Raw genomic sequence first — 54,756 nt, 5'->3', positions numbered from 1 at the left:
TTTTTGAACTGTGGTGTTGGAGAAGACTCTTGAGAGTCCCTTGGACTGCAAGGAGATCCAACCAGTTCATCCTAAAGGAAATCAGTCCTGAATATTCATTGGAAGGACTGATGCTGAAGCTGAAACTCCAATACTTTGGCCACCTGATGCGAAGAACTGACTCATTTGAAAAGACCCTGATGATGGGAAAGATTGAAGGTGAGAGGAGAAGGGGACGACAGAGGACGAGATGGTTGGATGGCATCACCGACTCAATGGACATGAGTTTGAGTAAACTCTGGGAGTTGGTGATGAACAGGGAGGCCTGCCGTGCTGCGGTTCATTCAGTTGCAAAGAGTCGGACACAACTGAGCGACTGAACTGAACTGAACTGAAAAGGCAAAGGGGCCTGGACTTTGTATCCCTGAATCAGCCTATTGTTGACTTCAGGAAACCTTCTGGGATAGAGTGAGACAGCTCAATGTGTCTGAGCTAATTTCCAGTTGGGAGGCAGCTGAGAGCCGTCAGCAATGGATCTTCCCAGCTGCTGGGACATAGGCTCACGATCTTAAAGCAAGGATCTGGGTGAAGCACTGTGGTGTCTACTACCATTTACCACTACCACTGCTTGGACCCATACTTATGGTTAGTTTACCCAGTTAAGGGGAAAGTTTCTATAGGACTCTGATTGGTTTTATTTCTTGGAGGAAATTTAAGAGAATGTTTAGTGGAAAAGTCTACAGCCTTAACTACTGAAATTGGTTTTGAGGCTCTAATGGATTCTTATTATGCCCTCTTCTGCACCACTAACTCTAGATTTTCCTTATCTTTGGTGAGCGCCTCTGCTGGTCTAGGCAGCTGGATAGTGGGATGACCCCAGCCTTCACCTGAGAGTGCCCTTGGTTACCATGCCCTTCCCAGGCTGTGGCTGCTATGTTTTTCTATTTACTGTTAAAACTGAGCATAGGAACAGCAAGGGTGGATGACCTGAATGCCAGCATTTTCTTCCTGGCTCCCTCATGTAGCTGCAGTCGTCCGTCCTTCATCATAGTCAATTACTCCAGCCAGTATGAGGACTTCTTTTCTTGCCTGCTGGTCTCTTGCTACCAAGACCCCAAAGTTATAAGGGGATTCTTACTGTGACCCCTGGAGGAAGCATTACATCTGTGGTTTTTTTTTTTTTTTACTTTGAAATAGTTTTATTGGCTCATAAGACCTTTGCATATAAAAAAAATACCCAAAACACTATGCAGTATTAAACCACAGTCAATTTTTGGCTTTTACCCACATACCACGCCAACTCATGTCTGAACAAGTTTCAGTTCAGTTCAGTCGCTCAGTCGTGTCTGACTCTTTGTGACCCCATGAATTGCAGCATGCCAGGCCTCCCTGTCCATCACCACTCCCGGAGTTCACATATTGCTGAAGCCCGGCTTGGAGAATTTTGAGCGTTACAGAAGTCCAAATGGAAGAAGATAATTCTCAGTAGGGTCATGTGAGCTGAGACAGAGAGATGCTTATTGAATGACATGAGAGTCTGGGTCACTTATTTTCTGGACTTGGGTTTGGGTGAACTTATTTCTGCTAGCTTATGCTTTCTGATGCTACTTATGCCTAAATCCAAAGATGTCACTTCCATTTTACAATGTGTTCTTGCTGGGCCCACCCTTCCTAATGACACGGAGGATCAGGTAGAGTCCAGCTTGTGATGGGCGGTTCTGGCTACTGGGTCACTTGATGAACTAACTGTAAGAGCTTCTCTTCAATGGTATGTATTTCTCGCTGCAGATGGCATGGCTTTGCTCCATAGCCCTGTGGGTCTACATTATGATTCTCCTAGTAGAGCTTGCCAAAGCACACACACTACAGATATTCTAGTCTCATTAGGTCTGCTGGCTCATATGACTGCAGGGGCCTTTTTTGCTTTGGCCCCACTCAAAGTTGATAGCCTTCACTGTCAGCTAGTAAATTTTTCAGAGTTGTATTCTCAAGTGTGAAATATATTTCTCCTAAATCCTGAGTAAATAGGTAATGTGTTTTTTCTTAGTGGTGGAAGATATGAGGTGCAACAATCAGTCCTTTGCCTCAGAGAGGATATCTAACATGTCCCAGAACACTGGACCTCTGAAAATTTCACCAATATGGCAGTTTCCTGGACCTTTACGGGAATGTTTCCCACCCTCTGATCATGTATCTTTCCAGGACCTCCAATATACTTTCACATTTTGTCCTCTTCTGATCTGGTTAGCATGATGTTATATATACAGTTGACTCTTGAAGAATGCAGAGGTCAGGGGTTCTGACCATCTGCACAGTCAAAAGTCCAAGTATCATTTCACAGTTAGTCCTCCGTATATATAGTTCTGTGTCCACGGAGTCAACCAACTGCAGATAATGTAGTACTATAATATATATTTAATGAAAAAAAATCCATATATAAGTGGACCCACCGAGTTCAAACCTGTGTTGTTCAAAGGTCCATTGTATAGTGGACCAATATGATGTTTTTCAAAATGTCCAAACAGTCAAGCTCCCTTCAGATTCTATTACAACAGAGGACCAGAGAGTTAACACAGTCCTGGGGTGAGACTGTAAGTGTATATTGCTAGACTTCCCATGTGGATGGAACTGCTTGTGGACCTCCTTTCTGACCTGTCTGGGATGGAAAATAACATATTCGCCAGATTAATGACTACATACTCCCAACTAGAGGCGGCATTAAACTGCCCTGTAAAGTTACCATTTGGGACACAGCAATTGCAATTGGAGTTACTGTTTAAGTAAGTTTATGGTAGACCATTGTCATCTGTCATGATCGATCCAGTTTTTTAAGAGCCAAACTGGTGGTATGAAAGGGGCCGCCTCTCTTTTATTCTTTGTGTCTTGGAGGGTGGCACTAACCTCTTCCATTTCCCCTAGGATGTGGTATTGTTTTTATTTCTTCTCTTGATGTTGGGTAGACTCAGGCATCTAGTTGGTCTTCATCACTTACTCTACAGGTCAAAAACCACTATGAGTGTTCTGCAACGCCAAAGGATGTCCACTGCTATCATATGTTAGGGTATTGGGGAAGTGACCACCTGGTGGATCCCTGGTCTCAGTGAATATCCTTTGAACCAGACCTTAGCCCAGGACTCCATTTATTATCTGGGCCCCCTGTGCTACTTCTCTAACAAGGGGCCATGGTACAAATTTGGGTTGTCAACTGTCAATGTTAATTCAGATACTTTGTCCAAAAATCCTCAGAAGGTCTGAGTATTCTCCCTTTTTCCAATAATGGTCATCAGCATAAATGAGTTGTTGAGACATTTTTACTTTTCTTAGCATGAGCTATCATTTTCCCCAAGCCTTCGAGAAGAGTGTTCATCCCACATTCCAGGGGGATCTTGCCAGGATTTAAATCCTAAGTCCCAGGAGAGTGCTCCCTTATCGATAAATCCTTCCACATCTAACTTTATGCTCCACTTCGTTTGACCCAGCACCCTTGGCATCCAGGTCTGTGTGCAACACTACCAAATTCTGCTTAGTCTTTGAATCCCTGCATCAACCATTCATTCACTGGGCCCTGTAGGAGGGCACATGACCTTGGCCGAAGCAGTTTCCTGCCACAGAAGTCACTGCCATGAGGGCAGAAGCTGCATGCTCTCAGTGTCTGTTATTCCCAGAAGCTGGGGAATGGGTGCATTGGCTCTGAACAGGGGACCTGGGTGGAGTACTATAATAGCCACTAAACCTAGGAAGGAAGTATTATTTCACAGAGATGTGCCCAGGACTGTGCTAGAGCCCCTCACCCCCACCCCTGCCCCTGGGGTTACATAGTCCAGCTCTCAAGAACCTCGTAAACGATATATATTTTTAAAAATCTGTATATTGGACTTTCCTGGAGGCCCAGTGGTTAAGGAGGCACGGGTTCAATCCCTGATCAGGGAACTAATATCCCACATGTGGCATGGTGCAAAGGAAAAAAAAATGACTATGTATAGTACTTCCATCTACTAGAGCATCAGCTCTAGGAGGGCAGAAACTATGTTTCCGTAGGGGCCAGAGCTTGATTCATCATTGAATGAATCTGAACTAGAGGCTTGAAATGTGAAGACGTAGCAAGTGGCTATGTGTTAAACAGAATAAGAGTGGCAAGCATCCAGAGAAGGGGAAGTGGAGCCCAGTGGGGGCATGAAGCCCTCATTTGGAGCCAAGGCAAGAGACACAAGGTAGAGCATTCTCTAGTTAAGGTGCGATTACAAGCGCTCCTGAGGTGGGCTTTACTCCTGCAGCCTACGGTCTTCAGTCCAGTCTCCCTGGATGCATGTTAAATTTTCCAGGCATCCAAATGGCTGGGGGAAAGACTTTACATTCCACAGGAGAGGCACTGTGGAATATCAGATGGAGAGTCAGAAGACCTGGCCTAGCTGTTAACTAGCCGTGTGGCCTGGGGAAGTCTCAGGCTGTCTCAGTAGTGCATCCCCATCCTCAGTACAGTAGTAGAGTGGGAGCTCTCTACTACCACTTTCCACAGCTGGTTTGAGGACCAAGAGAACTAATGCCCACGAAGCAGGCTACTCCCCGCAGTCTGTCAGCACAAGGGGAGGCTACTTACTCCTGGGAGGCCTGGGGCGGAGACAGAGGAGACAGAGACTGGGCAAACGCCAGACTCTGGCTGTGCACACGCCAGACTCTGGCTGTGCACAGTCTGCCCACATTCTCTTGTTACCTCTGTCCTCCCGAGCTTCCACTCATGCACAGGCAGACATCAGCTGCTGGTCAGTAACTGAGCTAATTGGTTTTAAAGTCTTTTCCTTATCTTTGCCCCTGACAGGCAGGAGCTGTGTAGCAACAATGTGTCTATGCAGATGGAGAGAGTGGTGACCAGGGACAGGGTTTCCCCACTATGGTCTCTATTCAGTCTCTGGTTGAAGTCAAGGACCGCTCCGGATCCGCAGCCTCCTGGCCCGGCAGTGCCTGGCGGAGCTTCTGGCTGTGTTTGTGCTCATGGTAGGCGGTCTAATCGAGGGGGAGGAAAGAAGGCAGGTGCGCTCCTCCTAGGGTCCCTACCTCTTCCTCTGGGTGCACTAGGAGGACAACGCCTCCATCAGCCTCTTTTTCCTGCTCTTGTTCCTCTATGCCTCCCCTACCTTCTCCTTTTTATTCCTGTCACTTTCCATCTCTTACCCTCCTTCGCTTCCTTTACTCTCCCTCTGTTTCTCCCATCTTTTCTCTTTCCCCCTTTCTGTTTTTTCTTGCTGATCCCTCAAGTCCGTTCATCAATCTTGGCCATCCCCTCTCTTCCCAGTCTCTCTCTCCTACGGGTCTCCCAGGCTCCCTATTCTTGGTTCCGTCTTCCTCATCTTTCTTTTCTCCACCAGCTCCTCATACAGGGGTCTTCGGCCCAGGCTGTCACCAGTGGAGGAACCAAAGGAAACTTCTTCACCGTGTTTCTGGCTGGCTCTCTGGGCATTATGCTAGCCATCTATGTGAGTGGTAATGTCTCAGGTCAGTAGGGTGAGGTCTGGTCATCAGATAGGGTATGATGTGCACTTGAGTTTGGTAATAGTGAAAAGGGTCCCTTGGTGACTCACAGACATTATCTCCTTGAGCTTGACCAGTGCCCTGGACTGAGATATGCCTCTGGCCCAGTCCAGTCCCTTCTCTCTCTACATCTCGCCCTCCCACTTCACATTAATCCTCTGCTCAGGTAGACAGAGCTCTATGGCAAGGCATCATGAGTAAATGCACTCATCTTGTGTCTCCTACCTAAGCCCTCTAGGGTTCATCTTTGCTTAAGACCTCACCAGCTTGTTCCTCAGACTCACACTGCATCGAGTACTGGAATAGAAAGAGCAGACAGACCCAGGTTTGAACTTGGCTTTACTGCATGACCTTAACAAGTCGCTTAACCTCCTAACGCATGTGATGAGAATAGTAACATTTGACTTAAGAGTTGTGGGGAGGAATAGCAGTGTTACTGGTGACAGTGCCTGATAGTGATACTTAATGGATATTGGTTTTCTTTTCTTGATCCTTGAAGGGGCCCACCTGAATCCAGCCTTCTCCCTGCCCATGTGCCTCCGGGGACACCTCCCCTGGGCCAGGTTTCTCAGTTACTCCTTGGTGCAGTTGCTGTCTGCGTTCTGTGCCTCTGGAGTCCCCTATGCTCTCTATCTGGAGAAGGCGATGGCACCCCACTCCAGTACTCTTGCCTGGAAAATCCCATGGACAGAAGAGCCTGGTAGGCTGCAGTCCATGGGGTCGCAAAGAGTCGGACATGACTGAGCGACTTCACTTTGACTTTTCACTTTCATGCATTGGAGAAGGAAATGGCAACCCACTCCAGTGTTCTTGCCTGGAGAATCCCAGGGACAGGGGAGCCTGGTGGGCTGCCATCTATGGGGTCACATAGAGTCAGACATGACTGAAGCGACTTAGCAGCAGCATGCTCTCTACCACGGTAACAGAGAACAAGGTTGGGGGCACCTGTGTGTGGTTAACGATGCCTTAGAGCAGTTTTGAATGAGCAAAGATGGAAATCCTGGGTGTCCCCTACCCTACAGATGCCCTACAGAACTACCCAGGTGGGAGCCTGACAGTGACTGGTCCCAAGGAGACGGCTTCCATCTTTGCCACCTACCCTGCCCCCTATCTGTCTCTGAGCAATGGCTTCCTGGATCAGGTAGGAATAAGAGGGTGACCTGGGAAAGCCACAACCTTTGCCCTCTTCCCCCTGGAAGCTCGGCCTGCTGTTTAGGCTCTGGGTGGGTTGTGGGGCTGACTTTATCTTTGCAGCTCGCCTTTCCCAGCTGCATGAGTTGCACAAAGTCAGATGCCATGGGGTGGCAGCCTGGAGTGTTTGGGTGAGATAGGGCAGGTGGCGCACCTGGCAGCTGACGGGAGCCCCCCTGCCTCTGTCGACACCAAGGTTCTGGGCACCTGGAAGCTGATGGTGGGGATGGCCATCCTGGACACGGAACAAGGGAGTGCCTGCAGGTCTGGAGCCTGTGGTAGTGGGGTTACTGATCCTGGCCGACATGCTATCCATGGGTGCCAACTGTGGGTTCCCAATCAACCCTGTCCAGGACCTCGACCCACAGCTTTTCACCTACGTAGCTGGCTGGGGCCCTGAAGTCTTCAGGTAGCCTCCCCTGGTGCTGTCCTTCCACTCACATCCCCCTGCTAAGGGCTCTGACCCTGGGTCTCCAGCTCTCTCCTTTTAAATAGTTCTCTTGGCATCTCAGGACAGTTTGAGCCTCCTCTAAGCCCTAGTTCTCCCTTTATGTCTTGTCCCCTCTCTCTCCTTTTACCCTTTTCACTGAAACAGTAAGATTTAGAGCTTGTGTTCAACAAAATGCATGTATGAGATAATCCCTAAAGATCAAGCTCTCCTGGGGTCTCCTCCTCTCTGAGTGCTATGCTTTGGTGCCACAACACTCTTTCTGGTGTCTCTCACCAGACACTGCTTTAGGGAGTTTTCTGAATACCTTCAGTTCTTCAGAGGGAAGGCTAAGGGACTAACCCTGATATCTCCCTTCTGTTCTTGTCTGGCAGTGCTGGCAATGGTTGGTGGTGGGTTCCTGTGGTGGGCTCTCTAGTGGGGGCCATGCCTGGCACAGCCACATACCAGCTGCTGGTGGCAAAACACCATCCTGAGGACTCAGAGCCATCTCAGGATCTAGAGTGTGCCCAACAGGAAGCCTCAGACTCGGGAAGTCCGGCCGCAACTCAGCTGCAGGAGAGTAAGCTGTGACTCTGGCAGGACAGTCCTCACCTCCCTCGTGGACACTGAAGAGGGCCAGAGACCCCATGCCTGGTGACAAGATGTTCTTTCTCTTTATTAATACGCCAGGCCCTGGGCAGCTTCTCCGTGTGCTCATCTAGGCATCTCCTCCTCCTAAACTGGGGAGGATGCCTGGACAGGGAGAACGAGGAGGCTCAGGTACCAGACTCAGTCTTCTCATCCCCCTCCTCGCCCACGCAGGTTTTCAGACCCTGGACTTCCAAGAACTTACTTCCTCCAAGTAGCCGCCAGAGGGTGCGCACCATGGAAACCGGATTGGGAAGGCTTCGGGAATCTGCAGGATGGTGGGGGCCGACCATCCTGTGCAGGGCATAATCCAGGGGACTTCTTCCAAAGCTTGGCCCCCAGTGACTGACTCCCAGCTCTCGTAGCCTCAGCGCCGCCCGCCTTTACGCTGACTGGGGCGCCTCGCCCAGATTCAGCCACCCCGCAGATAGTAATTACGGGTGGTGGTAGGGAAACCGCCTCCACCAAGGGGGCGTGGTGGGGGGGACGGGAAAGGGAGGGCCGCCAGAAGAAGTCAAGTGGCTGGAGACTGAGCAAGATGGAGAAACTGAGGCACGACCCCATACCTAGACATTCCGGGCTGTGTCATTCAAGGAGAGGGTGAACTACAGTAAGAAGAGATGAGCCAGGGCGAGGAGAGAAGGCGAAGGAGCAGAGGGCCCCGAGCGGAAAGAGGAGGAGTAATGGCCAGCTGGCGCGGAGGAAAATTCTCGTCGTTCAGCGCTTCCTCAACTCTCACACACCTCCCCGACGAAGAGAGGTCTCTTATAGCAGAGAAGGAGCGTTCTTCTGTTTCCCTTTTTTCAATTTAAAAATAAAAAATCTCAGAGCTATCTTGCCTCCAGACTTTTTTTTTTTTTTGGACCGGGGATGGATGCATCTGGGAGTGGGTGGGGCGGGGATCGCGGCCTCACAGTGCTGAGCATCAGCGGGGTTAAGACCCTCCCCCTGCCCCGCACAAAGATGGCGGCTCCCGCCTTCCCCCTTCCTCACCCCTCCCCAAAACCCCCTCCCGCCCCCCGCCCTCTCCCGCCACCTCCGTCACTTCCGCCCCGCCGTGGCCGAAACTGACACAAAGTAGCGGGCCGAGGCCCCGGGGGGAGAGGGGCTGCAGCTGGGGGGGGCGGGAGCCCGCGGGGAGGTGAGCCGAGCGCCCCCCGCCCCAGCCCCCGGCATGGGCAGGACGGGGCCGCCGGGGCGGGCGCCGAGCGCCGAGCGCTGAGCGCTGAGGTGAGGCGGGGGCAGCAGCCCCGGAGCGCGGGGCCGGGCGGGCAGGGGGAGATGCGGCTGCGGACTCCGGAGTGGAGTGGCCGGGGAGGACCGGGAGGGAATGGGGAGTCGGAGCTGCGGTGAGACGGAGGTGAGGGACTGGATGATTGGAGAGAAGATGGTGTTGGGTGCCTGAGAGTGGGGGAGATTTGGGAGGCCGTCCACAGGACGGGAGGGTGGGGTGCTGGCGGGGCGCGGGAGACCATCGAAGGGGCGCGGGAGTGCCGAGGAGGAGCTCAGAACCGCCCAGAGAGTTTTGGGGGTGAGGAGCGTACTCGGGGTCCTAAGGTTTGGGCGCCTGCAGAAGGGAGTTAGGGAATAGCAGGCTTTGTCTCTGTAAGGTGGAGGTCTCTGTGCGTGAGGAAACCGAGGTTCAAGGAGAGGTAGTAGCGCTGGGAGTTCGGAGCTGGGAGTGAGTCCCGGGTTCTGTCCTTGACGATGGAAAGCGGCCAGGTGTCGGTGGCAAGTGAGCTGGGGGTCCTGGATTCCCTTCCTTTCTGTTTCCCTGACCTGCCCATAAATGTCCCTTGCGAGCTTCCTCTGAAACAAGGGGTCAGGCTTCCTGGGTTTGGGCTGAAGGGGAGTAGGGGCCAGGCCTAAAGGAGGAGCCGGTTTTCCTCCACGGAGCATTGCCTTCTTCCCAGAGCTGGCTATTTTTATCGCAAATGTGGCTGCAGAGGGGGCTGGGGCAGGGTGACGGGGCAGAGCGACGTGGCTAATGGGCCTGGGTTCAGAAAACCTAGGCTGTGTGAGACTGGGCAGAAGTGAGAGAGGGTCCCTGTTCCCAGGTCTCCCTTCTCCCTTTCCTTCCTATTATGGCCCCCCAGAGGGGGTGAAGTCTGGGGCCAAGCCGGCTTTCAGTCTCCCCAGGGTCTCAGAGGTAAAACAGCTTTCCTGGTTGGTGTCCAGGCTCCTGACTCCTGAGAGCCTTGCCGCTCCTTCATTAACTCTTTCTTAGGACTCAAACCCAGATCTTGGGGCTGATAGTGCCTCTGGATGAGGGCGGGGCTGGCTATGGAACTTGTGATGCCCACCCTTGCATCCTCTCTCTTAACCTCTCCCCTCATGCCCCACCTCCCATGACTCATACTGTAGACTGGGTGGAGACCCTGGCTGGGGGCCCTGTAGGAGGGCTTGGCATCTTGGAAGAGGTTTTTCTTCCTGAGCCAGTCACCCTTGGTTGCCAGAGTTGGGGAGGGTCAGAGAAGTATTACCTGATTGGGGTTCAGGAAGGGAGTCCAGCTTAGTGAACGAAGAACTGGTGTGGGTGATGGCCTTGCCCAGAGTGTGTAATTATAGAGGTTGGGCAGACAGACAATTAGTATCTCTTGGGGCTGACAGGCTGGAGGAGTGTTCCCAGGAGGCTGGAGACAGGGGAACCAAAGGGGAGGAAAGCTCTCCACCCAGACAAAGAAAGAGGAGGTGACTAGAGGGCCCAGGACCTGGCTGGCAGTTTCCTTTGGGTCAGGCTAGGATGAGGCTCTGTGACTGTGTCTTACAGGCCAGGCCTTTTACCTTTTTTAGGTGAAAGGAAGAACATGGGGAGATAGAAAGAAGCAGAAATCCATCTGATGTTCCCTGAGCTTGCAACCCAGTGCCATACTGACTAGACTGGGGTTAGGGTGGAAGAGAGAGAGGGATGCCTCTCCATCAGGGTTGAGAAGACCCCTTTGTTGGTCCAGAAGGGCAGACGTCCCAGACTGAGAGGAAGTGGTTTGGGGACTCTGTGTGCAGGAAGTGAAGGCCATGCCTCTACAGTGAACTCCTCTAGAGGAGGTGATAATGGAAGCCTTAGTAATGGGGAGGGGGGTAGTGGGAAGATTATAAGCTTTTTGAGAAGGGTGGTGCCTGCCCACCGTTTCCTGATGCTCTGCCAGGTGTTTCCTGGCTCATGTTCCCTCAGCCCCACCCCTTGGTGGAAATTCTGCTTTCCAGTAAACACAGGCACCCACTCTTTGCCACCAGGAGAGCACTCAGGGCATCCTTGGTCCCTGGTGTGGCTACTTTTGGAGCTGTGCCCCTCCTGTCCATATCTGTCCTCCTCTCTTTGTGCCCTTCCTTTCCCTGCAAGTCTTGGTTTTTATAAAGTGTCAGTGCCCCCATGTTATCCAAGGCAGAGGCACTGGGGGAGGTGATGGGGAATCCCCTCTTTTTCAGGGACCTATTTGGGGCAGTGAGAGCAGAGAGTTGGTGTGGAGTTAGTGGGGAAGGCTGGGGAGGGGCAGGATCGGAACCGGGGAGGAGTCTGAAAAGGGGGATGAAGGGTTACCCTCAGCTTCCTGACCTCACGCATTTGTCACCTTCTGCAGGGTCTCCCATGGGATTGCTGGGACCTTGCTGGGTGAGATGGCACTGTGTGCAAAAAAGCGCCCCCCAGGTAAGACAGTCAGAAGGTGGGGGTCGGGGAATCCCTGGGACCATCTGGAGTGGGTGTTTTTATGGCTCAGGGAGCACAGGGCACAGGGAGGAGGACGGACGACAGGTAATGGGTCTGAAGGAGGGTAGATTGCAGCCCCTATCCATCCTGGGGGAAGCCTTAGGAAACCATACTCTTCCCCTTGATTCTCTAAGCTGGTTTTTCCCCCAGGAGCGTGCTGAGGACTCGCCCTTCACCCGCAAACACATAGACTTTTATCTCGGGGCACCTGGAGCGCCTATTCTCTGTTTTGGGGAGTCCGGGGGGCTGTGTTCCCACCGTCACCCCTCTGTCCTCACACTTCATCTCCTCCCCTCATTTTCCCAACCATCCCGGTCCTTCTTGTTTTCCTGCGGGCGGGGGCGGGGGTGGGGGTGGGAGGCGGTGGGATGAAAGCGGTTGCCCTGGACAACGCTGGCAGTCCCCTCACCCGCATTGGCCGGGCGGAGGGAGGCGGGGTTCGGTGCTGGCTTTCGCCTACGCGGCGCGCTGGCAGGCGGCTGCCCCTGCAGTCGGGGGAACGGGTGGGGGCGGAGCCTGGGGCGTGCGCGCAGAGTCCCGGGCCACTCAGCGCGCGCCTGCGTCCGCGGGGGGCGACGGGGGCGGCGGCGGCGCATCTGAGCGCGCGGCGTCGCCGAGTGCGGGCGGCCGCGGGGATGGCCGGGGCTGCAGGTGGGGCGCGCGCCCGACGGCCGGGGCTCCCCTCTGAGCGGCCGCAGCTCCTGTGCCTCCCCGGGGGGCCGCCCCGTCGGAGCCGCTGAGGCCAAGGACAGACCGACAGACAGCCCGCCCTCCCCCCGCTCAAACTGGGGTCATGACGGTCCCCAAGGAGATGCCCGAGAAGTGGGCCCGGGCCGGGGCGCCCCCCTCCTGGAGCAGAAAGAAGCCCTCCTGGGGGACAGGTAACGGGAGGCAGCTACTGGCAACTCTCCTGAGCCCTTAGTCCCGACTCCCACCCTCCCATTCGCTTGTCTCCGGCCTCCCCAGCGGCCTCCCCAGCGTTCCCATATCCTCTGCAGGCCAGAGATCCTGGCTCCGAAGGGTCTGGTCTCTACGTCTTCCTTTGCATGCTCGTTGTTGACTGCGCAGGCGACTCAGCCTGACGGGTCCCCTTTGGGGAAGTTTTGGGAGTAAAGTGACCAGGCAGGGAGGGAGCATGCTGGGTAGGCAGAGGATGCTGTGGTCTGAGGTTTTGCTACTGCAGTGTGCCCTGCAGGGTGCTGGGGAGCGTGAGGGAAGGCATCCGGAATGCTGCTTTATACTTCAGGTCAGGTTTGTCATGATGTTTACTGCCTAACCAGGGTACCCCGTTTCTCAGCCTGTGGTCGTGACCACCGGAGTCGGGCTGGAGAACCCTTCTAGGACCCTTCCTAGGACACCTCTATGTTCTGGGACCTGAACTTGGTGCCTGCAGTCCCAGATCTGTGGCTGTTCAGAATAGGTGTAGTTCGTTAGTCACTTGGTTTGTGACAGATGTGTTGTTTTAGAGGAAATACGTGCAGACAGCACGAGAAAGGTTATGGTGAGAGAGCGACTGCTTCAACTACATCCCATTCTTCCCTCTTTCATCTCTGTCTCAGTCTGCATGACCCATATCCCTGACCACCCCCTCTCCTACTTGAAGACGAGCTTTGAAATAAGATGATGTCATCGTGGGCCAGTCAGAAGCCGCTGCTGGTGACATGTGACAAGCAGAGGCGTCTGTAGGGGGGACTGCACGTGGGGCTGGGATGCTGCCGCAAAGCAGTTCCAGGGCACCGTGACCCTCCGTCTTGCCACCCACCCCACCTACTGGGTTAGGAGGAGGGCGGTACCAGGGCTGGAGCTGTGGGGGTCCCGGGACAAGGAAGCTTAGTGTCTTCAGCTGCTATTCCCCTGGAGATTGCCAGGACCATTAATTTCTACAGCATTAATTAAAGGGATGGGGGTGAGAAACCGGTACCCCCAGTGGGAGACCTTGACAGTTGTTGGTGAGGAAAGGAGAAAGGCATCCTGTCCTCTGAGTGTCACACCTGCAGAGCCCAGTGGTCAGGCTGGTGGTGAGAGGCGGACTAGAGGGAAGAATTCAGTGACACCTCAGGTGTGCCACTAAACTCCTTAAAACTACGTGCCATGGAAGGAACCAGGGGCCCTCAGTGGAAAACCCATAGAGTGGGGTGGGCCTGACAAGGTGTTGGGCCGGGCCTCAGTCTGCTCCTGACTGCAGCATCATTCTCTTGCAGAAGAAGAAAGGAGGGCGCGGGCCAATGACCGAGAATACAATGAGAAATTCCAGTATGCGGTGAGAGGCCCCAGACCACCTGTGCCCTCTTCCTGGGTCGGGAAGGAAGGACAGGTGCATCCTGTCCGTCCCGTGTGGGGGTGGAGGGCTGACTGCTGGGAGGGTGCTTGGGGGAGGGGAAGGCAGCCTCCTTGCCACTTGTCATCTGCTGCTCTGCTGAATTTTTCATACCCTGACCTGTCAGTGAAGCGGGATCCCATGAGACCGTTGACCCCGTGAGACTCTCTTCTCTCCCCCTCTTTCCCCCTCTTATACCTCCTGGCTTTTGGGGACAGAGGTTTGGAAAGTGTAGCTGGAGGGGGCAGCCTCAGTCTGGCTCTGGGTTGGCATTGGAGGGCGCCTCATGATCTTCTCTTCCCCCTGCCACAGAGTAACTGCATCAAGACCTCCAAGTACAATATTCTCACCTTCCTGCCTGTCAACCTCTTTGAGCAGTTCCAGGAAGTGGCCAATACCTACTTCCTGTTCCTTCTCATTCTGCAGGTAAGCGACCTCTGGTAAAATTAAACCCTTTGCAATTAATTCACAAAGCCGACTAAAGTCAAGGAGGAGAAAGGTCTGGGGGAGCCGAGGACAGGGCCTCAGAGGCATGCGTTCTCTGTCCTTTTTTTCCAGTTGATCCCACAGATCTCTTCCCTGTCCTGGTTCACCACCATTGTGCCTTTGGTTCTCGTCCTCACCATCACAGCTGTTAAAGATGCCACTGATGACTATGTGAGTGGCTTTCCTTCTCACGCTGGTTCCCCACCCCACCCCGGCCCCGCAACACACCCTCCTCCACTTAGCAGAGTTCCTCAGCGACCTTACCATCCCTTACCTGGTCCGCTAGGTCTATGGTATCTTGGCCAAGAGTAGGGTGGGGGAGTCGGGGAGGGAGTAGACCTGGGAACAGGTGTATACATGGTGGCACCCAGCATGTTCTGCTTCCCGCTGATCAGCTAAGTCCCTTGGAGCAGGAGAAGGTGGCTTACCTTGCTTTCCTCCCTTCAGTTCCGCCACAAGAGCGATAACCAAGTGAATAACCGTCAGTCTCAGGTGCTGATCAACGGAATGTGAGTGCTTGTTGAAGACTGAGGGCCTTGGAAAGGAAAAGGGTCCCCTGGGAACTTCTCTAACTACTGACGGCCTTTGCTCTATCTTCTTGCCTCAGCCTCCAGCAGGAGCAGTGGATGAATGTCTGTGTTGGTGATATTATCAAGCTAGAAAACAACCAGTTTGTGGCGGTAAGGGACCAGGTGCCCCTCTAGGCCTATGGGGCTCTCCCTTTTTTTTTTTGGGCAGAAAGGAATGAGTCTTTCCTGTTGACGATTGCCTCTTAAACACTCATGGGAGGAAACTTTCTTGAGTGGGAAGCGTCTGTGTCATAGTAATATGCCTCCTTTCTAGCCGTTCATGTGCTTGGGACTAAGCAGACCAAGAGTGCTTAGTGGAAGGAGGGATCATCAGAGAGTCCATCGGGGTGGAGGTCTGGGTCTTCAGCCTTCTCATTAGGTCTTCTTCCTAGGCGGATCTCCTCCTCCTTTCCAGCAGCGAGCCCCATGGGCTGTGTTACATAGAGACAGCAGAACTTGACGGGTGAGTTGCATGCTCAGCGTCTCCTCCTTCCTCCTGTGGGCTAGCAGGCTTGTTTCTGAAAGTGGTCCCCAGGTCTCGAGTCTGTACCTCTTGGAACATCTCTAGGTAAGAAAGGCTTTGGGTGTGTAGAAGTGTTCATTTCAGTTCAGTCAGTTCAGTCGCTCAGTCGTGTCTGACTCTTTGTAACCCCATGAATCGCAGCACGTCAGGCCTCCCTGTCCATCACCAACTCCTGGAGTTCACTCAGACTCAAGTCCATCGAGTCGGTGATGCCATCCAGCCATCTCATCCTCTGTCGTCCCCTTCTCTTCCTGCCCCCAATCCCTCCCAGCATCAGTCTTTTCCAATGAGTCAACTCTTCGCATGAGGTGGCCAAAGTACTAGAGTTTCAGCTTTAGCATGATTCCTTCCAAAGAAATCCCAGGGCTGATCTCCTTTAAAATGGACTGGTTGGATCTCCTTGCAGTCCAAGGGACTCTCAAGAGTCTTCTCCAACACCACAGTTCAAAAGCATCAATTCTTTGGTGCTCAGCTTTCTTCACAGTCCAGCTCTCACATCCATACATGACCACTGGAAAAACCATAGCCTTGACTAGACAGACCTTTGTTGGCAAAGTAATGTCTCTGCTTTTCAATATGCTGTCTAGGTTGGTCATAACTTTCCTTCCAAGAAGTAAGCGTTTTTTAATTTCATGGCTGCAATCACCATCTGCAGTGATTTTGGAGCCCCAAAAAATAAAGTCTGACACTGTTTCCCCATCTATGACCTACCCAGTAATGCCTGGGGGTGGTGATGCTCCATGGTCAGGTGTCCCCAGGTAGAGTCTAAAGGAAAGGAAGGGAATCAGGACTCAGGGACACTCTCCTTCCAGAGAGACCAACATGAAAGTGCGGCAGGCGATTCCAGTCACCTCGGAATTGGGAGACATCAGTAAGCTTGCCAAGTTTGATGGTAAGTAGTGCTGGAGAAGCAGCTTTCAGGCAGAGGAGATGTCTTGGGTTTGGGGATCTAAATTGTGCCTTCTCTTTTTGGCTTCTTTTGGCTGTGACTATGCAGCTCCCTGGACTCTTTTGGGTGGTTGGGGAGGTGCCGAGGGGTTCAGGATTGCTGAGGGGCTATCACTTAACTTTTGAATTGATGGTCATTTCAAGAGCTCATGGCTGCTAGCTGCCTCTTGGCTATACATGTTGAGAGAAATTCAGCTTATTCTTATTTCTTATACATGCTTCTTCTAACAAGACAAACTACATAGCATAGAAAAGAGAAAGCTCTCCTGCCCTCCAAGTCCTGCCTCCTCAGGGTTGTCAGGTTAACTGGCAGTTTAGTGTGTATTCATCCACACTTTCCTCTCTGTTTATACACACGTGAGCATAAATCAGTGGGATCATACTGTACTGAAATCTTGTCAACCAGCGTTTCTATACTTCTTAAATTCATCAGACGTATCTTATCACATCTCTGTGTAAAGAAATTTATACCATTCTTTTTCATAACTATATAATATTTCATAGAATTGAGGCTTTGTAATTTATTCAGCTCTTCCCTGACTGTTCAGTTGTTTCAGTCTTTTGCTGTTCAAATAATGCTTCAATAGAATTCTTGCAAGCTATGCTATTATCTCTGTAGAACGAGTCCCCAAAGTGGGATTACTGGGTCCGAGGGTATGTGTGCCTTTAATAGGAATTCGTGCTGCCTCCTTCCTTCCCCAGAAAGTTGCACCAGCGGTGTGCGGATGGGCCAGCATCCTAACCCCCTCTCGCCGCAGCTGGTTTTTCTGTGCTGTTGTCTCGTGGTCAAGCTACAGACCACACCTCGAGCAGGTGTGCTCCTGTCTTCCCTTCAGGTGAAGTGATCTGCGAACCTCCCAACAACAAGCTGGACAAATTCAGCGGAACCCTCTACTGGAAGGAGAGCAAGTTCCCCCTGAGCAACCAGAACATGCTGCTGCGGGGCTGCGTGCTGCGAAACACCGAGTGGTGCTTCGGGCTGGTCATCTTTGCAGGTGAGCCTCCTCGGGCCCACAGAGAGAAGGGCGAGAGTGGTGCCTCTGCTGGCCTTCAGGAACGTGAGAAGAGACTCGAGTGGGTCCTGGAGCCAAGCCTCTCATCCAGCCAGTGTCTCTCTTCCACCCTGAGGTCCTATAGACTGGATACCTGGGCAGAAGCCTAGAGGCAGATTCGTTGTTCGGCTTTCCCAGCCCTTCCCATGCCTTTCTAGGTCCTGACACTAAGCTGATGCAGAACAGTGGCAGGACAAAATTCAAGAGAACAAGTATTGATCGCCTAATGAACACACTGGTGCTCTGGGTAAGGCTTCCCACAAACGGTTCCTGCCTCTGCCCTTCTGGTTGTCCTTGGGCGGGTCCCGTTACTCCCATCTCTCCTCCCTGGTCAGTAGTCAGTCTTCAGGTTTTAGCTTTAAAGCCACTGGCAGGTCAACCACTCAAAGGCAGTGTTTATTTCAGGCTCCTTTTGGATTTGGAAGATGTTATTTAAAAAACCTTTGGAACATGTATGAATGAACAACTTAAAGTTAAAACAAATCTTCTGTTCTCTGGATTCCAGTTATGATGGTGACCTAGTCTAGCATGTGACTTTCTGTTTGCTTTTGCCGGGGACAAGGCGGCCTTCATGGGGATGGAGAGGGAATTAAAAGAAAAATTTCCATTTGGATGATGGAGAACAGGGTCTTTTCCCCTGACTTCCAGGAGCAAAGGATCCCAAGGGAAAAGTTTCTGTTTTAGTTGTTGGCAGTTCCTGAATCCTTCTCTTGTTTTGCTAGAAACCTGAACTCCTTGTCGAGCTCCACTCCCCTTCTTGCGCCCCCACTGCCTGCTGCCTGCCCCCCACATGCCAGCTTGCGAAGGCTGGGCCCAGCCTCCTGTGAGACAGTTTCCTCCCGGCCTTAAAGAGTTTGCAAGTTAAGTCTTGGCCTCTATCAGGCCAAGACTCTTACCGCCCTCTGGTGGTCCTTGGGTATCAGGATGGTTTCTGCTTTGCTTCAAAGCATCTGGAGTGGAGGCAGCTTGGAAGATAGATATCTGAAATCATGCAGTGGTCTCAATTTTTTTCTTTCAAAAGCTTTCTTATGATTCTTCTTCAGGCTTTGCAGGGTTTTTGACTATTAAGTCTGAATTTATGAAGACACAATTTGTGTCCCCGGTTAAAGTTTTTTTTTGTTTGGGAAATCCCTGGTGATCCAGTGGTCAGGACTCCACAGTTCCACTGCAGGGGGCAGGAAACTAAGGTCCCATGTGCCGCGTGGTATGGCCAAAAAAAATTTTTTTTGATTTTTGGCAATCTGTATGAGGTAATGAACATTTCAGAAACATGGTATTTTTGTTGGCTTGTAGCGACTTAGCTCTGATAAATGGGTGATTTCCAGTAGGCTTCTTTGGTATGTTGAAAGTAACTTACCTCGACCCTTACCATGTTTGAAGTCTCCTGAGGGTTCTAGAATATCAGAATGGAAACTACATAACCCTTTCAGCTTCCTCAGAACACAGTTGAGAAAAGCATTGCAAGAGAAGGCCACGTGCCCGTTGATCACCAGTTTTGGGTGCTTCCCACTAGAGCATGTGCCCATTTTAAAGATACCTGAGCCTTTGAGGGCTCTGGGTACCGATGGTAACCTTCAGGGATTCACTTGGTTTTGAGGACTTCCTAAGGGCTTCCTTGGTTTTGCAGCTTAGCCTCTGCTTTTCATTCCTCTGCAGATTTTTGGATTCTTGGTCTGCATGGGGGTGATCCTGGCCATTGGCAATGCCATCTGGGAACATGAGGTGGGGACACGCTTCCAGGTCTACCTGCCCTGGGATGAGGCGGTGGACAGTGCCTTCTTCTCTGGCTTCCTCTCCTTCTGGTCCTACATCATCATCCTCAACACCGTCGTGCCCATATCGCTCTATGTCAGGTACGCTGTCTCTCTGCCCTGGGGTCTCTCCAGGGAGCTCAGGTGGTCCCTTGGCAGACTTCTGTCTTCTGTGAAGGTGAAATCCTCGAGAGGGAACTTGGGGTCCTCTCCTTCCTGTGCTGTGAACATTTTATGTTATCTGTGTATCTTCATGGGCAAAGCAGACTTCCCTGCAGTTTCTTGGCACTTTGGATTGTATTAGAACAAAAATCATGTTGATTTATATAGCAATTACTTATCGCATGCTGACTGTGCAAAGAAGCAGGCTAGGTGCGGTGGCACAAAGATGTATTAGGAATGGGTTTCCTTCCCTCCAGGAGCTTCAGTCTAGCGGAGGGAGCTAAATGTAATTACATTATGAAACAAAATGGGAACTAGTGCTGTTGAGAGTCACCCTGCCTTCAGTGTTATGCTTACGTGTGACGCAAGGGGACACAGTTGATACATAACGTAGCCTCTGCCTTCAAAAGCAGCAGACTGGTGCAGGAGGAGAGGTGCAGACAGTGTAAGACACCACTGCATCCCAGTGAGATACCCCAGAGGCCCAGAGTGCCATGAAGACGGGAAGCACATCACTCCCCGTGCAGTTAATCAGGGAGGACACCTCTGAAGGGGTGGCCACTGAACGGGACTTTGAGTGGTGGCGGGGAGGGGTGAGGGGAGCCTGGAGGAGAGGGCTGCACACAAAGGCACGGAGATAGGGACCTCGGAGTGGTTGGTCCTGGGGCGGTTCTGCAGGAGCATGGACCCTGAGTGGGGGCCTATGAGACAGAGAGCTGGGAACATAAGCATGTTCCCTGTTGTGAAGGATCTTGAATCTTTGTCAGTGGACATTCACTCAGTAAACCATTAAAAGATTCTTTAAAAAAAAAGAAAATCTAAAGGATGCTTTAGGAAATGTTGGCTGGCAGTGGCATGTGGCATAGATAGGAATAAGAGGACGTCGAGGGTTTTTTTGGGAAAGAAACTGTTAACAGGGAGTAAAGAGAGGAAGGGGGAGTGCTGGAGGAAGAAAGAATGGCAAGAAGAGAGGCGAGCTCTTTGTATGCCGTGCGCTTGAGACAGAGAACCTGTGCCTTTTTTAAATTTATCAAATTGTAGACTTTATTGTTTTTTTGGCTGTGCGGCTTGTGGCATCTTAGTTCCCCACCCGGGGATCAAACCCCGGCCCTCAACGGTGAAAGCTCAGAGTCCTAACCACTGCAGCACCAGGATTCCCAACCCGTGACATTGTTGAGGACATCAGAGGGATGCTCAGAACTCTTCCCTTATGGTTTCTCTTGTTCACACAGATTCCCCAGATAGTCTGCTTGGACCTTCCACTCACACCTGAGTCCTAGTGCTGCTGACAGTGGGCAGGAGATAAGGAATCTCTGTGCTGAGGGTGGACAGTGGGGTTTCTGTGAAGCATTAGGAGGAGACTCAGAAGGCTTGGGGTTTAGTCCTGCCCCCTCAGTAGCCACCTGACCTCAGGCAAATCCACAGTCACTTAGGGCCTTGGTTTTCTCACGTAAAATGGGACAAGTCCCATCCTCTTCATAGGAACATCTTGGTATAATATATTGGAAAATACATTTTAAAAATTAAAATGTAATTTCATTTTTACTGGGACTTCCCGGGTAGTCCAGTGGTTAAGACCCAGTGCTTCCAGTCCAGGGGGCACAGGTTTGATCTCTGGTCGGTTGGGAAAACTAAGATCCTACATGCTGAGTGACACGGTCAAAAAACTATTAAAATTTTAATTACTGTACAAATGTCGGGTGGTAGCATGTCCATCGTTATCCGCGACTCTGGTTCTTTGTTGCTATTTAAATCCTTTCTTGTTTCCAATCTGAATTTTTTTTCCATCTTTGGACTTTGCTGTCTGTGTTTTGTATTCAAGTTCACGTGAAGCCCATGGTAGCTGCCTGAGAAAGTTTCTAAGTCTCCTCAGGTTACAGTGTGTGTATTTGGGGAGGAGGGCAGGGAGGGGACGCTTGATCAGCTGAGTGGGGCACAGGCCACGAAGGCATTTCCAGCCGGCTCAGTTTTGGCCTGGTAAGGGGATCCTGACAGCAGCCCCAGTAAGGTGGGAAGCAGGGTTCCAGATATGGCCCCATTGCTTGGCTGGCAGGACCCAGACATGGGGCCGTTTCTGAGATGCTGACAGTCCAGACCGCGAAGGCATTGCCTTGTAAAGAGGATGACGTGAACCGACCTTAGGAGAGCCCCGCGCTGGTGTAGACTGGGGTTGTTCCCCGGACCCTTGAGGCCCCATCCCCTCCTGGAGTCAGCATCTCAGTCTGCCCCGTGTGCTCGCTGAGCGCCCCGAGTCGGCTTGTGCAGCCCAGAGCCGGACAGCTTGGGCTCGGGCAGTGAGGCGGGGCTCCAGGGCTGCCTCGGTTTCCTCTCCCTGCAGGGCGTGTGTGATGCTGTGGCCCGCGCCGCACCCTCATTATTTCTCTCTTTTTTTTTTCTCCTTCTTCCCTCTTGCACTTTCTCTTGTTTTCTCTGCATGGTTTCTGTATTATTAGCCCAGAGGTAAGAACTGGTCGAGTGCCTTGTCCTCAGTCCCTCCTCCTCTGCCTGTGCCGTCTGTCCCGCCTGCCCAGGCCCTTTGCACCTTTTTGTCTGGAGGGCATCGGAGGGTCGGGGTCGGGGACCCCCTTTGCCAGCCGGATGTGGCAGGCTCCACCTTCAGGCTCTCCTTGCCGCCCTCCCCCGCCCAGGTGTCCGCCCCGCTCGTTCTCGTCTCTCCCCAGGTAGAGGGCCTGCAGCGAAGGCCCGTGGGGTGGGGCCCTGCTCCCCTCCCGCCCTCAGCCTCACCTCCTGTCCCTGTGCAGTGTGGAGGTCATCCGCCTGGGCCACAGCTACTTCATCAACTGGGACAAGAAGATGTTCTGCACGAAGAAGCGGACGCCCGCCGAGGCCCGCACCACCACCCTGAACGAGGAGCTGGGCCAGGTGGAGTACATCTTCTCCGACAAGACGGGCACCCTCACCCAGAACATCATGGTCTTCAACAAGTGCTCCATCAACGGCCGCAGCTACGGTATGGCCACGCCACCGGGGACGAGGGCTGGAAGGACCGTGCTGCCAGGGCTCCCACACTGGTCTCGACATCTGGGCTTTACATCTTTCCTGCTGGGGTCTGTGGGGCCTTGAGAGGGTCTGCTCTGCATCCAGATCAGGCGGCAGATCCTGACAGTGCTCCCCCCTCTCCTCTGCTGGTGCCTGCACCGCCTCTCAGCTCCAGGCAGTGGGGCCGCTCCTTGGCTGTTTGAACAGAAGCCCAGGAAGCTGACTGCTGGGCACCCGGGCCAGGTGGGACCTTGTCAGGCCTGGCGGAGTGCTAGCCTCTCCCCATGTTGCTGCCCAGGGCCCCTGTGAGTCTCTGGAATGTGACTGTGGCCTTCCCAGTGTGGCCCCAATGCAGTGGCCTAGTGGCTGAGCTGCTGGGATGGCTTGGGGACAGGGTGCGTGGGGTCTTTTAGGCCAAGTGAGCCCCTCTCCTAACTGCTTTCCATACTAACCCAGGCTTGGAAGCCAGCGTGTGAGGCTTTGTCTGTTGTGCAGGCCTAAGAGCCCGGGGGCATGGGTGTGGCATTGGAGCTGCCCTCTGGGGAGAGCCGGAAGGGGGATGGGGATGGGGAGCCGAGAGTGTCATGGCTTTTGAGTCCTGGCATTCTGAGGACCCAGGGTGCCTGTGCCTCCTGTCTTTCTGTCAGCCGTGTTGAAGCTGGGTGACGTTCACTCAGCCACAAGGGTTGCGGGCCCCAGGTGCCCGCGGGTTCCGTGCTGGCGGCTCCTCCCCCTGCTCTGACAGTGCTCCTCCCTCTGTCCTGGCTGTGTGTAGGTGACGTGTTCGATGTCCTGGGACACAAAGCTGAATTGGGAGAGGTAAGGTCCAGCTTCCATACTGGTTCTCGGTGCTAGTTAAACGCAGGGTGCCTGGCCAGGCTTGGCATAGTCAGGGGGGACGTGTTGTCTGGCTAGGGTATGGAAGCTGCTCGGAGGAAATGGGTGTGGTAAGGAAGACTTGGTGGCACAGGTGGGAATCTTGAGGTTAGCAGCAGACAGGATGCTGGTGGGGACCGCCCCGCCTCTCCCCAGGAAGCAGCCTGGGGACCCAGCCTTTCCTGATCGTCCTCTTACCTGCTCCAGAGGCCTGAGCCCGTCGACTTCTCCTTTAATCCTCTGGCTGACAAGAAGTTCTTATTTTGGGACCCCACTCTCTTGGAGGCTGTCAAGATGGGGGACCCCCACACCCACGAGTTCTTCCGCCTCCTCTCCCTGTGTCACACCGTCATGTCAGAAGAGAAGAGCGAAGGTGAGCCAAGGTGCTGGCCTGCACTTCCCCTACCCGACTTGGACTCTCAGGCTTGAGCTGTGCTCTGCCTGTGGCCTGGCCACCTGGGGTTTCCTGGGCAGGAACATGGAGTTGGTGGCTGAGAGTGGGGCCACTGACACCACGTGTGTCCCTCCTCCGCGCCCAGGGGAGCTCTACTACAAAGCCCAGTCACCGGATGAGGGGGCCTTGGTCACTGCAGCCAGGAACTTTGGTTTCGTATTCCGCTCTCGTACCCCCAAAACCATCACTGTCCACGAGATGGGCACTGCCATCACCTACCAGCTGCTGGCCATCCTGGACTTCAACAACATCCGTAAAAGGATGTCGGTCATAGGTGAGGCCAGGATCAGGCTGCCGGGGGCATTCGGGGGTAGCTTGCAGGCCTGGGATGGATGAGGTATACTGGGTGACCTTGGTGTGTTGCAATTCAGAGGCTTTACCTATCTGAATATCCCATTTTTTCCTGGGACATTTTCCCCCTGTCCCACTGACAGTACGGAATCCAGAGGGGAAGATAAGACTATACTGCAAAGGGGCTGACACCATCTTGCTGGACAGACTCCACCATTCTACCCAAGAGCTGCTCAACACCACCACTGACCATCTGAATGTAGGCATGAGGAAGGGGACCCTGTGGTTCTGCTGCTCTCAGTGTGGTGAGGGGACTGGGGGCCGACTCTCGTGACTTCTTCCTCCTTCAGGAGTATGCGGGCGAAGGGCTGAGAACCCTGGTCCTGGCCTACAAGGATCTGGACGAAGAATACTACGAGGAGTGGGCCGGGAGACGGCTCCAAGCCAGCCTGGCCCAGGACAGCCGGGACGACCGGCTGGCCAGCGTCTACGAGGAGGTCGAGAGTGACATGATGGTATGGCCTGCAGAGTGGCCCTAGGGTGGGTGAGGAGGACCTGGGCCTGGAGTCTTGTGCTAGGAATGCTTGTGGTTATTTTCAGCTGCTTGGTGCCACAGCCATTGAGGACAAGCTTCAGCAAGGGGTTCCGGAGACCATTGCCCTCCTGACGCTGGCCAACATCAAGATCTGGGTGCTGACTGGAGACAAGCAAGGTGAGAGGCCTGTAGGGCAGAGGAGACTGCATCTGGATACAGCACCGTGGGGTTCTGGCAAGCCTAGAACGCTGGGCTGGCAAGTGCACTGGCTTTGTCAGGGGCCCGTCCAGAGCACCTGCACTTTCTCTCGGTAGAGACGGCCGTGAACATTGGCTATTCCTGCAAGATGCTGACGGACGACATGACAGAGGTGTTCATAGTCACTGGCCACACGGTTCTGGAAGTGCGAGAGGAGCTCAGGTAAACAGACCTAGATGCTCTGCACCATACCTGGGAGTCACGCACAGGTTTGCTGATTGGGCCTGAATCCTACTCCTCTCCTGGCCAACCGTGGTCTCGTTTCCCCTTCACAGGAAAGCCCGGGAGAAGATGATGGATTCATCCCGTGCTGTGGGCAATGGCTTCACCTACCAGGAGAAACTTTCTTCTTCCAGGCTCACTTCTGTCCTGGAAGCTGTGGCTGGGGAGTATGCCCTGGTTATCAACGGGCACAGCCTGGTGAGTGTCGCCACCCTTAGCTTGGGCAGGATCTTTTCAGAGAGCAGCTATTATATCTCATCTTGTTCCCATTCCCTGGCCTTGACTGGGGCTGTGGTCTTAAAGGAGTTGATCCCCAGGTCTCTCCTGGAGCACATGGAGTTCGCTCAGTGCTATCTGTATTCCAGGCCCACGCGTTAGAGGCAGACATGGAGCTGGAGTTTCTGGAGACCGCCTGTGCCTGCAAAGCTGTCATCTGCTGCCGGGTGACTCCCTTGCAGAAGGCACAGGTGGTGGAACTGGTTAAGAAGTACAAGAAGGCTGTGACCCTGGCCATCGGGGATGGAGCCAATGACGTCAGCATGATCAAAAGTGAGTGTGGGCTGTGCAGGTGTGGCGGCTGGGCTCTCGGGCAGGGGGAGAGACCCAGGGAGGAGTGATGACGGAAGGGGCGGACCAGAACATGGTGGGAATCTGACGTGTGTGGCCATCTTCATCTTCCTGTCGTCTCTTGTGTCTGCAGCGGCTCACATTGGCGTGGGCATCAGCGGGCAGGAAGGGATCCAGGCGGTGCTGGCCTCCGACTACTCCTTCTCCCAGTTCAAGTTCCTGCAGCGCCTTCTGCTGGTGCACGGACGGTGGTCTTACCTGCGCATGTGCAAGTTCCTCTGCTATTTCTTCTATAAGAACTTTGCTTTCACGATGGTCCACTTCTGGTTTGGCTTCTTCTGCGGCTTCTCAGCCCAGGTAACGAGTTCCCCAGTCCCATGGCATGCCTGTCCTTAAGCTCCTTAAGGACGGAGATTGTGTTTGTCCTGTTCATTGCTTGGTCCCCTTAGGATCTAGCTGTTGTCTGGTGCATGCATTTAAAAAAAAAAAAGACTTGTTGAAGGAGTAGAGAGCAAGTTCCAGAAAATTCCTCAGGCCTCCACCTGTGCCACGTTGGCTGTCTTCCTCCACCTGATTTGTAGTGAAGAGAGACTGTGTGTTCAACCTTTTCTTGCTCCCTGTTCTCTTTCCAGACAGTCTATGACCAGTATTTCATCACCCTTTATAATATCGTGTATACCTCCCTCCCAGTCCTGGCTATGGGCGTCTTCGATCAGGTATGCGGAAGTTGGGTGACCGAGTGGGTTGGGAAGAGGGGCATTGCTGCGAGGGAGTCACCCAATAGTGGTGGGCATGTGGCACTGTGCCCACTGCCTGTGGTCCCTGGGAAGGCAGTTCCGTGAGCTGGGCAGCTGATTGGGCCTCCCTCTCAGCCACTGCTGACCTTAACTTCCTTGGGTTGCTGAACAAAGATTGACTTGGGGCAGTTGGCTTGAGGTTGAGTTTAGCTGCCAAAGAATTTAGAAAAAGGCAGGGACAAAGTCTGCCCTTGTTCCCCCCTGAGTTGGGCAGCTTCTGAGCCTCCTGTGCCACTGGCCCTCTGCACACAGGATGTCCCAGAGCAGCGGAGCATGGAGTACCCTAAGTTATACGAGCCAGGCCAGCTGAATCTCCTCTTCAACAAGCGGGAGTTCTTTATCTGCATCGCCCAGGGCATCTACACGTCCGTGCTCATGTTCTTCATCCCCTATGGGGTGTTTGCTGAAGCCACCCGGGATGATGGCACCCAGCTGGCTGACTACCAGTCCTTTGCGGTCACCGTGGCCACTTCGCTGGTCATCGTGGTCAGTGTACAGGTAGGAGGTGCTCCGGGAACTGCCCCCACTCCCAGAAAGAGTGAGCCTCCTGTCCCTGGGGTGCCCTGGACGCTACAGTTCTGTTCCTGGGAGGGGGGTAGGGTTTGGGGGGGATGCTCCTTCTGCCTGTGACGACTGCTTTTTGCAGATTGGACTGGATACTGGCTACTGGACAGCCATCAACCACTTCTTCATCTGGGGCAGCCTGGCAGTTTACTTTGCCATCCTCTTTGCCATGCACAGCAATGGGCTCTTCGACATGTTTCCAAACCAATTCCGGTTTGTGGGTGAGTCCCTCTGGCTTTCCCTTGAGTCAGTGAAGACTGACAGTCGTTCTGGGACTAACAGGGAAGGTAGGCATTTATTCACACTCCTTATGTGCCACGTGTTCTGGATGCTGCCACGGGGCTCTCGGTGTGGCAGAGACCCGAGCCCAGAGATCTGGTCAGAGATCTGACCCAGCCCCTGGCCTCTCTGGGAAGGATGGGTACAAGAAGAGGAACAGGGATACAGAAATCTTATTTGAGTGGCATAGGGGCTGGAGGAGTGGAGGAAATGAGGTTGGAAGGTAGGGCTGAGGCAGAGGGTTAGGAATGAAAATCAGTCCAGATCTCTTATAGGTCAAGGCTAAGAACTTAGGGGGTTTTTTTACTTGTAATTTTTCTTTATTTTTGGTTGTGCTGGGTCTTCGTTGCTGCTCGTGGGTTTTCTCTAGTTTAGAGAGTGGAGGCTACTCTCCAGTTGCAGTGCACCAGCTTCTCATTGTGGTGGCTCCTCTTGTTGCAGAGCACAGGCTCAGTAGTTGGGGCACACGGGCTTAGTCGCTCCGAGGCATGTGGGATCTTCCTGGATTGGGGATCAAACCCATAGCTCCTGCTTTGGCAGGCAGATTCTTTACCACTGAGCCACCAGGGAAGCCCAAAACTTTGGATTTTAGAGGGTTTTGAGCAGGGAAATGTCATAAACTGATTTATGTTTTTAAAGGCTCACTCTTACTGTTTTGTGGATGATAAAAGGTAGAGCACAGAGACTTCCCTGGTGGTCCAGTGGCTAAGACTCAGCTCCCAACGTGGGGGGCTCGGGTTCTATCCCTAATCAGGGAACTAGATGCCGCACGCCCCAACTAAGATTCGGCACAGCCAAATAAACTAAAAAAAGAGGACAAAGGTGGAAACCTGGGGAGACTAGCTAGGAGGCTGTAGCAGTAATGTAGCAGGTGAGAATGGTGGTGGCTTGGAGTAGAGTGAAAGTGGTGGAATCCCGTAGGTATTTTGGAAATGGAGCTGACAGATTGGATGGGGGCCTGAGATGGTGGGGGTAGGAACCAGGTGGACTTCAGAGCTTTTACTTGGAGCAGCTTAGTGGCTGGTAGTGTCTCCTGAGCCAGGGAAGATGTGGAGCAAATTGGGAACAGAGGAAACAGTAGTTCACTTTCAGCTGTGTGAAACAGATGAACAGAGATGTCAGGTTAAGGCAGTTTTAAAAAAAAACAGGTCTGGGGACATCCCTGATGGTCCAGTGGTTAAGACTCCAAACTTCCACTGCAGGGGGTATGGATTCCATTCCTGGTTGGGGGACTAAGATCCTGTATGCTGTGCAGCACAGCCAGAAAAACCCCACAAAAACAAAAGCAGATCTGAAGTCATTTGGGGAGAGTTTAGAGCTGAAATCCAATTTGGAGATAAATATTTAGGGAGCAGAAAGAGAGGCCAGAGATGACTTAAGTTTTGAGACTGGGAAAATGGGGCTGCCAAAAAAAAGAAATGGGGCGCTCTAAGGGGCTGCCCTCATGGCTGCTCTGTGACTCCTGAAGCCCCCGGCTCCTCTTTTCCCAGGTAATGCCCAGAACACCCTGGCCCAGCCGACTGTATGGCTGACCATCGTGCTCACCACGGTCGTCTGCATCATGCCTGTGGTCGCCTTTCGGTTTCTCAGGCTGAACCTGAAGCCGGATCTCTCGGACACGGTGAGAGGCCGGGCTGCCTGCTTTGGGGATCGGAGATGGTGCGTGTGAACACTGCTGCGGTTTCCATTAAGTGTGTGGGTGGTGGTCCCCGTGCCTGCCCAGTCCTCGGTGCTCTGGGTCCCTTCTCCGAGGTAGTGTCTGATGCTCGCGCGCTGACAAAGGCTCCTTCCCTCATGCTGCCCTGCTCCTGCCAGGTCCGCTACACCCAGCTGGTGAGGAAGAAGCAGAAGGCCCAGCACCGCTGCATGAGGCGGGTGGGCCGCACGGGGTCCCGGCGCTCTGGCTACGCCTTCTCCCACCAGGAGGGCTTCGGGGAGCTCATCATGTCTGGCAAGAACATGCGGCTCAGCTCCCTGGCGCTCTCCAGCTTCACCACGCGTTCCAGCTCCAGCTGGATCGAGAGCCTGCGCAGGAAGAAGAGTGACAGTGCCAGCAGCCCCAGTGGAGGGGCCGACAAGCCCCTCAAGGGCTGAGGGCCGGAGAGCGGGCGCTCCGCGCCGGTGGTCAGTCAGCTCAAGTGGGGCTGGCCCGCCGCCGAGAGGACGGCGTCTGTCTCAGAGCTGCGGGTCCTCATCCCTTGCCTAGGTCCTCATCCCTTCTCTCCTGGTAGACTCTGTCCTGCTGGTCCTGCTAGGAGCATCCCCAGCCCAGGGCCCTCCGAGCAGCAGGGAGGGTGGAGGGCGCGGGCCCCAAGGGCAGGGTGGGACTGGGGCACTGGCCAGCAGCCCCCATTGGGGGCTCAGATGTGGACCCAAAAGCAGTAGAAAAACTGTGAGAGATTTTGTGTCCCTGCCCTGCCTGGGAGCCCACAGGGAGACTATAATCTCTGTATTTTTTTACTCCTGCTCCCCAGAGGGGCCCCAGAGCCCCTGTTCCTAAATTACACAAGAATGTATCATGCCGGGAAGCCAGAGACCTGCTGGGGCCCTGGGCCCCTCACAGTGTGTGTGTCTCTCCTTGATTTGTGTCTGTGTCCAGTTTGGTTCTGTCTTTTTTTTTTTGGCAAGTGGAGGCGGCCTTTATGTGACTTTTATGTTGTGTTGGTGTCTTAACTCTCCGGGGGAAGGGGAGGCCGGCACACCCGGTGCACTGGCCTGGCCGAGAGGGAAGCGGTTTGGGAGGAGCCCTCCAGCAGCTGGTGCCCTTGCGGGACCGAGAGGCTGACCCGGGAGGGAGCTGCCCATCAGCCAGAGGCTGTTGGGAGGATATACAGGGGGCGTTGGGTCCTGTCTCCTTCCTCACCTTGAGAGCGAAGCGCTGCCCCCTCCCCGCCTCCCCCCGCCCCACACAACTAACTCCTGGATTCCGTAAGTCCTGCTGGTACCGGACTGGAGCCTGGGAGAACGGCCCCGTCCTTCTCAGTGACCGAAAGCTGGGTGTGATAAGTAGTCCTGAAAACATTTTCTTTAATGTCAAATTTAGACCCACATTCACGGGCAGAGTCCATTCTGACTGTCCTCCCTCACCGTCGGTGTCTCCAGCACCCGAGGCGCCTGGAACCGGAAGCCGGGCCCCTCGAGCTGAGGCTGCAGGGAAGCCAAGCTCTGCTGTTCCTGGCAATAGGGGTCCCACCCGCTCCAGGCCCGGCTTCTGGCAGGGGGTGCTCAGTGACGGCGGAGCCGAGGCTTGTCAGTCTTTCCTCTCCGTGATCCACACCTAGGAAGCTCTTTCCCAAGTTAGGTGTTGCCCAAGTTAGTTGCCACCAAATCAGCCTTGGGCAGAACTTTTTCCATGTCTTCGGTAGTGGAGGGGGTTACTCAGGAATGGTGTGGAGCTGGGAGTGAGGCATGTGGTCGTCCCATGGGAATTGGAGGTGTTGCGGTGAGGTGGGTGGGGTGGGCAGGGGCTGGGGGTGGGGAAAGCTTGACAGGGAAATTCCTTTTGGCCACACGGTTTACAAATTCAACATCATGTCTGTGTGTCTCTCAAGGTGAGAGTCTGATTTTTATACCAAAGAGGAAATGATTTTTTTTCATATTTGGTTTGTCTATATTATATAAATATAAATATATATATATATACAGTTATATATATTATTTTTTTGGTTCTCTCTCGTTTTTTAGGGAGGGAGGAAAGTACCAAGTTGCATTGAGCTGTAATTAAGGAACATTCTGTATAATTTATGACACATTTCTATACTTGCAAAAATTATATCATTTTATGGATATAAGAAAAATGCCTTTTTATAAAATTGTGATTTCTGAAAAGTGTGTGATTTGTCTCTTTTCTGATGCTTTACCAAGATTGGTGGTAAAAGTAAAGACAGAAACTGTTTTCTTATGGAATTGGCTGGGTAGATGTGGACCGAAGTGAAGAAAACCGAATCTGACTGGCAGGGTAGAGCCCCTCCTCCATTTGCACACCTCTGGGGATGGGAGTTCCAGCTGGAACGTGGGGCAATGGGCAGGACCGAGGCAGGTCACGGGGACTTTGTGTTCAGCTGATGGCTGGGTACTTAGGACCTTGACTGTTCGCTTTTCTCAACAGAAGCCAAACTCTCATTCCTAACACACCAGAAAGGCGGGTACGCATAAGGAAAAGTACTGAGTAAATTTTTTTTTTAATTTTTTATTCCCACCCCATGCCCTTCCTGTTGGCACAGGCTTCATAGCCTCCCATCTCCCTGGCTTTTCACAGAAGTAAATATTAATGAGCCTAAGTATTGGAGACGAAGATGCAGGAATTTAAGGTTAGCAGATAAGGTGAGCTTTCCTCCAGGGAGGGAGATGGGTGAGGAACCCGGGGAGCTCGAGGCCAGTGCTGGACTCTGATGCCCATCAGCACGCCTGCCCCAACCTTTCCTCTTCTGACCTAACCAGGCTTCTCTGTTGTGACAGTCCTCTTCCTCCCCTTCTTCCTTCTCAAAAACAGATTTCTAGGAATACCCTGGCAGTCCAGTGGTTAGGACTCAGCACTTCCACTGCAGGGGGCCTGGGTTTCATCCCTGATGGGGAAATAAGACCAAACCATGAGTCACGGCTGGCTGAAAAAATATTTACAAATAGGTGCTTAAGCTTGGAGCAAAGATGAGATAAAATCAGTTTTCCTCTTAAGGAGGAATAGTCCAGCAGGGACTCGCACACGACCCCCCAGAGATACAAGCTGGTGCCTGCCTCCACACAGGAAGAGCCTGTCTAGGTACCAGTCAGCCTCTCACCAGGGTCTTTCTGGACCCCTGAGCCTCAGACAGCAAGTGGCATCTGGCCTCAATCCCCAACCCCCAGGACACAGAAACCAGCCTTAATCCCTTGAGGCTGGCTAGGCGCCCAACTTTCCTGTTCTGCCACCTTTCACCCTGACCAAAGGGCTGATGCCCCCTCCTGCTGTGACCAATCCTCTGTGTCTCCACCCCCACCTCCACAGCTGACCTTTAAGAGAGGTTTCAAAGTGCTATTCAAGAATGTTCTCCCCTGCAAAGGAGGTCTCCCCTCTCCCAAGATCCCATTATGCATATCTGAGAGGCTGGGTCTGCTTCCAGACATCTTTTCTCCCATCCACCCAGATAATCCATCTGTTCTGGATTTCCTGTTTTCCTTCCCTGCACTCACAGAGGACTTGGGCGCCTGGCCTACTATCTTCTCCCTTCTCCCACCATCGCCCGGTGTCTGAGAAATCTGATGCCCTCGCTTTGTTCTCCCTTGGCTTGCTCACTTCTGAGGGTGTTAACCTTCTCTCCACAAACCAGCACGCTCCCATGGGTGCCCCACTCTCATTGGGAGGGTCACTTCTGAAAGGTCGCAATCCGGCATTTGACTGCCTGTATCCTTCAGCTCCTCCACTTTCACCCTCTACTCCCAGTGCATATTACAAACTCCTCCATCTCTCCTGCTCACGCAGCTCCTTTGTGTGGGCTCTTCTCATCCCAGCCCAGCGCCTGTGGTCTGCTATTAAATCGCTCTGCCCAGCAATACTCTGATGCTCAGTGAACCTGCCCTGTCATGTGATAAACTGTCCATGAAGAAGGAGAAAGCCTCATGACCATGTTGCATAGTGTGTGTGTGTGTTAGTTGCTTAGTCGTGTCTGACTCTCTGCAACAACATGGACTGTAGCCCACCAGGCTTCTCTGTCCTTGGGATTCTCCAGGCAAGAATACTGGAGTGGGTTGCCATGCCCTTCTCCAGGGGATCTTCCTGACCCAGGGATCGAACCCCAGTCTCTCACATTCGAGGTATATTCTTTACTGTCTGAGCCACAAGGGAAGCCCCTATGTTGCATAGAGGAGCTGGGAATTCACGGTCTCCCACCTTAGCAGGATTGTCACACCTTGAGGCAATGCTGTGAATCTCTGCTCACTTTCATTCCCCTTCCTTTCAATGACATTCCTAACTTTCACCTCTTTCCTCAACTCCTTCCCACCACCTCCCACTCTACCCTATGCAGATGTCTCTACCTCCTACTTCACAGAGGAAAATAACTTCCTGCGCTTCCTCCATCACCTACAAGCCTCCACAGAGGCGGGGCCCTCAGCCCCCACCCTCTCATCTTCTGTGATCACCCGTCCACTGTCCTCTTTACTTTGCCTCCCCCTCCTCACCCCTGGTTCTTCCTGTTACCAAATAAGGATGCTCAGCTTTTCCCGCCCCTCCCCCATCATCAGCCCTGGGAACTACGCAGTGATCTGTGTCCTTGTCCTGGTCCTCTTTCCGTGTTCCCTGCCATCTAGCTCCTCCTTGACCCACCCCTGAAATGCTTTCCCCAAAATTGCCTTCGACCTTCATGTGGCCGAGACCAGTGGACAGTCCTAAATTTGATCTTACTTGCAATCCTTCGTATTTGACTTTGCTGACTTCTTTCTTTGAAATTCTGCACTCCATTGGCTTGAAAAAAAAAAAAACCAATTCTTGGTTTCACTTCTGCTTCCCTGGCTGCTCCTTCTCAGTCTCTTTTCCTGGAGCTCCTTCCTCTGTTCTTCTTTCCCAGGGTGTCATCTTGGCTCCAAGCTCTTCTGGTCTGTGCAAGGTCCTTGAATAGCCACATCCAAAGCCCATGGTTTACAGATTTGGGAGCGCCACCATCCACATCTGACTTCTCCCTCCTCAGCCCCGAGAGTGACCCTGAATTCAACTATGCATTGGACCTTTCTACTTGGATGATCCACCACACCTCACATTCCACCAGCCTCCAAATGACCATTCCTCCCCACAGCACCTGCTCCTCCTCCTGCACCCTCCATTTCAGTGAATGACAGAATGATACACTACCTCCCCAGTTACCAAAGTCAGACTCACAAGTCCTGGAGAAAACCCTTCATGTCTGGTCTGGTGCCGCCGCATTCCATGCTGTGTATCTCATCTTCCTTGATGTTTAGCATGAAATGGATTAAACTGCAATGTCCCAAACCACTATTTCCCTCTGACTGTAACCAGCCAGATTTCTGCCCTCAAGGAGCCATATAGATTGAGATTCAAAACACACAGACAAGTCTCTGCTAGAAAGCCTGGCTACTACTACGTTCCTTGGTGCTGCAGGAGATAATGGGAAGAGATCAGAGGGCTCAGGTCAGACAGGCAAGTGGCTGCAGTGTCCTGTGATCACCACCCCTTCGAGCACAAAGGAGGAAGCCATTGATCAAGACCCAGGACTGTGGACTGTGGTCTCCACTGAGTGGGGATCAGCTATTAGGCGATTCCCTGTACCAGCAGCTGGAGCTCTGGAGCTGAAGGGAGGAGCTGAATTCTCCCTCTTATCTCATTTCTCAGAACAAAGTCGGGAAGCCTGAACTGAAGCTTTTACATTGCATGGGGGAGAGTTTGGGTTTGGAGCACTACCTCCTAAGCTTAGGGATGGGGGAGGTGAGGGCAGCTCTGACTGTGTCCTATGAAAGAAAACGTGGTCTGTTCTAGGCTTAATGCAGACTCTCCTCGGGGGCTCCATCCTCCTATCTTGAAAGACTGTGTCCTGACCCTGGTAAGAGACACTGACCTCCTGTCTGACTTTCCCGATCCTTCTGGCCCGATCCTTCTGGAATCTTTCCAGTTCTCAGCAAGTTGCTGGGAGCTGCCTTGCAGAAGCAGCTGCCGAGCCAGCCAGGGAGGGTGTAGCCTTCATCTGGCTGAGCTGAGACAGGGAGGTCTTTCCCAAACATTTCCTCAGGCCTAGAATCTATTTAAAAAAAAAAAAAAAGTTATGAGGTGTTTCCCCTTAAGAAATGAGACTTTCTGGACAAGAACACAAGAGCTTGAGGTCTGTCTGGGCACAAGATTCTGCAGAAATTTTCCATCTGCCCATGACTGCAGGAACTGGAGGTCTCAGCCATCCTGGGAAAGGTCAGCTCTCTGTCCCCCAGTGCCCAGCAGGGACTTGTGTGGGTTCAAGTACCACGAAGAGGTGGAGAGAGTGCCCAGGTCTACTCAGGGCCTGTAGGAGGTGAGGAAGAGGTACAGATGAAAGAAAAGACTGTTCTGCCCCACTCCCTCCACAAGCCACTGTCTCAGCACCGCTCACCTTCTGGAGCAAGCCTGAGTGCCTCTCTTCCTGGCCACCCTCCAGCTTGGGGCAAGCTTCTGTGCTGAACGCCTGGGTGCAGGGCGGCTGTGCCACAGCTCCAGGTTAGGCACTTGCTCCCAGATGGGGAGAGCTGCTGGAGGCCGTTCATTCTTCTGTTTCTCATAGTGGCCCGGGACTCCCCACCTGTAGGGCAGGAGGAAGGCCAGTGGTTGACTGTGCAGAGAAAGTGGTTTCTGCAGTGCCTGGCAAACCTCAGGCCTGAAGAGAAAACATAAGAGCTTGGGTTCGGGGGTTGGGTCTCTACTGGAGAAGAAGGGACAGTCCTAGAAACGCAGCAAGTCTGATCTGTGGGAGGGTTAACGCAAATGTTAGAAACAGAGGCCTGATTGAAATAAAAACTTGGGACTTCCCTGGTGGTCCACTTGCCAATGCAGCAGACATGGGTTCGACCCCTAGTCTGGGAAGATCCCACGTGCTTCAGGGCAACTAAGTCCCTGGGCCTCAACAAAAGAAGCCACCACAAGGAGAAGCCTGCGTACCGAAATTAGAGAGTAGCCCTCGTTGCTGCAACTAGAGAAAGCCCACACACAGCAACGAAGACCCAGTGCAGCAAAAAAAAAAAAAAAAGAAATAAAAAAGTGTTTATTTGGGGCTTGTTAGGATTGCAGCCCGGGAGACACAGATTCAAGAAGCACTTGAATTGTGTCCTGCTGGACTACAAAGTGGGAGAGGTTTGTAAAGGCAGTAACTACAAGGTTACAGTTAGTTACACAAGTTAGCAAGAATTATAATAGAAGCTGGCAAGACACAAGGGTGCTGGTTAAGTAAGGACTGGTTGGGATCTGAATGGTTGTATAGTTACAAAGGGAGACCTTGAGACCATAAGTTTGCAGCTGGCAAGTGTTCTGTATGTCCTGGTGGCGTCCCTGGGTCTGGTACAGTTCAAAGAAAGTTCAGATTATCAGTGGTACAGAGACATATCTAAGACCAGATCCTCTATGGCCTTCTGACTCCATTTTTGAATGCTTGAACTGTGATTACTGTTGTTGACACACACACAAAAATTTTGCCTGCTGTTTTAGTGAACAAGGAATGTTGCCCACTATCAAGCCATCAGCTCCTTCAGTAAAGCCCCAGTGCTATACCCTAAGGGGAATTCAGGATGGAAGAAAACAGGAAACTAGCCCTAGATAGTTAAGAAATATCAAAGAAATAATTTCAGTGACCCCAGACTCTTGCATCTTCCCATACATGGAAAAGCACTAATATCATTAACTCGAGATGTCTGTTTTTTGTGATTAGCAATAATCTTTGGATGTTCGACTACTGCTTGTTTGTTTTTCTAGCAAAAACTCCTGTATATGCTAGCTCCTTTCTTGTCTCAGAGCTATGCAAGAGCCTATCTCCTTGTCTATGGCCTTCAAGTGTGTGTGCTCAGTCGCTTCAGTCGTGTCTGACGCTTGGCGACCCCATGGACTATAGCCTGCCAGACTCCTCTGTTCATGGGATTTTCCAGGCAAGAATATTGGACTGGTTTGCCATTTCCTTCTCCAGGGGGTCTTCCCGACCCAAGGATGCAACCAGCCTCTCTTGTGTCTCCTGCATTGGCAGGTGAAGTCTTTACCACCGAGCCATCCGGGAAACCCTGTCTTTACAGAGTGCACACAGCTTAATGAACTCCTCAGCTGTCCATCCAGGGATGCCTAAGGCATCCTCAGGACAAGTAACAAATGGAGGCTCACATACCCCCTTGTCCACTGAGGCCTTAAGAGGTCAGGCTAACAGACTGTTAAAAGTGTGTTCTAGCCTTCATAACAACTTGGAAGGCCAAGTTTGGATTTACAGCTTGTCACGCATGGCTCCCAGCCCTCAGCCTGCCCCCTGTCCCTTCGCCTGCCCCCCTCCCTTCCCATTCCTCTCGCCTCCCTCCGTTCTGCACTGTGAGGAGCCTTGCACGCACACAGTGGATACCCCAGCTCACCAGCCCAAGGTTCACCTTGAGCAGGTCCAATTATGAGCAGTGGTTCCTGACCACCTGTTGAGGCCAGGTGTGGCCACTTGTAGAAAGGTCTGCCCCCGCTGAAGACACCCCAGACAGAGGACTGCAGAGGCCTTGGAGGAAATGGCCTCAGGGCTATCTGGGCAGAAAATGCCAGAGTCTAAAACAGTATTTCTGGTGAATGGCTATTTTAAGTTTCCAATCCCAGATGAACTGATGCTTTTGTAAAAAATACGATGTATTTTTACTAGCATTGACGCTAGCAATACAATGTATTATGCTAGCACTAGGGGAAAATGGAGGAGCATCAGGAGCTAGGAAGTTGTAGCAAAGTCAAACTGGGGTAAAAGTTTTGAAATGCTTGCTTTCAATTTCTATACTTGAACAAGTAGAAGCCTAGTGCCATGATACAGCATAATTTGGACTTCTGGATAAATTATGCTAGAAATCTGCACAGTTCAATGACCTATATCCCCAAAGTAGGTTTTACCTTTATATGACTCTTAGAGACAGGCAAGAAAGGCTACTATTCTGGGCTCATCTAGAACAGCCTCCTCACCACCACCGCCCTGAGGCCTCCTCCAGCCTAGGAGTCAGCGTGGGCTCCAGGTAAGCCCCTGCCTTGGGTGGAGAGGCTGGAGGAGGGCCCAGCTGCTGGTGGTGAGATGGATGTTCTAGATAAATCCAGAACAGTAACCCTTCTATCCTGAGTCTAAGAGTGATGTAAGGATAATACCTGCTTTGGGAACATAGACTCTTGACCTGTGTGGAATTTTAGCATAATTTGTCTAGAAATCCAAAACTGCTTACGCTGTATCATGACATTAGACTTTTACTTGGCCAGTGGCCAACGATAGACAAGAGACTCAAAGACTGATTATATATTCGTAAATAAGAAAGTTGGTTCTATAAGAAAAGAGCCTGACTATTAAACAGCTATCCATGTAATAAATACTATGAAGGTATGAAATGGTTGCTTATCTTTTTCTTTTTTTTACCTTGTCTTAGCTGGAGTTGCTATGGTGTCACCTGCCAGCCACAGCTGATTACTCATCCTGTATCCATCAATCTGTCATTTCTTTCTCTTTCTTTTTGTATCCATCATTTCTTGACTCTTTGGTTGTGTGAATATGGGCTCTAATCACTGTGCACAGGTTTTCTTTATTCTTTCTTCCTAGCATTACTGTCTTTTATAAGACAATTTTTACTTGAAATCATCACACAGTAACATAAGAAGAACTCAGAGAGAAGAGAGGAGGGCAACAAAGGCTGGTGGAATGACATATGAGGTGGAAGGGCCACAATCATGAATGACTGGGGTTTTCCCATTGATGGACCAGAGCAGTGACCGAGGCTCTGCAGGGCCTCTGGAAACATTAAGGGGAATGCTGAAAAGAAGGTTCCTGCAGCTGCAGCTTGGCCCCTGCCCACAGAGTCTGCATTGTCACCACCTAGGTCACCTAGGGAGAGGAACTGCTGCACGCATTGCAGAGTAAGAGATAAAAATAACCTCATCCTGGGCAGATCAAGATTCTTCATTGGTAGGCGTGCCCACTGGGAACAAAAAGGGGATGGAGATGGGCTTGCAGATCCAAAGGGCTATTTTCCTTTGGAACAAACAGCCACTCCTGCCTGGAGTTCTGGCACATGAGCAAAGTATGTTTCTCAAATTAAAAGAAGGTTCTATGTTGACTACTGTATAGAAACTAGTAAGTATTTTACTTCTATAAATCTAAAAGTGATGGCAAGCCAGTGGTTAATCCTTCTGATCTTTGCTGCAGGGGCCCCAGTTCCATTCTTGGTCAGGGAACTAATCCCACAAGCCCAAGCCGTGTGGTGTGACCAAAGCAAGCAAACAAACAAACAAAAACACATAAAAATAATGGAGCTCAAGAATTCCTATAGAAGGAATAAATCATGCTTTAAATGTGCTGTCCCTTTAAGAAAATTTTAGACATTTTTGCTCAAGGTAAAAACTGAAGGGGAAACTGCTCAGCTTTGAATTAAATAAATGGCTGTTTGTTAATGGCTACCCACTCCAGTATTCTTGCCTGGAGAATCCCATGGACGGAGGAGCCTGGTGGGCTACAGTCCACGGGGTTGCAAAGAGTCGGACACGACTGAGTGACTTAACTAACTTTAGAATTATAAGGTAAGAAGTAGAGAATTCAAACTGACGTCAGGTTAGCACATAAAAAAGAGAGAGAATAGGGCTGAAATAGATAAAATTATAAGTGAAAAAAGAAGTATTACAACTGATACCACAGAAATACAAAAGATCATAAGAGACTACTCTGAACAAATATACATCAACAAATTGGACAACCTAGAGGCAATGGATAAATTCCTAGAAATATACAAACTATCAAAACTGAATCATAAAAAAATTGGAAGTTTGAACAGACTAATCACAAATATGGAGATTGAATCAGTAATGGAAAACCTCCCAACAGTAAATGGTCAGATGGTTTCACTGGTGAATTCTATCAAACATTTGAAGAATAATGCCAGTCCTCAAACTTCAAAAAAATTGAAGATGAGGAAACACTTCCAAACTCGTTAGTTGAGGCCAGCATCGCTACTGCTGCTAAGTCACTTCAGTCGTGTCCAACTCTGCGATCCCACAGACGGCAGCCCACCAGGCTCCCCCGTCCCTGGGATTCTCCAGGCAAGAACACTGGAGTGGGTTGCCATTTCCTTCTGCAACGCAGGAAAGTGAAAAGTGAAAGTGAAGTCGCTCAGTCATGTCCGACTCTTAGCGACTCCATGGACTACAGCCCACCAGGCTCCTCCGTCCATGGGATTTTCCAGGCAAGAGTACTGGAGTGGGGTGCCATTGCCTTCATTACTCTCATGCCAAAGCCAGATAAGGATATGACAAGAAAAGAAAACTATGGGCCAATACGCCTGATGAATATAGATGCAAAAATTCACAATAAAATACTGGTAGACTGAATTTAATAGCACACTAAGAGTAGCATACACCATGACGAATGCACAGTGTTCTAACACTTGCATGATTAAAAGCCGTGTAACGTGCAAGAGGGGAGCTGCCCCGGTGGCTCAGTGGTTAACAGTCTGTCTGCTGGTGCAGGAGACATGGGTTCGATCCCTGGTCCAGGAAGATCCCACATGCTGCAGAGCAACTAAGCCCAAGAGCCACAACTACAGAAGCCTGTGCACCTAGAGCCTGTGCTCTGCAACAAGAGAAGCCATGGCGATGAGAAACCCATGTGCTACAACTAGCGGGTAGCTACCCCTCAGCACAACTAGAGAAAAAAGCCCACACAGCAATGAAGGCCCAGCAGAGCCAAAAATAAATAAATAAAAATTATTTTTAAAAAAAAGGTGCAGCGGGGACTTCCCTGGTGGCCAATGGTTACGAATCCATGTCCCACTGCAGGGGGCAAGGGTTCAACCCCTGGTTGGGGAACTAATATCCTGCATGCTGTGCAGGATGCAGCCAGGAAAAAAAAGTGCAAAATTAAAAAAAAAAAGTGAACATTAAGCAAATTTTAAAAAGTTCCTTTTAAAGTACAAGATAGACCAATGTATTTTGATGTACAGAAAGAATATGAAAATTTTATTAATATGATTTCATATTCCACATTACAACTAGCCTTTAAGAAGCTATCATTAGTTGAATTTTATATAAAACAGAATATCCACAATTATCTGAAAAGGCTATGAAACAATCCTCCATTTTCCAATTGCATATCTGCAAATGCCAAACTTTCCTTTTCACAGGCATGCTTTGTTTTATTGTGCTTCACTTTATTTAATTCACAGATGTTATACTTTTTTGTTAATTGAAGGTTTGTGGGAACTCTCAGCTGTCAGATAGTGATTAACATATTTTTTAGCAATAAAATATTTTTAGACTAAGATATGTACATTTTTTTAGACATCATGTTAACTTCACACTTAATAAACTACAGTATAATGTAAACACATAACTTTTTATGTGCTCTGGGAAACCGAAAAAATGTGTGTGACTGGCTTTACTGTGAAGTTCACTGTACTGCCATCTGGAACTGAATCCACAGTATCTCCGACCTCTTAAATCACAACGTCCTGTTTCCCTCTGCCTCTGGCCCCTGGCAAACCACCATTCTACTTTCTGCTTCTATGAATTCCCTGCTTTAGACACCTCAGTAAACAGAATTATACGATATTTGTCTTTTTCATGACTGACACTTCACTTAGCATAACATCCTCAAGGTTTATTCATGCTGCGGCTTGTGTTGGGATTTCCTTCTATTTAAAAGCCAAATAACATTCTATTGTATGTATATGACACACTTGGTTTATCCAGTCATCCATCCATGAACATTTGGGCCTTTTCCACTTCTACAATAGTGCTACAAGGAACATGGGTGTGCAAATAGTTCTTCAATATCCGGCTTCCAGTTGTTTTGGATTTACACTTAGAGGCGGCATTGCTGGATCATATGGTAGTTCTATTTTTAATTTTTCAGAGACATTTATACTGTTTCCCATAGCGGCTGCACCATTTTACCTTCTAGCCCAGAGCGCACAAGGGCTCCAATCCTCTATATTTGCAAGAAAACTTATTTTCTGAGGTTCCGTTTTTTTGTTTAGGGGGTGGGTAGCAGCCATTCAGTGGGTGTGCAAACATTTTTTTTTTTGGCCACATCTCTCTGGCTTGCAGGATCTTACTTCCCCAGCAGAGACTGAAGCCAGGCCGTGGCAGTGAAAGGGCCCTGCCTTAACCACTGGACTTCCAAACAAGGCCATTCATATTTCTCTCTCTTTTTTTTTTAAACAAATGAACAAACATAACCCCCAAATAAAATACATCATTTGGACTGATCTAATTTATTATTATTTTAGAATGAAGTAAAGTATGAAACCATGCTGAGTTGCTTCAGTCATGTCTGACTTTGTGACCCTATGGCCCGTAGTTTGCCAGGCTTCTCTGTCCATGGGATTCTCCTGGCAAGAATACTGGAGTGGGTTGCCATGCCCTCCTTCAGGGGATCTTCTTGATCCAGGGATTGAACCTGCATCTGTTGCGTCTTCTGCATTGACATACGGGTTCTTAGTTTTTAATTCTGATTTTATTTTTTTTTAATTTCTTTTTAATGATTCTTTTTTTTTTTTAAACTAAAAAATATTTATTTATTTTTGTTCCGCTGGGCCTTTGTTGCCACATGGGTGTTCTCTAGATGCAGTGCATGGGCTTCTCACAGCGGTGGCTTGTCTTGTTTGGGAGCATGGGCTCTAGGGTACATGGGCTTGAGTTGTTGCAACTCACGGGCTCAGTAGCCCTGTGGCACGTGGAATCTTTCCCAACCAGGAATTGAACCTGTGCCCCTCTCCACGCAGGCAGATTCTTCACCAGTGGACCACTAGGGAAGGCCTTAATTTTATTTTCTAATAAGATAAATATTCTTAGATACAATCTGCATAAAGAAAAGCTCTTATGATGTCCTCAGTAACTTTTAAAATTATGGTAAAATAAGTTAATATAAAACTGAGCATTGTAGCCACTTAAAAATGTACAATTCAAATTAAGAAGCAAAAAAAAAAAAATCAAATTAAGAACAATTCAGTAGTGTTAAAAATTAATTAAAAATGAATCATCGTCAGTTCAGTCACTCAGTCGTGTCCAACTCTTTGCGACCCCATGGACTGCAGCACTCCAGGCCTCCCTGTCCATCGCCAACTCCCGGAGTTTACTCAAACTCATGTCCATTGAGTCAGTAATGCCATCCAGACATCTCATCTTCTGTCATCCCCTTCTCCTGCCTTCAATCTTTCCCGGGATCAGGGTCTTTTAAAATGAGTCAGTTCTTCGCATCAGGTGGCCAAAGTATTGGAGTTTCAGCTTCAGCATCAATCTTTCCAGTGAACACCCAAAACTGATCTCCTTTAGGATGGACTGGTTGGATCTCCTTGCAGTCCAAGGGACTCTCAAGAGTCTTCTCCAACACCACAGTTCAAAAGCATCAATTTTTCAGCACTCAGCTTTCTTTATAGTCCAACTCTCACATCCATACATGCTGCTGCCGCTGCTAAGTTGCTTCGGTCGTGTTTGACTCTGTGCGACCCCATAGACGGCAGCCCACCAGGCTCCCCCATCCCTGGAATTCTCCAGGCAAGAACACTGGAGTGGGTTGCCATTTCCTTCTCTAATGCATGAAAGTCAAAAGTGAAAGTGAAGTCACATTGTTGTGTCCGAATCTTCATGACCCCGTGGACTGCAGCCTACCAGGCTCCTCCATCCATGGGATTTTCCAGGCAAGAATACTGGAGTGGGGTGCCACTGCCTTCTCCATCCATACATGACTACTGGAAAAACCATAGATTTGACTAGACGGACCTTTCCTGGCAAAGTAATGTCTCTGCTTTTAAATATGCTGTCTAGGTTGGTCATAATTTTTTTCTTCCAAGGAGCAAGTGTCTTTTAATTTCATGGCTGCAGTGATGTTGGAGCCCCCCAAAATAAAGTCTGTCACTGTTTCCACTGTTTCCCCTTCTATTTGCTATGAAATGATGGGACTGGATGCCATGATCTTAGTTTTCTGAATGTTGAGTTTTAAGCCAAATTTTTCACTCTCCTTTTTCACTTTCATCAAGAGGCTCTTTAGTTCTTTGATTTCTGCCATAAGGTTGGTGTCATCTGCATATCTGAGGTTATTGATATTTGTCCTGGCAATCTTGATTCCAGCTGTGCTTCCTCCAGCCCAGCGTTTCTCATGATGTACTCTGCATGGAAGTTAAATAAGCAGGGTGACAATATACAGCCTTGACGTACTCTTTTCCCTATTTGGAACCAGTCTGTTGTTCCATGTCCAGTTCTAACTGTTGCTTCCTGACTTTCATACAGATTTCTCAAGAGGCAGGTCAGGTGGTCTGGTATTCCCATCTCGAAGAATTTTTTACAGTTTGTTGTGATCCACACAGTCAAAGGCTTTGGCGTAGTCAATAAAGCAGAAATAGATGTTTTTCTGGAGCTCTCTTGCTTTTTCAACGATCCAATGGATGTTGGCAATTTGATCTCTGGTTCCTCTGCCTTTTTTTAAATCCGGCTTGAACATCTGGAAGTTCATGGTTCATGTACTGTTGAAGCCTGGCTTGGAGAATTTTGAGCATTACTTTACTAGTATGTGAGATGAGTGCAATTGTGTGGTAGTTTGAGCATTCTTTGGCATTGCCTTTCTTTGGGATTGGAATGAAAACTGCCCTTTGCCAGTCCTGTGGCCACTGCTGACTTTTCCAAATTTGCTGGCCTATTGAATGCAGCACTTTTACAGCATCATCTTTTAGGTTTTGAAATAGCTCAACTGGAATTCCGTCACCTCCACTAGCTTTGTTCATAGTATTGCTTCCTGCTGCTGCTACTAAGTCATTTCAGTCGTGTCTGACTCCTCGCGACCCCATGGACTGCAGCCTACCGGGCTCCTCCGCCCATGGGATTTTCCAGGCAATAGTGCTGGAATGGGGTGCCATTGCCTTCTCCGGTATTGCTTCCTAAGGCCCACTTAACTTCGCATTCCAGGATGTCTTGCCAAAATGAATCATAGGCCAAAGTATAAAAGATAAGGCAATAAAGCATCTAGAAGAGAACAAAGTGGCTATTTTTATGACTTTGAAGTAGAGAGAGATTTAGTACTAAAACTTTCTAACTTAATGCTTAACTGCTTAAGTATTTGTTGTTGTTTAGTTGCTAAGTCGTGTCTGTGTCTGACACTTTGCAATCCCATGGACTGTATGTAGCCTGCCAGTCTCCTCTGTCCCTGGGAATTCCCAAGTAAGAATACTGGAATGGGTTGCCATTTCTTTCTCCAGGGCATCTTTCCCACTCAGGGACCGAATCTTCCCCACGCAGGGAATCCGAGGCTCCTGCATTGCAGGTGGAATCTTTTCTGCTGAGCCAGCAGGGAAGCCCCACTAAAGTATGCCTACTCTGTGACTAGAAAATTCACTTCTAGGAGAGAGGAAAATGTGCATATATTTATCAAAAGATATGTACAAGAATGTCCAAAGCAACTGTATTCACAATAGCCGAAAAGTCAAAACAGTCTAAGTGTCTATTAATAGAACGGGTAAACAAGTTGCAAATCCACACAATGAGATACCTCATGCAACAGAAAGAATGAACTATTGGGTGCACACAACAACGTGAATTAATCTCAGAGACATTGTGTTGAACAAACTAAGCCAGACGCAAAGGATAACAATATGTATGACATCATTTATGCCCAAATCAAGAAGCAGCAGAACTGGGACTTCCCTGGTAGTCCAGTGGTTAAGAATCCATACTTCCACTGCAGGGGAAAAAAAAGAAGCAGAAGCAAAAATAGTCATTCTCACAATGGTGGTTACTTGTGGTGCTGGGGATGGAGAAAAACATTCTGGGATGCTAGGAGTATTCTATATTTTGGTCTGGGTGGAGCTATTATGAATATATGAAAGAAAGTGAGAGTGTTAGTTGCTCAGTCAGACTCTTTGTGACCCCATGGACTGTAGCCCTTCAGGCTCCTCTGTCCATTGGATTTCCCAGGCAAGAATACTGGGGTGGGTTGTCATTTTCTTCTCCAGGGGATCTTCCTGACCCAGGGATGGAACCCGCATCTCTTAAGTCTTCTGCATCGGCAGTTGGGTTCTTTACCACTAGTGTGACCTGGGAAGCTGCCATGAATGTATACATATGCAAAAATTCATTGAACTATACACTTAAGGTATACGCTTAGTGTACCTCATGGCCATGTATAATATGTTTCAATTTTGAAAGTAGTTTTTAAATTTTTTATAGTTACAGTATTTAATTTATTTATTATTTTTGGTTGTACTGGGTCTTTGTTGCTGTGCATGGGCTTTCTCTAGTGGCAGTGACTAGGAGCTCCTCTTCACTGCAGTCTTCTCTTGCTGCAGAGCACAGGCTCTAAGTGCATGGGGTTTAATAGCTGTGCCATACAGGTTTATGCTCCACCGCACGTAGAATCTTCTCAGACCAGGGGTTGAACCCATGATCTCTGTGTTGGCAAGTGGATTCTTATCCATTGTGCCACCAGGAAAGTCCAAAAAAGTATTTTAAAAAAGAAAAATACCATTTATAATAAGCTTCCGAAACAAATATCTAGAAACAACTGCAATGAGTGAGCCATCCATGTAATCACATCTGAAACCTCCTTTGCGCCCTGCTCCAGATGCTTGCCCCCACTCCCCAAAGGTAACCTCTATCCTGACCTCCAACACCATTGATGAGTTGGGTCAGTTTTACATGTTATATAAATTGAATCAGATGGTCTATGATATTTTGTATCCAGCCCTTTTACAGTCACAGGATTCATCTATCACATGCTGTATAAAAATAGATCAGGGGCCTGATGTGGCCCAAAGGCTAGGGTTTGCCAACCCTGAGTTGGAGTATCAGAAAAGTTCAAGTGGTGGTGAATGGACTTCAGCTCCTCTGTCCTCCTGTTCTCTGGGTGATGGTGGTGCCAGGGGGCAGTGGTCCAAGAATGGCTCTGGCTCTGGCTTTTCCTAGGCCTCACATCTCTCTCAGCACCATCCAGAGCAAGAGGGAGGAGATGTCTCCTGTGCCATCCCTCATGCCTGTCCTCCCACTGAACCAGGGCCTTGCTGTGCCCTGGTGGGGTTTGTGTGTGTGTAAGGAGGGGTGTTCTATGTGTGGGGCCCAGGGCAGGAGCCTTACTTACTTATGCCAAACCAGTGTTCTTGAAGGCAACAACACTGTTTATTGTGGCTGTAGCCCAGACTACAAGGAGAAAGTAGCCAGAGATACGGAAAGAGATAAAAGCAGGGGTGGTTTCTGGAGCACCCTTTCCTTTGCCAAGGCATTTCAGCCTGCTCCTGGGAATAAGCCAGAGCCTCTGAAGGGCGTAAACTGGAGGAGAGCCTGCCACACCCCAACTCAGTTGCTTTTGGGTCCTTCTTCTCACCCTGCCCTTTCCTATGGTTCAAGGACACCAATAGGACTAACTTCCACTGTATTCATTTCTTGTGTTCTTCCTCTCTAATCCCCTCCTCTCTACCACCTTGGGCAGGGTGGAGCTCCAGGAAAGGGATGGGGTGTGGTGCCTGGAGGCAAAAGTGTGCATCTTGATTGTTTAACTTGGAGACCCTGAGGGCAGAGGGCTGGAGGGTGGGGAGAGGAAAGGAAGGCTTTGGAAAGTCCCCTGAGCCTGGCAGGTCACAAACCAGTACTGAGCCTATCTAGAGGTGAGAGGCTGATTCTGAAAGCAAGGGAGAAGCAACTGGCAGCTCCTCACCGGGCTGTCTGCAGCAGCAGAACTGCAGACCTTTCTGTACAGGGACAGGTGTTGACCTGTGCTTCCTGATGGAGCCACCGTCGGCTGAGCCATGCTCAGGCGGCCTCAGAGACTCTGCTGCTGCAGTCTCCCCTTACAAATCCCACAGGCCTGTTCCGTTATTGGCCACATTTCTGTGAGGCACTCCAAACGCTCATAAGTTTATTTTTATATATGTATTTATTTTTAATATATTTATTTGGCTGTGCTGGGCGGGCAGAAAGCAACCCCTCAGGGCAAGGTGAGCCACAGCTGGTACAGGGTGGGGGCACTGGGGTAGTAGCCTGCAGGGTGCAGAGTCCAAGTGTGAAGGCTTGTCCCGTGGCTGGGGCAGAGCATGTCAGGATGTCCTTCCGCCTACCTCTGAACAATGGTGCAGCTGCTGAAACCAGCAAGAAAAGTGCTTTCCTCTTCCAATGTCCCTCCAGCGTGCTTGCTGTCAAGAAGAGATGCTTAAAAGAATCCCAGCCATCATTACTGAGTAGGTCTTACAAAGTGGATTTGGAGCCAAGGAGCACCATTTGGTAACTGGCACATGGATTCTTCATGGTGATTATTTTTTCTCTTGCTGAAAGTCTGTCTGTCTTTGTCTTCAGGGCTTCCTCTGGGTGGGTCTAGTTTCATTCCTTGTTTTAGGCACTCACCTGGCTCTTTCAGTCTAGAAACTCATGTCTTTTAGTTCTGAGAAATCTTGAATTATTTAAACTGTTGTGTTTTTTTTTTTCTCTATTTTCTCTTCTTCTCTCTTACTATTCAAATAATGAACTTCTTGGGCGGTTTCATTTTCTCATCTTTAATACTCTGCTCCTTGGGGGTTTGTTGGCTCTAATTTCTGAAACATTTCTTTGTCTTTCAACTATTCTACCAAGTTTTTAATTTCTTCTCTCGTGTTTTTAATTTTCAAAGACCTCTTTCTTCATCCTTGAATGTTCCTCCTCTTTTTAAATAATATTTCATTTTTGTTTCCCGAATGCAACATCTTTAGTGTCTCTCTGAGAATATTAGTGAAACTTTTCTTTTTAAAAGTCTCTTTCTTGCATAGACTGTTTCTACAATGGCTTTTCTTTTGTTTTTCTCTTCTGTTTGCTCGTATCTTGTGTGTTGAAGGCTTTTTCATCCAGTTGTCTGGTAATCCTTGACTGGTCAGGTCCCAACAGTAAACACAGGTACGCACAAATTAGGATAATTACTGGAGGGTTTATTTCCACAATGCCTGTTTACGAAGGCAGAATGGAGCAGCTGGGTCTGGTGGAGAGACACGGGGAGCCTGAGGCGACCTCACCCCCCTCTGCCCCTCCTGTTTTCTTCCTGGCTTCCACCTTGACCCAGTGAACCAGAAGCTGGAGGGTATGGGAGGCTGCTCATCATCCACACCTGGGAGCTTCCCCAAGCAGAGGGCAGGGCAGCGGAGGGGTGTGGAGGAACTGATGGGAAATATTTGACACAGGAACCAAAATGCTGACTGGAAGGAAGCTCTGTGTGGCGGGTAGCTGAGTGGGCTGTTTACTGGGAAAATTCCCAAATATTTGAATCTCTGGCTTTTCTTCTCAGGCTCATCAGATTTCCCGGAGAAGAATCTAGCAATCCGCTTCCAGGGGGAGTACTGGCCTGGCCCTTAGTGATCTGGTTGGTGAAAGGAGAGCGGCAGACCTCGGTGTGCAGCATTCAGCACACACACCGTCAGTCCTAGAAACCACGCCTGTGCTCTCAAACGTGCCTGGTGTCCTCCAGTTCAGAGGCCCTGCTTTAACCTATTTAGAGAATAAACCTGCAGGTTTTTGTGGAGTGAAAGAAGAGCAGTCACCCCATAATAGAAGGTAGAAGGGGGAGATTGAGAGAGCTGCCTCCTGAACAGCTTTCAACCCACCCCTCCCTTGGTCTTCGCAGGTGGCTCAGTGGTAAAGAATCTGCCTGCCAACGCAGGAGGTGTTAGAGACATGGGTTCGATCCCTGAGTTGAGACAATGCCCTGGAGGAGGAAAAGGCAACCCTCTCCAGTATTCTTGTTGGGAAAATCCCATGGGCAGAGGAGTTTGGCAGGCTATAGTCTATGGGGTCTCAAAGAGTTGGACATGACTAAGCACGCACCCCTTCCCTATTTCTCTCTCTCTCTCTCACACACACACACAAACAGACACACACACACTTGTTTCAGAGGTCTTTGGAACTGACAACTGATGAGCTTTTTGAGGATTTTGTGGGATAAATTGAAATTTCTCAAGTTGGCCATGTCATCTACGCACAGGTGACTTTCTGGTTCCTGGTTCCTCAGGCCTTCTTTGGCTGAAACACAGTGTGCTTATATATATATAGGAAAGAGGGAGAAAAGGCATCCTGTGCCAGACTGTGAAGTGTTCTGAGGAGACTGTATTCCGCTCCAGAGGCTGTGAGTTTGGGGAAGGGAGCTACCAACTTGGATCTAGCTGTGTGGGCCCTTTGCCAAGTCTACCAGGGTACCGATTTTGAATTGGCTCCTGTGGTGACTCAGTAGGGTGTGTGGCAGCAAGCAATGAACTATAAAGTGCCATTTGTATGTAGTATTTTTCAGACACAGCCACAATTTTCCTGTCTTTATGCTTTATGCTTGTACTGTTGCTTCTGCTTGAAATATTCTCTATCTTCTCCCTCACTTCTCCATTTCTCATCTCTAAGGTCCATCTCAATGTCAACTCCACTATGAAACTGATGCCCTCATACTGAATAGGAACTCCCAAACCCTTAATGATGTTCACTTTTTTCTCAAGTCCATTTCTGCCTGTATTAGCCAGAGAAATGGAGCTGTTAGGGTCTGTGACTTACATTGGTATCTACATATGGATAGATGCCTATATCTGCTGTGTGTGTATTATCTCTCTTTATATTCCATAAGAATCTCTTTTAATAAAGTGGTTTATTATATGCAGTTGGCTCATGTGATTTGAAGACTGATAGGTCCTAAGATCTGCACAGTGAGCTGAACAAGCTGGAGCTCCAAGAGAGCTGATGTGTGTGTGTGCGCGCGTGCGTGTGTGTGTGCGTGTGCGTGTGTGTGTGTGTGTCTGAGACTCAGTTGTGTCTGACTCTGTGCAACCCCATGGACTGCAGCCCACCAGGCTCCTCCGTCCATGGAATTCTCCAAGCAAGAATATTGGAATGGGTTGCCATTCCCTTCTCCAGGGGATCTTTCTGACCCAGGGATCGAATCCGGGTTTCCTGCACTGCAGGTAGATTCTTTACCACCTGAGCCACCAGGGAAGACCGATGGTGTGGTAGTTTTGTCCAAGTCTCACTTCCCGCTTTGCTCTTCCAGCACTTGCAACACCTTTGTAAGTAATTCCTTATATTTCATTCCCTCAATTTAAAAACACCTGAAGTGGTTCTTGCTTTGTTGACCATACTTTGACTTATGAAAAGTAGACGTCTATTTTATGGATAGTATGATATTCCTCCTGGAAGTATAGTCATTTTAAATTGGTCTTTTTCCCTCCCACATATTTTATTGTTGTGGTACAATATACATAACATCAATTCAGTTCAGTTGCTCAGTCATGTCTGACTCTTTGCTGCCCCGTGGACTACAGCACACCAGGCCTCCCTGTCCATCACCAACTCCCAGAGCTTGCTCAAACTCATGTCCGTCGAGTCGGTGATGCCAAACAATCATCAGATCCTCTGTCATCCCCTTCATCTCCTGCCTTCAATCTTTCCCAGCATCAGGGTCTTTTCCCTAGAGTCAGTTCTTTACATCAGGTGGCTGAAGTATTGGAGCTTCAGCATCAGTCCTTCCAATGAATATCCAGGACTGATCTCTTTTAGGATAGACCGGTTTGATCTCCTTGCAGTCCAAGGGACTCACAGGAGTCTTCTCCAACACCACAGTTCAAAAGCATCAATTCTTTGGGAGGGAGGGAACACAGCCCCGCCCATCAACAGAAAATTGGATTAAAGATTTACTGAGCATGACCCCACCTATCAGCACAAGGTCCAGTTTCCCCCCCAGTCAATCTCTCCCAACAGGAAGCTTCCATAAGCCTCTTATCCTTATCCATCAGAGAGCAGATAGAGTGAAAACTACAATCACAGAAAACTAGTCAAACAAATCACATGGACCATAGCCTTGTCAAACTCATGCCGTGTAGGGCCACCCAAGACGGATGGGTCATTGTGGAGAGTTCTGATAAAACACGCTCCCTCGGGAGAAGGGGATAGCAAACCACTTCAGTATTCTTGCCTTCAGAACCCCATGAACAGCAGGGAAATGCAAAAAGATACAAAACATAAAATTGACCATTTTAACTATCTTTTAAGTTCACAATTCAGTGGCATTAAGCATATTGACTACCACTATCTATTTCTCGACTTTTTCGTCCTCCCAAATGGAAACTCTTCATCCATTAGCAGCAACTCTTCACTCTGCCCTCCCCCTAGACCCTGGTAACCTCTATTCTACTTTCTGTCTCTATGAATTTGCCTATTTTAGGTACTTCATGGAAGTGGAATTGTAATGTTTATCCTTTTGTGTCTGGCTTTTTTCACTTAGCATAATGTGGCCCAGTTCATCTATGTTGTAACATTTCGTTTATCCATTTATCAGTTACGAACATTTGGGTTGCTTCCACCTTTTGACTATTGGAAACACTCATATATGAACATGAGTGTATACATATCTGTTCTAGTTCCTGATTTCCGTTCTTCTTGATACATAATAAGAGTGAAATTGCTAGATCACATGGTAAGTCTTTGTTTAGTTTTTCAGGACCTGTCAAACTTTTCCACAAAGGCTGCATCATTTTCTGTTTCCACTAGCAATGCTCAACGTTAGTTTCTCCACATCCTCACCAGTACTTGTTATTTTCTATTTTTTTGGTAGTAACCGTTTTAATGGGTGTGAGGTCGTATCTCACTGTGCTTTTGCTTTCCATTTCCCTTATGATCAGTGGTGTTGAATGTCTTTCCTTGTGCTTGTTGGAGAAATGTATATATAAGCCCTTTGCCCATTTTTGAATTGGATTATTTCTTTTTGTTGTTGAGTTGTAAGAGTTTCTTTATTCTGAATATTAACCCCTTATAAAATATATGATATGCAAATATTTTCTCCCATTCTGTGGGCTCTCTTTTCATTCTTTTGATAGTGCCCTTTGATACACAAAGGTTTTTAATTTTGATGAAGTCCAATTTTCCTATTTTTCCCTTTTGTTTGCTTATTTTTTTAATGTCATATCCAAAACTAATATCATGAAGATATTTCCGTATTTTTTCCGGCCACACTGTGAGGCATGTGGGGTCTTAGTACCCTGACCAGGGATTGAACCCATGACTTCTGCACTGAGAGTTCAGACTCTTAACCACTGGACCTCCAGGGAAGTCCTTTCTGTATGTTTTCTTAATTTTGAGTTAATTTTTTGTATATAGTGTTAGGTAAGAGTCCTTCTTTCTTCTTCTTTTCTTTTTGTCCACACCTAGAGGCTTGCAGGATCTTAGTTCCCACACCAGGGACGGAACCCAGGCCATAGCAGTGAAAGTGCCGAGTCCTAGCCACTGGACCACCAGGGAATTCCTCCTGACTTCTTCTTCTTTCTTTATTTATTTTTGGCTGGGTCTTCGTTGCTTTCTCTAGTTGTGGCGTTGGGTTCATTTCAGAGCATGGGCTCTAGGGTGCACGGGCTTTGGTAGTTGCAGCACGTGGGCTTAGCTTCCCCACAGCATGCGATATCTTCCCTGACTAGGGATTGAATCTGTGATCCCTGCACTGGGAGTGTGGAGTCTTAACTATTGAACCACCAGGGAAGTCCTTTTTGTACATTTTCTTCATATTGAATTAATTTTGTATATGATGTTAGGTAAGAGCCATTTTTTTTTTTTCTCACTGTGAGGCTTAAGGGATCTTCCCTGACTAGGGATTGAATCTGGGCCATGGCAGTGAATGTGCTGAGTCCTAACCACTGGACCACTGTGGAATTCCCTTGACTTCTTTCTTTTACATGTGGATATCCAGTATTCCCAGCACCACGTGTTGAAAAGACAGTCCTTTCCCTGTTGAATGGTCTTGGCACCCTTGTCAGAAAATCAGTTGGCCATATCAATTACATATTCTTCAATAACAACTGGAGAAAATAAGTTGACCATGGAGGTAAAGCTTTATTTGGGGGCTCTCTAGTCTACCTCATTGATCTGTATGTCTCACCTTCTGCCAGTACCATGCTGTTTTGATTGCTGTAGCTTTGTAGTAAGTTTTGAAATAAAAAAGTGTAAGTTTTTCAATGTTATTTTGTTTTTTTCAAGACTGTTTTGAGTATTCAGGTCATTTGAGATTTCATATATATTTTAGGATGGGCTTTCCTATTGCTTCAAAAAGTGACATTGGAATTTTGATAAAAATTGCATCAAAACTGTAGATCACTTTGTCTAATATTGTCATCTGAACAGTATTAAATCTTCAAATCCATGAACACAGGCTGTGTTTCCATTTATTTAGGTCTCAATTTCTTTCAGCGATGCTTTGTAGTTTTCAGTATACAAGCCTTTTGCCTTGTCTGTAAAATATTTTACTTTTGTTCTTGCTATCGCAAATACACTTGTTTTTCTAAAAATTTCCTTTTCTGACTGTTCATTGCTGGTATATAGAAATGCAGCTGATTTGTGTGTGTGAAGTTTGAATTTTGCAACTTTGCTGAATATATTTATTAGCTCTAATAAGTGTGTGTGTGTGTGACAGAGAGAAATCTTTAGAATTTTCTTAACAAATACGGACATATAGTCTGTGAGCAAAGGTAAATTTACTTACTCCTTTCCAATTTGGATGTCTTTAATTTCATTTCCATGTCTAATTGCTCTGACTCGCACTTATTATAGTACTAAGCTGAATAGAAGTGGAAAAAGTGAGCACCTTCATTTTGTTCTTGATTTTAGGGAAAACCTTTCATTCTTTCAACATTGAATATGATATTAGCTGTGGGTTCTTTATATATGGCCTTCATTCCCTCTTCCACTTTGATTAAAATAAAGACTCCTCGAATAAGGTCATGAACATCCGTTTATTCATGTAATAAATATTTATTGAGTGTCTACTCTGTACCAGGAACTTGTTTTATGCACTGAGGATACAGTGATGACTAATTAGACATGGTGCCTATGAGAAGGCAATAAGTGTTCCAAGCAAAAAAGAGAGATGTGACAGATGTGGGCTAGTGTGATGAATGTAGAGAGGCAGATGGATTTGGCATCCGGACTGCAGTGGTGTCAGGAACTGGATGACAGAGAAGAGAAGGAGGAGTTGCG

General features: G+C 49.6%; 2 protein-coding genes across 3 annotated transcripts; both read left to right on the top strand.

Annotated features, from left to right (window-relative positions):
* The first annotated feature begins 4,152 nt into the window (after window positions 1-4,152).
* Window positions 4,153-7,717, top strand: AQP10 (aquaporin 10). The gene is given in 8 exon segments (XM_019958155.2): window positions 4,153-4,190; window positions 4,896-4,971; window positions 5,343-5,469; window positions 6,005-6,140; window positions 6,526-6,646; window positions 6,893-6,936; window positions 6,938-7,105; window positions 7,519-7,717. Coding segments are annotated over 8 exon segments (909 nt in total).
* Window positions 7,718-8,853: 1,136 nt separating this feature from the next.
* ATP8B2 (ATPase phospholipid transporting 8B2) lies at window positions 8,854-30,959 on the top strand. 2 transcript variants are annotated; one of them, XM_019954460.2, is made up of 28 exons: window positions 8,854-9,004; window positions 11,353-11,420; window positions 13,682-13,740; window positions 14,110-14,223; window positions 14,356-14,454; window positions 14,731-14,792; window positions 14,891-14,963; window positions 15,245-15,315; window positions 16,188-16,267; window positions 17,160-17,318; window positions 17,534-17,622; window positions 19,032-19,228; window positions 22,051-22,259; window positions 23,064-23,107; window positions 23,372-23,537; window positions 23,704-23,892; window positions 24,053-24,168; window positions 24,260-24,424; window positions 24,510-24,621; window positions 24,759-24,864; window positions 24,978-25,122; window positions 25,290-25,473; window positions 25,625-25,848; window positions 26,124-26,207; window positions 26,541-26,786; window positions 26,935-27,073; window positions 28,622-28,752; window positions 28,947-30,959. In XM_019954460.2, the coding sequence occupies exons 2-28, from the start codon at window positions 11,390-11,392 to the stop codon at window positions 29,223-29,225; spliced, it is 3,573 nt and encodes a 1,190-aa protein (XP_019810019.1). In that variant the 5' UTR covers window positions 8,854-9,004; window positions 11,353-11,389; the 3' UTR covers window positions 29,226-30,959. The 2 variants fall into 2 exon arrangements, with proteins under 2 accessions (XP_019810019.1, XP_070641685.1); XM_070785584.1 differs by lacking the exons at window positions 8,854-9,004; window positions 11,353-11,420 and adding an exon at window positions 12,090-12,361.
* The last annotated feature ends 23,797 nt before the right edge of the window (window positions 30,960-54,756 follow it).

Source organism: Bos indicus, chromosome 3, assembly GCF_029378745.1.
Source record: "Bos indicus isolate NIAB-ARS_2022 breed Sahiwal x Tharparkar chromosome 3, NIAB-ARS_B.indTharparkar_mat_pri_1.0, whole genome shotgun sequence".
NCBI classification, from domain to species: domain Eukaryota; kingdom Metazoa; phylum Chordata; class Mammalia; order Artiodactyla; family Bovidae; genus Bos; species Bos indicus.
The sequence above is the reverse complement of the archived record's forward strand: the minus strand, read 5'-3'. Positions and strand labels throughout refer to the sequence as shown.

Bases quoted from the DNA above. Each gene is read 5' to 3' on its own strand.
- ATP8B2 (XM_070785584.1), top strand. From the start codon at position 12,274: ATGACGGTCCCCAAGGAGATGCCCGAGAAGTGGGCCCGGGCCGGGGCG. The intron at 14,224-14,355 runs GTAAGCGACCTC...CTTTTTTTCCAG, and splicing joins TGTTCCTTCTCATTCTGCAG to TTGATCCCACAGATCTCTTC. The intron at 14,964-15,244 runs GTAAGGGACCAG...TCTTCTTCCTAG, and splicing joins AAAACAACCAGTTTGTGGCG to GCGGATCTCCTCCTCCTTTC.